This window comes from Panthera pardus, unplaced genomic scaffold (assembly GCF_024362965.1).
Source record: "Panthera pardus isolate Hobbes unplaced genomic scaffold, ASM2436296v1 HiC_scaffold_8, whole genome shotgun sequence".
In the NCBI taxonomy this organism is placed as follows: Eukaryota; Metazoa; Chordata; class Mammalia; order Carnivora; family Felidae; genus Panthera; species Panthera pardus.
Genome location: NW_026527013.1, coordinates 70,136,891 through 70,208,188, shown reverse-complemented (window position 1 = coordinate 70,208,188; position 71,298 = coordinate 70,136,891). Strand labels below are relative to the sequence as shown.

At 47.1% G+C, this 71,298-nt stretch overlaps 4 protein-coding genes across 6 annotated transcripts in view; 3 read left to right on the top strand and 1 right to left on the bottom strand.

Annotated features, from left to right (window-relative positions):
- Nucleotides 1-2,988, top strand: part of LOC109267989 (ral guanine nucleotide dissociation stimulator-like) — a 4,078-nt gene extending 1,090 nt beyond the window's left edge. Inside the window, exons 2-5 of the mRNA XM_019451046.2 lie at nt 1-46; nt 965-1,131; nt 1,401-1,819; nt 2,728-2,988. The exon at nt 1-46 is cut by the window's left edge and continues 14 nt beyond it. Coding sequence (XP_019306591.2) covers nt 1-46; nt 965-1,131; nt 1,401-1,819; nt 2,728-2,988 — 893 coding nt within the window. The remainder of the gene's footprint in view (nt 47-964; nt 1,132-1,400; nt 1,820-2,727) is intronic.
- A 30,134-nt stretch (nt 2,989-33,122) lies between these two features.
- Nucleotides 33,123-35,565, top strand: LOC128775465 (immediate early response gene 5-like protein). The gene is made up of 3 exons (XM_053896724.1): nt 33,123-33,180; nt 34,468-35,071; nt 35,216-35,565. Exons 1-2 carry the CDS (start codon nt 33,123-33,125, stop codon nt 35,034-35,036), a joined length of 627 nt encoding a protein of 208 aa, XP_053752699.1. The 3' UTR covers nt 35,037-35,071; nt 35,216-35,565.
- A 13,842-nt stretch (nt 35,566-49,407) lies between these two features.
- On the top strand, nt 49,408-55,830 carry LOC109267990 (nematocyst expressed protein 3-like). Of its 3 annotated transcripts, XM_019451050.2 has the most exons (4): nt 49,412-49,735; nt 52,312-53,171; nt 54,112-54,278; nt 54,548-55,830. In XM_019451050.2, exons 3-4 carry the CDS (start codon nt 54,221-54,223, stop codon nt 55,009-55,011), a joined length of 522 nt encoding a protein of 173 aa, XP_019306595.1. In that variant the 5' UTR covers nt 49,412-49,735; nt 52,312-53,171; nt 54,112-54,220; the 3' UTR covers nt 55,012-55,830. The 3 variants fall into 3 exon arrangements, 2 of the variants coding, with proteins under 2 accessions (XP_019306595.1, XP_053754539.1); XR_008420687.1 differs by lacking the exons at nt 52,312-53,171; nt 54,112-54,278; nt 54,548-55,830 and adding an exon at nt 50,153-50,239 and having other exon boundaries at nt 49,408-49,735; XM_053898564.1 differs by lacking the exon at nt 49,412-49,735 and having other exon boundaries at nt 51,770-53,171; nt 54,112-55,830.
- Nucleotides 55,831-70,120: 14,290 nt separating this feature from the next.
- Nucleotides 70,121-71,298, bottom strand: part of LOC109267987 (ral guanine nucleotide dissociation stimulator-like) — a 2,196-nt gene continuing 1,018 nt past the window's right edge. Inside the window, exon 3 of the mRNA XM_053898565.1 lies at nt 70,121-70,388. Coding sequence (XP_053754540.1) covers nt 70,121-70,388 — 268 coding nt within the window. The remainder of the gene's footprint in view (nt 70,389-71,298) is intronic.

Below are 71,298 nucleotides of genomic sequence, written 5' to 3'. Positions count from 1 at the left end.
ATTCTGAGGTTGAGGAGGATGGCGGACCCCGGGAGCAGGAGAAAATGTGAGTAGACTGAGCTCATGCTAGAGGGCCTTCCTTCTCCAAGAGGGCAGTGCTGAGACTGTGCGTGGGAGGGGCTGCAGGACCCAGCATCCCACACGTCTGAGAGTCCTGTGAGAGAAAAGTTCTGAGGACTTCTCCCTGGAAGCAAGGAAAGGGGTCCTGTCCTGTCTGGTAGAGGACGGGCCTTGGGCACAGGGAGGCAGCAGAGGGCGCCAGAGGACCGTGTCAGCCCCTTAGAGAGTCCAACCCCATCCCTTCCCACTCACAGCCTTGCTTCCACCCCCATCAGGGGACCCAGAATAACGGTTTTGGGGAGCATCACGCTCACCACCTTGGGGAACGTCCACAGTGCATGCTTAGCAAGGGTACAGGAGCACATATCACCCACACGATGGGAGAACAGTGTCAGCGGGAGGACACCCACATGTGCACTGAGGGCATGAGGCAGCACAGAGGCACAGGTCGTCACGTTGAAGGCATCAGGAGGGTCCCAGCAAGCCCAGGTAAGAGACAGAGTCCCCTTGACCCGTATTTGCGCAGATTTTCATGGAGCGCTAGGGTATGCAGTGAAGGCACTGACTCATCCTGATACCACCCCTCCACTCACGCACGGACTTGATTTCCGGTGGAAGGTTGGCTCGGGACACAGCGAGGAGTCTGGCTGGCTTCCCCAAGAAGGACAGAGACGACCACATCATTGGTTAAGGGGTTCCCGTCAAACAGAATCTTGACGGTCCCTCTTCTGTGACCAGGTCTCTCGTAGGCGGGACTGCCAAATCACAGGTGGACAACGTATAGAACCACCCTCTGGACATCCAGGAGCAGGAGGCATAGAGGCCAGGTCCCACAGGCCTGTCCTGAGACATCAGTGGGAGGAACACCCCATGGTGATTATTCTGGCTACTTTTGTATCCCCAGGGCCATCTCCTCCATCCTGGGCACCTGGCTGGATCACTACCCCGAGGACTTTTTCCAGCCTCCAGACTTCACCAGCTTGAAGCTGCTGCGGGCGTATGTAAGGGTCCACATGCCGGGCTCCGAGCTGCAGCGCTGTGCCCGCCTTCTCTACTCATGGCGGAAACACCGTGAGCCCAATGAGCCAGAGTCTCAGGGCGAGGAGGACTCTGGGTGGGAGATGTGGGCATGTGGAGGGGACGGGGTATGCCACAGAGAACGTGTTTCCTAGACTGCAGGTGGGCCAGGCGTAGGGACTAGTCTCAGATCACTGTTCCATTAGCCTGCCGTCTGGGAGATTTCCTCCTGGTGGGTCCTTTGACTCAGATGACAATGTCTGCGGGAGAGGTTTCCTGCCATGGAATGGCAATCACGGTGATGACACTTTCTATTCTTGAAGCTTTGGCAGCAGCTCTAGAGCCACATCCACACGTCCCTCGGGAGCGAGCCCCCGCTATCCCTGTGGTGCCCACTGAAGCCTCGCAGCCCAGGCTGCCTGAAGCCACCAGTTCTCCTGGAGCTCAGCGCGTACGAGAATCGGAGACCCTCACTACAGCGTCCCCACCAGGGCAGGAGGTACTCCCAGCTCTGGCTGACAGACAGGAGCTGGAAGAGCCACCTGCCCCTTTGGTGGCCCCAGAGCATGAGCAGCCCTCAGCCCCAGCCGGCAGGGTCACGGAAAGGCTGGAGCAACCACCTGCTGCAGCTGAGCAACCAGCCTCAGCTCCCCAACAGTGGCTCATGTCGGCCACAGCCCCAAAGGATGAATTCCCTGACCTTGTCATGGCATTCGTTGTCATTGTAGTAGTGGGTATAGAGGTATTTACTGTCCTTATGTATTATTGGTTTATACATAAAACATTAAGTTCCAAACAATTTACTCTGATCTTTTGAAATTACAACTTCAAGTATCAGTACGTACATTCGCAGGATTTTGCACCTGTGACCACTATGTACTCTAGAACATTTCCATCACAGAGACACGTGGACTACTAATCACCCACGGCTCATTCCCTCACCCCAGTCTCTGCAACCAGCGATCTCGGTTTCTGCTGCTTTAGCTCCTCTGGGACTTCCATGTACATGACAGGAGACTGATTAATAATTGCTTAAATATTCAATGACACTAATATTTTTTATGACAGAAGAATAGTCCTCAAAGAACAAAGATTAGGTGAAGTCCCCACTTGAAATATCTTCATTATCTGGCATGGGGACCCTCTGAGGTTTGACACCAGAGCAGAAGCCAGAAGAGAAATGTCTGGACCAGAGTGAATACCTTGAAAATCCTTCATTTTCCTGGACAGGCCATGGTGATATTGGTCTAATGTGCATATTATAAAAATACCCAAATGAAACCGTCAATATGCCATTTGTGCTAATCTATTAGGCAATAAAGTATAAAGTTCTGAAAGGTTTCCTACAGGTGACATGTATTCAGTAAAAGGAAGATTTAAATAATGAGGACAGGCACCAAGGTGGCTCAATGGGCGAGTTTCCGAGTCGAATTTGGCTCAGGTCATGATCTCATGGTTCTTGAGATCAAGTCCCAAGTCAGGCTCTGCAATGACAGCTTGAAGCCCTGGTCAGGATTCCCCTTCTTGCTCTTTCCAAAAAAATAAATAGGAAACAACAAATACATACGGGAAAAAAACGTATATTCTTTGAAGAAATAATGTCCCCCAACTCATGGTGTCATCTTCACAGTCCTTTGGTTTTGAGTGCAGCAGTTGTCTGTGTTTGTGTTCACGAGTGGTGTGACAGGTTGGGCATCCATCCAGGACTATGGTCTTGTACTATGGCATGTCCCCACAGTGGACAGGCACAGTCCTGTCCCCTTCTGCATTTTCAGGGGCCACACATCATCCTTTACTCTGCGTCTCCAGAAGCTGAATGACTGGGCCAATTCCACTATTTTGACTCTCGTCACTGTACACAAGGGTACATGTGTACTGAAACTCTCCCTTTCTGTAGGCGTGTACACCTAGCACAACTCTGGGGAAATAATTTATAGGCATTTTCGGGCACTGCCTCCAGTTTCCAATATCTACAGACTCTTTATTCCGTTGGGGTCTTCTGTGAAAAGCAGGGACCCCTGGGACTTGGTGGATCCCTGAAAAATCAGGAGGACAAGCCACCACTGAGGACATCAGGGTACCTAGGGGTGACCCATGGGCCAGGAAAGAAACCACACTCCCTCATTCTGGCCTCCTGCACAGCATCCATGCCCCAATCCTAGAACACACTCATCCAGGCCCCATCCCATGACAAACCCCAGCTGCCTGTGCACCTCCTGTTCCACAGCTCTGCTTCTCAGTAGAGCAGCCAGTCCCTGTATTCAGGCCGGTGGAGGATGCAGGCTTGGCCACTGCTGTCTGCTTGCTGGCCCTCCTCCCAGGCAGGGTCGCTTACTCTCAGGAAAGTACCTCTAAGGGCAGATCAGGTCAATGAGTTAAAGACCATGACCTGAATGTGTTCGTCCTGACGACTGAGTGGCAACAGCAAGAACCACTTGAACCTCGGCAAGCCAGAGAGTCCTTTACACAGCACATCAGGAGCTCAAGGAGACTGCAGGATGGAGACTCAGTCAAGGCTTTTGATAGCGAGTCAAGCCCCTCCACCCTTCAGGCTCCTCCAGCAGTGACGCCAGGCACCTGCCAGCCCCATCTTTGGGGAGCAGTGTCCCTGTCATGAGCAGCCGCACAGCACCCTCTGGTGACCGACCATAAGGCACACAGGAATACTGCAGGGCTCCCTGATCTCCCAGCAAAGAAAGTGCCATTCCAACCGACACATCCTCAGAGGACTCCAGGCAGATCACACACAACTCTGTAAAATCCAATGTTTTTGAGGTGCCTTTCAGGAAGTCTATGAAAAACATAGGTCTCTTCCCAACTGCAGTATTCTGAGATGAATTCACTGGGCGGTGGAGTCAGGCACTGGGTTCCAGGACAGAAAAGAGAGACAAGGTGGCCAGCTCCCAAGATGCACAGGGCGTGTTGGGGCAATGTGTTGGGAAGCATATATTTATGTCACAGCTCTCTGGGTCCGGTTTAAAGAAAACATATATCCAAACAAACCTTCTTTATGGTCTTGTTGTATTATATCAACCACAAAACATTTCAGAAAATCTGCACATTCTCACTCCATATATCTGCTTACTCTCATCTAAATTCGATCACATCATCCTATATTCCCAGGTACTTTTTCACTTATTGGGAGTGCATGATATGCTCTAGAGAGACCGCAGTGACTCGTCAACATTACTGGTAGACCTAATAAATGATTTCACTCATGCTAAGATATGTATATCGGGGTATATAATGTGCTTCATTTCTATACATGAATCACGAACTATCAGAGAGAGAAGTTAAGAGTAAATCAGCCTACAGGCACCTGGGTGGCATAGTCACCGAAGCATCCAACTTTGGCTCAGGTCATGATCTCATGATTTGTGTTCTGAGCCCTGTGTTGGGCTCTGTGCTGACAACTCAGAGTCTGGAGCCTTCTTTAGATTCTGTGTCTCCCTTTCTCTCAGCTCTTCCTCTCTCTCTCTCTCTCTCTCTCTCTCTCTCTCTCTCTCTGTGTGTGTGTGTGTGTGTGTGTGTGTGTGTACGTGTGTGTGTTTCCATGTATCTCTCTCAGACAAGAATAAATAAACATAGAAAACTTAAAAAAGAATGACTTTAACCAAGAAGGAGAAAGGCCTCTTTACTGAAAAGAAGAAATCAGTGGAGAAAGAGTTTGAACAGACAGAAATAAGCAGAAAGACATTCTATGCTAGTGGATCCCAAGAATTAAGATTGTCAAAATGTCCACACTACTTAAGCCATCTACACATTCCCTAGGTGCAATCCCTATCAAAGTTGAAGCACGTTACCAAAAATAGAATAATCCTTCAAGGTGGACAGAACCACAAAAGGCTCTGAATACCATATCATTTTGAGAAGGAGGACCACAGCTGGAAGCATCATGCTTTCTGATTTGAAACTAGATCTCAAAGCTACAACAACCCAAGCAGTACACTATTGGAGTAAAAGCAGACACACAGGTCATTGGAACAGAACCGAAGGCCTAGGAAGAAACCCACACATATGTAACCAATTCACAACAAAAGAACCAAGAATATAACCTGAGGCAAAGGCAGTCTCCTCAATAGGTGGTGCCCAGAATCACTGGGCACAGAAAAACAACAGGCGCAGAAAAACAACTTGACACCTATTTAGCATCACACACAGAAACGAAGTTAAAACGTATTACAGACTTGAGACCTAAAACCAGAAAAGTCCTGGATAAGAACTTGGACAGGAGGTGTGGGAAATCGCACACCGATGTCCTGAGTTGGGAGATTATAGGGAACGCTTTGCCGAGCAGATCACTGCTCTCTGGCCTTCCTGCAAACAGCCAGCAGCAGCTCACTTACCTAGTTGGTGTGTATCTGGGGGGCAAGCGAGACTTGGCTGATCTAGTGCGTGTGTATCTAGGGGTTGGGTTCTGCATGGGCTCACCAAGTCCTTGGACCGTGTTGTCGCGTGGAATATTTTATCCTGTCTCGATGTGGTTTGCACCATGTCTTCAATACGTTCTTTCTAGCATGTGGCCCGCGGACGTGTTGCACATCGTTTGTAGGCTTAATGACTACGGGAGCCTGAGAGCAGCTCGCGGAGACGTCCCTTAAAGTCCCTCTCACCTCTCTTGACTTGCGTGGAGTCTGAAGCAATCCTTTCTGCTGTCCTTGGCTTTGCTGGACAAAGCCAAATGCCACACCCACAAGAATGTTTGGATCTCAGTCTTGACTTGAGTTTTGGGATTTGACACCAGAAGCCAAAGCTACAAAGGAAACCTAAACAAGTGGGACTACATGAAACTAAAAAAACCAGTTCTGCACAGCAACAATATCTTCCACAGAATGGAAAGGCAACATAGTGAATGGGAGAAAATACTTGCAAACTACATACGTGGTCAAGGGTTAAAACACAAAAGATACCAAGAACTGCTACGGCGCCACAATGCAAAACCAAAGAGCAATGATGGACCTGGCAGAGTCCTGAAGAGGCATTCTTCCAATGAAGACATACAGATGGCCACCACATACATGAAGAGAAGTTCCATGTCACTCCACATTAGGGAAATGAAAGTCCAAAGCCAAAGAGATATCACCTGAAACCTGTCTGAACGGTCTTATCAAAACGACAAGAAAACACAAGCGTTGGGTACAATGTGGAAGAAAGCGAATCATTGGGCCCTGTTGGTGCAGAGGCAGTCGCAAACAATGTAAAGTTTCCTCACACAATTCAGAGGGGAACACCCATATCATCCAGCAACTTCCCTCAATTACGCCCCTAGGTACTACTCAGAACACATGAAATCACTAACTCCCAAAAATACCTTCACACCTGTTATTATAATAGCCTGGAGGGCATTATGCTAAGTGAAAGAACTCACACAGAGAAAAACACATACAGAATGCTCGCACATACATGGGGAATCTGAAACAAAAACTAAGAAAACAAAAAACAAAAATCCTCAAAACATAATGAAACAAGCCCATCAATACAGAAAGGTGATTGCAAAGGTGAGGGGCAGGAAGGAGGGAAATAGGGTAAAGGTCAAAAGACATCACCGAATAAAAAAAGACCATGTCAACAGGGAAAGAGAGAGTAAAGGTGACTCAATATCTCAAATTCTAGCTTCCTCTATTTCAGAGATCTTAGTTCAGTCCATTCCATTCACTAGACCTACGTGAATAATAACGAATTATCAGGACTTGGCAGTTTTTTCAAGATGAGTTCTTTAGGATTTCATATCCAAAAGGACAGAGTGCTAGATTACTAAGTCACTTATATTTTCCATTATTTTTATGGTTTCTTGAAGTACCATTATGTCACAAAAAACTCCTTAGATCTAAGTGGACACTTTCATTACTCTAAACATATGTACATACCACTAAAACAGTACAATAAAGGTAAGGTACACTGTCCATCACACAAAAGTGATCCTTTTTCTCCTTGTTGTAGTGAGCGTTTGGTGATGAAAAGGTTTCTGGTATCGAGCTCATGTATCAAATTCCATGTGATGGGTTATGCAGAATATAGTATTCATGGTAAGCAAGAAAATAATGATCTTCAAGATAATCATAATCTCCTGAATTGCTGACAGAGACAACTCACCCCCCGGGGACAAAACAGATGCTTAGGAGCCTCAGCTGCTCAAAGTGGCCTACACCACACCATCTTACTGAAAACATAAAGTACCAGTCAGCTTGATATGTAAGTTTGGGAAAGCCTCAGTTCTTAGACTTTTGCCTTCAGGGAGGTTATGGTGCTGCCTTCAGGAAGTTTTCATCCATTGTAAAAGGATTGGAACACACTATTGAAATGAGAAATTTCCTATGCAACAAAACTGTGTCTTTGGAAAGAACTGGGACCCTGCTGCGGTCCGGACTAAAATACAGGACACGTCACTGCAGACACTTACACAGACGCACAAATACAAACCCCAACAACCTGACAGAGGTGGAACCCATGCAATGAAAGAGCGTTTGCTCAAGACCTCATTTCCAAAGGAGGCTGAGAGACGAGCACTGCCTGCTCAAGTACACATGCACTGGTTTCTAGGAACCCGGTGGCTCGGAGTCACTTCTGCCTCATGCTGCCTCATGAGTCCCGGAGGAGATGTGATTCATAAGGTCTGAAACTCTTGAAATACGGAACGAATGCAAGAGAGGAGACGCTCCACGGAAACAGGAAGCACCACGCCCTCGGATATGAAGAACAAAACCCAAAGTCTGCCTTTGACAAGGAGCTTTTCCATCCACCTTCCTCGCCAGAGTGCAAAGAAGACGTTCCCACCCAACATGTCCCAAAAAGATGACTTTGGACTCCATCCACAACACCCAGTTCTCTTCAGCACACATCTCCAAGTAGGAAAGAGTCTGGACCACCCTCTCAAACACAGAAGCGCCACTTATTCCTGCCTCACTGGCTCCGAGTTCATTGATTGAATGCAAATGGCCTTCAGAAATGAAGAGCTCAACAGGGAGTTGCACTTCCCCTAATTCAGACTCCTACCCCGTAGTCCCATTGACTCCCATGATAGAGGACCCTCTTTAGCCCAAAGCAGAGTGGGATCTCCTCCCCCCCCCCCCCCCCCACTTAAGAGGGTGCAACTTTGCCAGCAGAGGCGGGGAGGGATGGGTTGGGGCAGAGCAGGGGGTGTGGAGGGCGGGAGGCAGGAGGCCTGTGTTCACCTGCTGCTTCCACTCTCAATTACTTCAAGTTCCCTGGCTGGCCTCCAGCAACTCAGGCCCACCACCCTGACTCTCCCTGGAATGTTTCTCTGGAATTTGAGGTCCCTGTGCATCATTTTCACAGGCAGGAATGTTTCCTCCTGCTCATGGCTGTGACTTCCCTGGCCCTGCCTTGACATTTTCCCACAAACGCAGGTCCACGCTTTCCTTCGTTCCTTCCTTGGTTCGCACCGCCACCCTCTAGCCACCAACCCAGTCAGACCTCCAAGGGCACTCAGGGCGCCCCCCCCCACCCCCGCCGTGCACCACTCCCCACCACCAGAGCCTAACCCCCTACTCGATCTGGGGCCCTCCTCCTCCAGGGGACGGGGGTCCAACCCAGAAATCTCATCTCACTCCTGAGTCCTCCAGACCACAGCCGCAAAGGAGCCCAAGAAGAAGCCTGGAGCACGAGGCGGCGGGGGGGGGCGGGGGGGGGGTGGTCATGGAAGGGGAAGACAGAGAGGGGCAGGAGGGAAGGCCACATGGGACCTTGTCACTAGGATCCCTACCTTGGCAGCACCGTGACTGAGGCAGGTCCTGGAGGGAGGCTGTGGGTCTCAGCTGCTCCACCTTTAGGCTTCTCCCAGATGGTCTTTCGGGGGCGCCCTGGGGCATCGCATCGCGCTCTGCCCCGGCCAGTGCTGGCACTCCACCAGCGCAGCCAAAGACCGAGGCGCCTGGGGAGCGCGTCCTGCGCCCTGGCCTGTGGCTCCAGGAGCAGCAGGAGCAGCAGGGCCGCCACCCTCAGGGGCTGGAGGCTCATGGCTCCCAGTCTTCTCCACGTGGGCCGCGCGAGCGCTACCCCCAGCGCGAGAGCTACCGCTACCCCTACCGCCACCGGCATGGCTACCGGGTCGCAGGCGCCAGGCAGCAGCATGTCCCTGGTCGGGGGGTGGGGTGGGCGTCAGCCCCTGGCTGGCCCAGACACTTGGGGGCTTGGGGCGGCAGGCAGGCTGGGAGCCAGGACTCACAGCACCGCTGCAGCCCCAGCTGTGTCCCTCACCGGGCTCCGCCCCTGGCCACGCGCATGCGCATACCCGAACCTGCCCTGGGCACACCTGCTTGGGCCTGAGATCCAAGGGAAAGCAGAGAAAAGCAAGCAAATAGAGGGTTGGTGGAGACCATGAATCAGAGGGAGATCCACCCTCTACGATGACTTTTTATTTCTTTATATTTCTTAAAAGGGAAGAAGAAAACATAGGAAAACATCTCTTTGCCTGTAATTTTTCTAGCTTTCTATTTCCCTACATACACAGGCATGACCATTTCATTCAAAAGTAAACTAAAGACAATCTGTTTTTAAAAATTCACACAGTATGGGGACACCTGGGTGGCTCAGTTGTTTAAGTGCCCAACTTCTGGTTTTGGCTCAGGTCATGATCACGGTTTTGCGGTTTCAAGCCCCACATCAGCACAGAGCCTACTTGAGAGTCTGTCTCTCCCTCTCTCTCTCTCTCTCTGCCCCCCCTTCACTGTCTGTCTCTCTCAAAATAAATAAATAAAGTTAACAAAATTTAAAATTCACATATTACGATACTCCAAAATCTAAAATATGCTAGAACTAAAATATTATAATTATTTCCATTTCTCCCCAACTTTTGTGTTTGAAAGGTATTTCCCACAGTTTTGACCTTTCCAGATCTTTGTATTTCAGAATATTCCAAAAGGTATATTCAAATCATGGCTCCTCCCATGGGGATCCACATCTGGCAGACTGTGTAAAGCAGGATTCACTTGCCAGCATCAGTACTGCCCCCTGCCCTCATTCCCAGGGATGAGAAACAGGGAGGGTGATGAGGAAAGACACTAAGAGCCTCCCGAGTGCTTTCCAAGGAAGTGTCACACTTGACGTTATGGGGGGCACAGCAGGTGCAAATGCTGCCCTGGTGGACAGACTGCCTCACATGCCTCCAACAAGTGAGAGCAAGCCGACGGCACCAAGTGCTCAGTGAGAGCTCCAAGCAGAAACACTGTCCTGGACCTAAACAAGATATTTCTAAAATTCTTCTGCTTGTTCTACCATTTTTTTTTAATTCACAACTTCCTCCATTCATGATCCAGTTCATTGGACCCTATGTATAAACAATACCTCCCAAATAGTAGTGCAAAGCTACCAGTGGGAACACAGGGAAAGGCGTCACGAAAACAAAGCTTTCTTTGGGCAAGGCAGGGGCTGTCTCACCCAACTCCCCAGCCTGACCCCCGCCATCTGCCCTCTGCCTTGCCCAGTGCTAGCAGGTGTATGGTGATGCCTTCCCGCCACAGTCTTCACGAATAGCTATCAAGACGTTTCAGAAACAGACCCTGACTCTAGAGTGGAGAGGCGAAAGCAAATATTATGTGTTACACTGGGTAAATCAGACGGGTTATGAAAACAGCATGAAACACTGGGGGTGGGGGCATGGTTTAAATGTGCTTTAGGACACCCAGAAGCACACTCGGGCAGCCCAAAGTGACCCAGCTGTATGAATGGAAAATGAGTTTAATTTAGACTCTGTTAGTTCCTGTCCAGTTCAGAAAAGGAAATTCAGACAGCTAAAGAAATTAATTTATTTTGGCAAGAAAGAAATTTCAAGTGTCTGCCCTAAATTACAATTTATTTCACTAGAGTCCTCTATTGTAAGCTGAGCAACCAGGGCGTTCTTCCAGGTGGCATGTTAAATGTTCCTTCTTTATTCTCCATCACTATTGGAGACAGGCACACTTTCTTAGAACTTGACACTCACCTCTCCCCATACTGCCCTATGACTACAAGGTGGCAGAGAGAGATCCAGACCAAGACATCAGGATCCTGCTCCCAGCTCTCTCTCTAAGCCTGACAGACTCTGTGAAAGGAGGCTCTCTCTGCCCTCGACACTCAGCTGCCCGTGTGGTGGGGCATGTGACATGCACAGATGTGTGTATGGGACCTATGGCGGTATGTGTGAAACTTCAGAACTACGACAGGGTATCGAAAAGCACCAAACTGTTACATACAGAACAGCTCCCAGGCACTCTCAGACATGATGATTGGGAAGGAAATCTAGCAGTGCCTGGAAAACGATGAATGTATTTCTCTTTAACCACTGACTATCTCTCCACAAATATGAAACATAATATGCAAAGGTTTATTGATCATGGCATTATTTCTAATAGCAAAATCTTGGCAATGACACAGATACTCACAGCAGCCTGCTTAAATACACGACGAGAAATCTACACAACGTGGCCAACGAGAGGTCTTGTTCCGAGGTCTCTCGGAAACAGTATGAAATGATTTCTAAGATGCAGTGTTACTCAAAAGACAATAGGCAAAAGTGTGCATCCACTATGCTCCTTGTTATGGAAAAGGAAAATTCTACATTTGGTTAATTTCTTACTAAACGAATTACAGGAAAGGTATAGTAAAAACTACTGAGAACGCTTACCCCATGGGGGCTGCGTTAGGAGATGGGAGAGAGAGTGATGGCACATTTCTCTGTGTATACTTTTTTATTCACAGTTTGACTTTGGAATCATGTAAAATTCTTTCATGTTGAGAAAAATAAAGTTAAGTTAAAAAGAATTTGTAAAGAATCTACTCTTCTCAGACCACAAAAATCGACTAAGGACTATCATGGCACTGCACGCACACATCACTTTTTGCCGGAAGGAAGCAGACACAACAAACAGCTGGGAAGTTAGAAGAGCTTCACAAGAAACTTGTGAGGAGAACACACTCCTCTTCACACCCTCCCAATGCCCTCAGATGTTAGGACACTATTTCCATCCCATTCTCCCTCTGATCTCAAAATGTTATTTCTGGTGTTTTTGCTGAGATCTTCAGTAACCTCACTGGGGCCTCCTTGGTCATTACTTTTGTTCACAGTTATTTGCTAATCACCTTTTTACCATTTTTCATTAAACTAGTCAAATAAAACTTATTTTGAAAAGTATCAACCTCCATTTGTTCCTTTAGAAAAGATTCTCTTCAGAAAATGTTATTGTGGGGGCACCTGGGTGGCTCAGTCGGTTAAGCAACCGACTCTTGATTTCAGCACACGTCATCATCTCACAGTTCCTGAAATTGAGTCCTGTGTTGGGCTCTGTGCTGACAGTGTGGGGCCTGCTTGGGATTCTCTCTCTCTTTCTGCCCTCCCTTGCTTGTGCACATTCATTCTCTCTCTCTCTCTCTCTTTCTCTCTCCACCCCTCTCAAAATAAATAAAAATAATCTTTACCAAACTGAACAATTTGTGGCCACATTTCCTGAAGCAGAAGAGATAAACACTTTTGAAGCCGAGCTATCTACCATTATCTACATAGTTTCATTTATCGCTACTTGAAGCTAGTTTAAGCTTTTGACATTTGCAAACATCCAGGTAACTTCTTCATTATTTTTGGTAGCTGGACTTTTACAACAGCTTTCTTGTATAAGAAATGTTATATAATAATACACACAGATAATACTTCCCTAAAGTTAGAATGGGGTATTATTCCTTTTTACAGCTGGATAACTGGAAGAACACAGAATGACATATTTCATGAGCCAGCTGAAAACACTGAATGAGGACTATGAAGTCCTGGGAATTTTCATCATCGAGTCTTTCCTTCACTAAATGCTTGTTAACTGAATCCCAGGTGTCAAAGTCAGCTTGCACACCAATCCAAGAGCTTCATGGTAGGACTGAAGATCAGGTACCGTAGGGCCAGAGGCGGAAAGGAAGATCCCTGCTAGAAACGACCCAGGGTTGAGAGCCAGTTCCGCCGAGTGAAAGTCTACCAACCAAGGCTCTCAGAAGTGACTTTGTGAGCAAATGGATGGGTGGTATGGGGAGAGGCAGAAGGAAGGCTTTGTGCTAGGGTCCACTAGGAAAACACACCCACATCAAGGGTTAAGGGTGTATTCATTCCACCGAAGAAAGATGAATCAGAACATAGCTGGGTTCTCAAGCTGACTGCCACTTATCAGCCATGGTGCCAGTCAGTCTGCACCTCAGCTGTCGTATTTCTAAAACAAGATCGTCTGTCTTCCCTACTGAATTTATAAGATGGCTTCATGAAGTCATTGAGATTGAATGCATCAAAATGCCTGACCAGATCAGTGTATAGTCCACTGAATCTCACACCCAGCCAGGAATTCCATCTCTAAATGTGTGCCCTGAAACAAGCTTTCCTACGTCTCTGCAACACATGACTCACTTTACTATGATCATCCAAGTAGAAGCAACGCTTTCAAACCTTCTGAGAACAAAGATTCTAAGTATGTAATATCTGACATTTGCACACTAGTTTTCCAAAATCTCTCTAAAGCAAACAAACCCCGCCCTAAAACAAGTTTTAACTATATAAACTAGGGGAAAAAAACCACTGTCCACCCAAAATGTAGGCCTACTCATTCTACAAAGGTACTATCATAGCTTCTTAGGGATTGACCATCTACTGAAAAAGAAACTATATTTGTTAGGAGAGGTCATGTCAGCTGCTCTCTGCTACCGACTGGGCATCTTCAACAGCCAGGGTTCTCTACCAGGTTCTGGGCAAATGGTAGGCCCTCAATGCACTCATAAATACTCCTCCCATGTGTATAATGAAAGTAATAAGCATAACCATCTCTTTTTCAAAGATATCATAAATAATAGCAACACACAATGTACAAACTATTCACAAAGCAGAATATGCAGGATTGTGAGAAGACATCTACCGTAAGGAGCAAGTGAAGGGTATTCATGGCTCCGAGTCCTCTGCGGGTGTGCCGCGCTACCGGGTTGCAGGCGCCAGTCAGCAGCATGTCCCCCGTGAGATGGTCGAGAATGCAGGGAGGGCCTTAGCTCCCAGCGGGCCCGGGGTGGTGGGAGTCGGGGTATCCGGGTGGCTTGAGGTCACAGAGCCAGTACCTAGAGCACTTACACCTCAGCCCTCTCTGTGTCCTGCCCCCCCGCCCCCCGCCTGGAAGCGCGCACGTGCCTGCCACGCCCTCTTTGGCACGCGCCCGTGGGCACCGGGATCCAAGCACAGGTGGGGGACACAGCTAAAGCCTGGAGCCTGCCTTGGGTTCTGTGTCTCCCTCTCTCTCTCTCTCTGCGCCTCCCCCACTCACGCTCTGTCTCTGTATCTCTCAAAAATAAACAAACATTAAGAAAAATTAAAAACAAAGAAGGTGAAACTTTGCAATGCTTTCCTCCTAGCCTGGTATCTCTCCTGTGTGTCCTCTACCTGGTTCTAGATGATGGCTGGTTGCTTCCAGGAATCGGTAATAGGGTAAAGGCTGGCTGGCCAGGCTGTTTCCCCGAGGACAGTCCATGAGAGCACACAAATTTCTGAAAAAGTAACAAGGTGAAGACGACTCTAGTACAACAACTCTCAAGGAGGATGTGACTGCCAGTTGCAAGAAATTCTCTGATCTGTTGTTTGGGACAGGACTAGACATGCCCCAGGCCTACTCAGCTGCCCCTGATGAGGGAAGATCCTAGAACCTGGGCTTTTGGGTTGTCACAGGAAGCAAATACACGAGCGACTGGGCTCGACCTGGAGTCCCCCGTGCAAAGCTCATCTCTCCTCGCATGGAGTCTGCCTGAATGATGGACATGGATTTCATTTATTCCACCAATATGTGTCTACACCTTCTTTCAGTTGAGTATTCTTGTGGTCCTTGGGGATAATAGCAGTGAACAAAACAGACATTGTAGCTTACCCTCTAGATTGAAGTGTAGACTTCAATCCAGTGAGGGAGGAGTGATGGATAATTAGAATAAAGAAACAAACGTATGTCAAGTTGTAACTGGCCAGGAAGAAAAATAAATTGCATGAAACATTTAGTAGGTATGGCAGGTGTCACTGGGAATAGGAGAGGCAGGCCAGGTCTCTATGGCAAATTGTCAGCAGCAGAGACCTAAAGGGAGGCAGGACAACGGAACAGCACTATTAAGTAAAGGCCCTAAGGTACGAGCAGCCAGGGCCCTGGGAACTTTCAAATAGGATCAGTGCAGTGAGGCCCTGTGCTCCTCTCTACATGTGGTAAAACTTGAATTCAAAGACAAAATAGGACCCGCAATCTGTGGCAATTATTTGCTCAGGAAACCAACCTGTTATCTACAATGGCCAGGCTACTATCTGGAAGTCAGACTGGCAGAAGCTTGTATACATTGTGTCCCCACTTTCAATTTAGAATCAACTGGAGAAAGCCACTTATACTCCCCTAATCCATCTCATAGTATGGCCCACCTCTAGTTACCTCACCTACAGTTTCTCCATGACAACAGCCTCCACTTAAGTCGGGGCATCCTAGAAGCCTTCCCTTTTTTTCTGCCTTGAAGCTTTCCTATTCCTCTGCCTGACTTGGAGTCTCTGCCAAATACGAGAGATCACGGCAGACTCCCTTGCTGTCCCAAGCACCGAGTCCATAGCCTTTGCCTGTTCTCATGTGCTCAGTCTTTGTTGATTTCCCTTGCAGACTGGAGGAGTCATGCCTTATAGAAATAAGAGTGGACTTACTCCTGGCCTTGCCACACGTTCCCTATTTCCAGCTGTCTAATTTCCACTTTTAAGCAAACAGACAGCAACACGAGAATCTAAGGTCTATGCTGGGGTGACCACCTAAAGGTCCTTACTTGTCGACTTTGTAAGGAGGCTAGTCTGTTACTGAGGTGAGGATATTGGAGTAAAGGAAAGGGGAGGGGCTGACTCAGAAAACCACTCAGAACCCCAGAGTGGGTGTGGAGATTATTATGATCTAAAGACATAGGAGATTCAACAGAAGAATCTTCTCAGAGCTTCTCTGATGTGACTCAAAGCAACAACTGCTGGGAAAGGCCATAAATTTTCTGAGTGCGTCCACTCATGGGAAGAAGATTGAGAATAAATCTATCATAAATCCCCTCTCTGGGAACGTTTCATGGCCATGAAAAAGTATGAAAAGACTACTCACACCCGCAGAAACAAAACTCTTCCTACCTCAACCAAAACACCAGAAACAACAAGTGTTTGTGAGGATACAGAGAAAAAGGAACCCTCGTGCACTGTCGATGGGAATGCAAACGGGTGGAGTCACGGTGGAATAGAGTATGGAGGTCCCTCAAGAAATTGAAATAGAATTACCCTACAATGCAGGAATCACACCACTGGGTATTTACCCCAAAAATACAAAAGCACTAACTCAAAGGGATACATGCACCCCTATGTTTATTGCAGCGTTATTTACAAGAGCTAAGATACGGAAGCAGTCCAAGTATCCACAGACAGCTGAATGGATAAAGAAGAAGTGGTATATGTAAAATGGAATATTACTTAGCCATAAAAAGAATGAAACACTGCCATTTGCAACAACATGGATAGAGATAGAGAGTACAATGCTGAGCAAAATAAGTCAGTCAGAGAAAGACAAATACCGTATGATCTCACTCCTGTGGAATTTAAGGAAAAAAACAAATAAACAAAGGGAAAAAAGAGAAAGAAACAAACCAACCAAGAACAGACCCTTAACAATAGAGAATGAACTGATGTTTACCAGAGGGGAAGTGTGTGTGGGAGGGGATATGGTTGGAATAAGGTGATGGAGATTACAGAATATACTTATCATGATGAAAAGAAAAAACTTCCTTATCTCCCATGTGTTCTCCTAAAATTCCACTGCCCTTTTATTTTTTTAATGTTTATTTATTTTTAAGAGTGAGAGAGACAGAGCGTAAAGTGGGGAGGGCAGAGAGAGACAGAGACAAAGAATCCAAAGCAGGCTCCAGGCTCAGGCTCACGAACTGTGAGATCATGACCTGAGCTGAAGTTGGATGGTTAACTGACTGAGCCACCCAAGTGCCTCATCCATTTTCTTTTATAAACAAACCTATTTGGTTCTACCCACAGAAATTCTTTCCCCCACTCCCTTTCTCCTACTAAGATATGTAAGCCTCTAATGGTAATCATGTAGTAAGCTAGCTCCTCTTACTCGTAAGTTCTCCTCTACATAGGCAATAAATCTTTTTTTCTCCTGTTAACCTACCATTTCAGTTTAATTTGCAAGTCCTCAATGAATTAGCCTAAGAGAGTAGAGAAAAAGCTTCCTTCCCCCACAACATGGCTGATGCAAGAGAATTAGTGAATGAAAAATTGACAAGATTGGGTGAGAAATGGGAAAGTTCGGAGTTAAGGATTTAGTCAATAATCATAGATTTTTATAATCAGATTTTAAAAAGCAAAACAATGGTGGTAGCTTTGACACTCCATAGATTGGTTTTTCAAGGATAACCCTGCTTGGTCTTTTTTTTTTTTTTTTTTTAATGTTTATTTATATTTGAGAGAGAGAGAGAGAGCAGGGGAGGGGCAGAGAGAGACACAGAACCCAAAGTAGGCTCCAGGCTCTGAGCTGTCAGCACAGAGCCACACACAGGGCTCAAACTCACAAGCTGTGAGATCATGACCTGAGCCAAACTTGGACGCTTAACCAACTGAGCCACCCAGGCGACCCAACCCTAGTAGGTCTTTAAAAAAAAAGCATTTCCTACTAGATGTGAAAGGGTCACTATTCCATATAGCATGCCTTTTCTCCTTATTTTTATATTTTCATTGTTTTAAGTTTTTTATTTTAGTTAACATACAGTTCTATATCAGTTTTCAGGTGTACAATATAGCGATTTAACAATTCTATACATTACTCAGTGCTCATCATGATGTGTACTCTTTATTGCCCATTACCTATTTCACCCATGCCCCACTCACCTGCCCTCTGGTAACCATTAGTTTATTCTCTGTAGTTAAGAATCTGTTTCTTGGCTTGTCTCTCTCTCTGTTTTTTATTTTTTTGCTTTCTTCATTTCTTTTGTTTCTTAAATTCAACATAGGAGTGAGATCGTATACTATTTGTCTATGGGAGGGAGGGATCCCACAGGCAGAAAAAAGGGAGAAGAGCAGATCCCACCCCAGGCACCTGAGCCACAGGGATCCATACTGGGGCGATGAATCCCTGTAACATTTGGCTGTGAAACCCAGAGAGGCTTAACTTCACAAGTTTTTTAAAATCAGTGAGGCTGAACACCTGAAACTTTAAAATCAGTGAACTTGGCTCTGGGAGAGCTGAAGGGTGATGGAAAATAGAGTCCTTGTCCTTAAAGAAGAGACAGTACAACAAACAAGACCGCTGAGATAAAGCATAGAAGTAGCAGTTTGAGGGCACTTGGGTGGCTCAGTCGGTTGAGTGTCAGACACTTGATTTAGGCTCAGTTCATGATCTGAGAATTTTAAGGTTGTCTCTCCCCCTCCAGTACCCCCCCATCTCAAATTAAAAAGTAGGAGAAGGAGGAGGAGGAGGAGGCAGAGGAGGAGGAGGAGGAGGAGGAGGAGGAGGAGGAGGAGGAGGAGGAGAAGTTTGAAAAATTCCTGGGGTATATGGGAAAGAGATTTATTTAGTAATCTCAGAACATGTGCTGGAGGAGCAGAGGATAGAACACTTACCCAGGAACAGAAGAGCTGGTGGATGCCATTTGCTTCTCGCTGCCCACCCCACGCCCACAGCTAAACACACGAACACCTGTGGAAACCAGTGACATTCAAAGCACTCTCCACCGAGCTTGCTAAAAGAGCACTCCACACCAGCATTCCCTTGCTGAGATACCCCTGGTCGTTCTACAAAGCAGCTGGCGATCTGCTCCCACAGCGTACTTGTGCAAGCCAGGCTAACCCTGCATGCCACACTATGTGTTTTCCTGCAGACCTGCCCCATCCAACACACCCTCAGGAGGAGTCCATCCAAAGTGGTGCCACAAGCGTAGCAGTGTGCATGCAGCTTGCACGAAGTACAACACAGCTCCAAAGTGACTCCTACCTGGGGAAGAGGGCAAGATAACCATCAACACATGTTCCACTGTGGCCCCAGCAGTGGAGTCAACTGGGGGCAGACATTTTGTCTGACTTCAGGCCCTGTCCACCAATGAAGCCTTCTCAGAGGACAACACAGGGAGAGAGTACTTTGGAATTCAGTGTGACTGTGGTTCTGACAAATGCCAGGTCAGACTCAACACAAGCCCACTGTCCCATCAACAACACAGGGCCCAAACCCTATCCACAACAGGCAAAGAGAGCCATTGCAGATGACTGGACTGAAGGCAAAAACAGCTCAGCCACAACAGCAGGATATATGCACCACACACATGAGACACCCTGAAGCACCACGGTCAGGTGATGAGGGGACATTGCACTATAGGGGACCACAGGACTTCTCCTTCATAAGGACACAGTTTCAGTTGTCAGAACAGGTAAGTGATCTGGAGCACAGAGAAATGGAAAAAAAAGAAGCAAAACAAGAGGAGCAACAAGAATACTAAAAAATGAAAATAAATAATGGCACTCAGTGACACCACAGAGTGTAATGAAATTTGCATGATACGGGTCCCAGAAGGAAAAGAGAGACAAAAGGGGTCAGAAAATTTATTGAAGAAAACAAAGCTGAAAACTGCCTAAATTTGGGGAAGGAAACAGAAATCCAGGTCTAGGACAAAAAGAGGCTCCAACACCAAGACACATGGTAATTAAAAGGGCAAACTGTAGTGATAAAGAGAGACTTTAAAAGCAGTAAAAGAAAGCAAGACAGTTACATATGAGGGAAACCCCACAGAGCTATCAGCTGATTTTCCAGCAGAAACATAGCAGGCCAGAGGAGAGTCATCATATAATCAAAGCTCTGAAAGGAAAAAAAAAAGCTGCAACCAAGAATACTGTATCCAGGAAGTCTATCATTCAGAATAGAAGGAGATATAAAGAGTTCCCCAGATAAACACAAGCTAAAGGAATTCATAACCATTAAGCCAACCTTACAATAAATGTTAAAGGGGATTCTCTGAGTGGAAAGGAAAGAACATGAGCAGGAGTAAGGAACGTGGAAAGCACAAAGGCAGTAAAATGAAGTATGTACACAAAAAGAAATTAAGGGATTCACAAAATAAAAGGATTAAAGTATGATATCATACACCTGGAGGGCTGGGGGAAGCAAAGAATGGGTTCAAGTTTAAGTGACCATAACTTACTATAGACTGCCATATGCAGACTGCTAGACACAAACCTAATGGTAACTTTAAATCAAAAACCAGTAACAGATATAGAAAAAATAAAGAGAAAGGAATCCAAATATATCACTAAAGAAAGCCAGCAAGCCATGAAAGGCAAAGGCAAGAGAATAAAGGAACAAAGAACTACAAAAAGAACCATAAAAGAAGTAACAAAATGGCAATAATTACATGCCTAGCAAGAATTATTTTGAATGTAAGTGGACTAAACGACTAAACACTCCAAGCAAAGGAAATAAGAGTGATGGAATGGATAAACAAATAAGACTTATCCATTTGCTGCCTGTAAGAGATTCATTTCAGATCTAGAGACACATGCAGATTGAAAGTGAAGGGACGAAAAAACATCTAACATGCAAATGAAAGTCACAAGTAAGTGAAGCAACAATATTTACATTGAACAAAAGAGACTTTAAAACAAAGACTGTAACAAGAGACAAAGAAGGGCACTATATAATCATAAAGGGTACAGTCCAACAAGATGTGATTGCAAATAATTTGGCACCCAACATGAGAGCACCCAAATACATAAAGCAGCTATTGAAAGCATAATGGAAGCATTGACAATAACACAATAACAGTAGGGGACTTTAACAGCACACTTACATCAATGGACAAAACATCCAAAAGGAAAATCATCAAGAAAAGGGTGCATTTGAATGACACATTGGACCAAATGTATCTAATGGGTATATGCAGAACATTCCATGTTGAAACAATGGAATACACATTGTACATTGTACACAAGCATCCATGGAACATTCTCTGGAATAGATCACATCTTAGGTCGCAAAACAAATTTTAACAAATTCAAGAAGATTGAAGTCATACAACGTACCTTTTCTGATCACAATGCTATGAAAGTAGAAATCAGCCACAAGAAAAAATCTGGAAAGACCAAAAATACATGGGGGTTAAATAACATGTGACCAAAGAGCTAAAAGGTGAGCCAAGAAATAAGAGAGGAAATTTTATAGATAGATATAGATTATATATACATACACACACACACACACACACACACACACATATATATATATATGGAGAGAGAGAGAGAGAGAGAGAGAGAGAGAGAGAATGAAAATACACAGGTCCTAAATCTTTGGGATGCAACAAAAGTGTTCTCAGATAGAATTTTATAGCAATACACTTCCTCACAAAGCAAGAAAAACTCCCTCATAAACAATGTAACCTTACATCTAAAGGAGCTAGAAAAAGAACAACAAAACCCAAAACCATTAGAAGGAAGGAAATAATGAAGAGTAAAGCAGAAATAAACAAAATTCAAAGTTAACACACAAAGGAACAGATCAATGCACCAGGAGCTAATATGTAGCATTGCTGGTGTGATGTGGGCTGGGAGCAAACAGTCAAGAAAGAATTTTGAGCCATTTTCGGTGCAAAAATGTGCTTCTATTACAGGATGGAGCTAGAACCCATGGGTAGGAAGAGCTGCACTTGTGTTTGTGAGAAGTGACTGATTCCATACTTTCTACTTAGTGGGGGCTAAGGATAATGCAAGTCTCTAAGGAATTTAGAAGTAGCACTTTCAGGACCATGAGGAGCTAGCTGCTGCTAAGATAAGGTTGTTTACTACTGGCTATTAAAACATCAGTCTTGAAACCCTTCTGATGTGTATCAGTAGGCCATATGCTTGAGAGGTAATTGCTAACATCTATCTGGGGAAGTGTTTATGGCTATCAGGGAAAGTGACACTAACCGGGGCCAAGCTATAGTGGTAAAACGTTAAAGTCCTTGAGAGACCTGTAGGAGGATGACAATCTGTAAGCCTCAGTAATTCTACCAGGAGAGTATGAGCTGCAGCCAAGTCCAGCTTTTGTTTCTTTTTCTTATTTCTTTTTTTTTTTTTTAATATGAAGTGTATTGTCAAATTGGTTTCCAGACAACACCCAGTGCTCATCCCATCAGGTGCCCTCCTCAATGCTCATCACCTACCCTCCCCTCCCTCCCACCCCCTTCCCTCTCTGTAACTTGTTTTCCCCCTTCTCCTACCCCCAGGTCTTCTGTGGAATTTCTCAGGATCCATATAGGAGTGAAAACATATGGTATCTGTCTTTCTCTGCCTGACTTATTTCACTTAGCATAACACTCTGCAGCTCCATCCACGTTGCTACAAAAGGCCAGATTTCCTTCTTTCTCATTGCCAAGTAGTATTCCATTGTATATATAAGCTACAACTTCTCTATCCATTCGTCAGTTGATGGACATTTGGGCTCTTTCCATAATTTGGCTATTGTTGAGAGTGCCGCTATAAACGTTGGGGTACAAGTGCCCCTATGCATCAGTACTCCTGTATCCCTTGGCTAAATTCCTAGCAGTGCTACTGCTGGGTCATAGGGTAGGTCTATTTTTAATTGTTTGGAACCTCCACACTGTTTTCCAGAGTGGCTGCAGCAGTTTGCATTCCCACCAACAGTGCAAGAGGGTTCCCGTTTCTCCACATCCTTGCCAGCATCTATAGTCTCCCGATTTGTTCATTTTAGCCACTCTGACTGGCATAAGGTGGTATCTGAGTGTGGTTTTGATTTGTATTTCCCTGATGAGGAGCGACGTTGAGCATCTTTCCATGTGCCTGTTGGCCATCTGGATGTCTTCTTTAGAAAGTGTCTATTCATGTCTTCTGCCCGTTTCTTCACTGGATTGTTTTTGGAGTGTGGAATTTGGTGAGTTCTTTATAGATCTTGGATACTAGCCCTTTATCTGATATGTCATTTACAAATATCTTTTCCCATTCCATCAGTTGCCTTTTAGTTTTGTTGATTGTTTCCTTGGCAGTGCAGAAGCTTTTTATCTTCATGAGGTCCCAATAGTTCATTTTTGCTTTGAATTCCCTTGCCTTTGGCGATGCATCAAGCAAGAAACTGCTGCAGTTGAGGTCAGAGAGGTTTTTTCCTGCTTTCTCCTCTAGGGTTTTGATGGTTTCCTGTCTCACATTCAGGTCCTTCATCCATTTTGAGTTTATTTTTGGGAATGGTGTAAGAAAGTGGTCTAGTTGGTCGAGTTTCATTCTTCTGCATGTTGCTGTCCAGTTCTCCTAGCCCCATTTGTTAAAGAGATCGTTTTCTTTCCATTGGATATTCTTTCCTGCCTTGTCAAAGATTAGTTGGCCATACTTTTGTAGGTCTCACCCTGGGGTTTCTATTCTATTTCATTGGTCTATGTGTCTGTTTTTGTGCCAATACCATGCTGTCTTGAGGATGCCGGCTTTGTAGTCGAGGCTAAAGTCTGGGACTGTGATGCTTCCTGCTTTGGTTTTCTTTTTCAACATTACTTTGGCTATTCGGGGTCTTTTGTGGTTCCATACACATTTTAGGATTGCTTGTTCTAGCTTCGAGAGGAATGCTGGTGCCATTTTGATTGGGATTGCATTGAATGTGTCGATTGCTTTGGGTAGTATTGACATTTTAACAATATTAATTCTTCCAATCCATGGGCACAGAATATTTTTCCATTTCTTTGTATCTTCTTCAATTTCCTTCATAAGCTTTCTATAGTTTTCAGCATACAGATCTTTTACATCTTTGGTTAGGTTTATTCCTAGGTATTTTAGGATTCTTGGTGCAGTTGTGAATGAGATCAGTTTCTTTATTTGTTTTTCTGTTGCTTCACTATTAGTGTATGAGAATGAAACTTATTTCTGTACATTAATTTTGTATCCTGCGACTTTGCTGAATTCATGTATCAGTTCTAGCAGACTTTTGGTGGAGTCTATTGGGTTTTCCATGTATAGTATCATGTCATCTGCAAAAAGTGAAAGCTTCACTTCATCTTTGCCAATTTGGATGCCTTTGATTTCCTTTTGTTGTCTGATTGCTGATGCTAGAACTTCCAACACTATGTTAAACAACACTGGTGACAGTGGACATCCCTGTCGTGTTCCTGATCTCAGGTGGAAAGCTATCAGTTTGAGGATGATATTAGCTGTAGGCTTTTCATAAATGGCTTTTGTGATGTTTAAGTATGTTCCTTCTATCCCAACTTTCTTGACGGTTTTGATTAAGAAAGGATGCTGAATTTCGTCAAATGCTTTTTCCGCATCGATTGACAGGATCATATGGTTCTTATCTTTTCTTTTATTAATGTGATGTATCACACTGATTGACTTGTGAACATCGAATGAGGCCTGCATCCCAGGAATGAATCCCACTTGATCATGGTGAATAATTCTTTTTCCATGCTGTTGAATTCGATTTGCTAGTATCTTGTTGAGAATTTCTGCATGCATATTCATCAGGGATATTGGCCTGTAGTTCTCTTTTTTTGCTAGGTCTCTGCCTGGTTTGGGAATCAAAGTAATGCTGGCTTCATAGAATGAGTCTGGAAGTTTTCCTTCCCTTTCTATTTTCTGGAACAGCTTGAGAAGGATAGATATTATCTCTGCTTTACATGCCTGGTGATGGGTATTGAGGAGGGCACCTGTTGGGATGAGCACTGGGTGTTGTATGGAAACCAATTTGACAATAAATTTCATATTAAAAAATAAATTAAAAAAATAAATTAAAAAATAAAACATCTTTGCATTTCTGGGATAAATACTAATTGATCTCAGTTTAGTTTTGTAATGCAGTCTTGGATTCAGTCAACTATTTTATTGAAAATGTGTATGCCTGAGAACTGAATAGAAGACCATGGGGGAGGGGAAAGAAAAAAACAGAAAGGTAGGGAGCCAAACCATAAGAGACTCTTAAAAACTGGGAAGAAATTGAGGATTGATGGGGGGTGGGAGGGTGGGGAGGGTGGGTGATGGGTACTGAGGACGGTACCTGTTGGGATGAGCACTGGGTGTGGTATGGAAACCAATTTGACAATAAATGTCACATGAAAAAAAAAAAAAAAACGCCTGGTTGAATTCCCCTGGGAAGCCATCTGGTCCTGGACTCTTATTTGTTGGGAGATATTTTTTAACTGATTAAATTTCTTCGCTGGTTATGGGTCTGTTCATGTTTTCTGTTTCTTCCTGTTTGAGTTTTGAAAGTGTGTGTGTGCTTAGGAATTTTTCCGTTTCTTCCAGGTTGTCCAGTTTGTTGCCATATAATATTTCATAGGTTTCCCTGATAAATTGCTTGTATTTATGAGGGATTGGTTGTAATAATTCCATTTTCATTCATTATTTTATTTATTTGGGTCACCTCCCTTTTCTTTTTGAGAAGCCTGGCTGGAGGTTTATCAATTTTGTTTATTTTTTTCAAAAAAAATAAAAAAAAAAAAAAACAAGTCTTGGTTTCATTGATCTGCTCTACAGTTGTTTTTTTTTTTTATTTTCTATTGTTCATATCTGCTCTGATCTTTATTATTTCTCTTCTTCTGCTGGGTTTGGAGTGCCTTTGCTGTTCTGCTTCTATTTCCTTTAGGTGTGCTGTTAGAGTTTGTATTTGGGATTTTCCTTGTTTCTTGAGATAGGCCTGGATTGCAATGTGTTTTCCTCTCAGGACTGCCTTCGCTGCATCCCAAAGCGTTTGGATTGTTGTATTTTCATCTTCATTTGTTTCCATATATTTTTTAATTTCTTCTCTAATTGCCTGGTTAACCCATTCATTCTTTAGTAGGGTGTTCTTTAACCTCCATGCTTTTGGCGGTTTTCCAGACTTTTTCCTGTGGTTGATTTCAAGTTTCATAGCATTGTGGTCTGAAAGTGTGCATGGTATGATCTCAGTTCTTTTATACTTATGAAGGGCTGTTTTGTGACCCAGTATGTGATCTATCTTGGAGAATGTTCCATGTGCACTCAAGAAGAAAGTATATTCTGTTGCTTTGGGATGCAGAGTTCTAAATAGATCTGTCAAGTCCATCTGATCCAATGTATCATTCAGGGCCCTTGTTTCTTAAATGATCCTGTGTCTAGACGATCTATCCAATGTTGTCAGTGGAGTATTAAAGCCCCTGCAATGACCACATTCTTATCAGTGAGGTTGCTTATGTTCGTGATTAATTGTTTTATATATTTGGGGACTTCCATATTCGCCGCATAGACATTTTTAATTGTTAGAACTTCCTGATGGATAGACCCTGTAATTATTATATAATGTCCTTCCTCATCTCTTGTTACAGCCTTTAATGTAAAGGCTAGTTTGTCTGATAAAAGTATGGCTACTCCAGCTTTCTTTTGACTTCCAGTAGCATGATAGATAGTTCTCCATCCCCTCACGTTCAATCTGAAGGTGTCCTTAGGTCTAAAATGAGTCTCTTGTAGACAGCAAATAGATGGGTCTTGTTTTCTTTTATCCATTCTGATACCCTATGTCTTTTGGTTGGAGCATTTAGTCCATTTACATTCAGTGTTATTATAGAAAGATATGGGTTTAGAGTCATTGTGACATCTGTAGTTTTCATGCTTGTAGTGGTCTCTGGTACTTTGTGGTCCTTGCAACATTTCCCTCACAGAATCCCTCTTAGGATCTCTTGTAGGGATGGTTTAGTGGTGATGAATTTTTCAGTTTTTGTATGTTTGCGAAGACCTTTATCTCTCCTTCTATTCTGAATGACAGGCTTGCTGGATAAAGGATTCTCGGCTGCATATTTTTTCTGTTCATCACATTGAAGACTTTCTGCCATTCCTTTCTGGACTGCCAAGTTTCAATAGATAGGTCTGCTACTACCCTTATGTGTCTACCTTTGTATGTTAGGGCCCATTTATCCCTAGCTGCTTTCAGGATTCTCTTTATTCTTCTTTTTCCACTTTCACTATGATATGTCGTGCAGAAGATCGATTCAAGTTATGTCTGAAGGGAGTTCTCTGTACCTCTTGGATTTCAATGCATGTTTCTTTCCCCAGATTGGAGAAGTTCTCAGCTATTATTTGTTCAAGTAAACCCTCAGCCCCTTTTTCTCTGACTCTTCTGGAATTTCTATGATATGGACATTTTATCAAAGAACAAAGAAGAAAGATTAGGTGAAGGCCCCTACTTGAAATATCTTTATTGTCTGGCATGGAGACCCTCTCAGGTTTGACACAAGAGCAGAAGCCAGAAGAGAAATGTCTGGACCAGAGCGAATACCTTGAAAATTTTTCATTTTCCTGGACAGGCCATGGTGATATTGGTCTAATGTGCATATTATAAAAATACCCAAATGTAACAGTCAATATTCCATTTATGCTAATCTATTAGGCAATAAAGTGTAAAGTTGTTAAAGGTTTTCTACAGGTGATGTTTATTTAGTAAAAGGAAGATTTAAATAATGAGGACAGGCACGAAGGTGGCTCAAACAGTCGAGTTTCTGAGTCGAATGTGTCTCAGGTCATGATCTATTGGTTCTTGAGATCAAGTCCCAAGTCAGGCTCTGCAATGACAGCTTGAAGCCCTGGTCAGGATTCTCCTTCTCGCTCTTTCCAAATAAATAAAGACGAAACAACAAATACAGACGGAGAAAAAATATACATTCTTTGAAGAAATAATAGCCCGTAAGACATGGTGTCATCTTCACAGTCCTTTGGCTTTGAGTGCAGCAGGTGTCTGTGTTTGTGTCTACGAGTGGTGTGCAGGTTGGGAATCCATCCAGCACTATGGTCTTGTATTACGGAATGTGCCCACAGTGGACAGGCACAGTCCTGTCCCCTTCTGCATTCTCAGGGGCCACACATCATCCTGTACTCTGCATCTCCAGAAGCTGAATGACTGGGCCAATTCCAATACTTTGACTCTCATCATTGTACACAAAGGCACATGTGTACCGGAACTCTCTCTTTCTTTAGGCGTGTACACCTAGCACAACTTTGGGGACATAATTTATAGGCATTTTTCGGGTGCTGCCTCCAGTTTCCAACATCTACAGACTCTTTACTCCGTTGCAGTCTTATGTGAAAAGCAGGGACCCCTGGGACTGAGTGGATATCTGAAGAATAGGAGAACAAGCCAGCACTGAGGCCATCAGGGTACCTAGGAGTGACCCATGGGGCAGGAAAGAAACCACACTCCCTCATTCTGACCTCCTGCACAGCATCCCTGCCCCATGTCCTAGAACACACTCATCCAGGCCCCATCCCATGAGAAACCCCAGTGGCCTGTGTGCCTCCTGGTCCATAGCTCTGCTGCTCAGAAGAGCAGCCAGTCCCTGCTTTCAGGCCAGTGGAGGATGCAGGCTGGACCACTGCTTTCTGCTTGCTGGCCCTCCTCCCAGGCTGGGTCACTTACTCTCAGGAAAGTACCGTAAGTGCAGGTCAGGTCAATGAGTTAAAGACCATGACCTGAATGGGTTCATCCTGAGGATTCAGTGGCAACAGCAAGAACCACTTGAACCTCGGCAAGCAAGAGAGTCCTTTACATAGCACATCAGGAGCTCAGGGAGACTGCAGGATGGAGACTCAGTCAGGCTTTGATACCGAGTCAAGCCCCTCCACCCTTCAGGCTCCTCCAGCAGTGGCGCCCGGCCCTGCCAGCCTCATCTTTGGGGAGCAGTGTCCCTGCCATGAGCAGCCACACAGCACCCACAGGTGACCACAAGACACACAGGAATACTGCAGGGCTCCCTGATCTCCCAGCAAAGAAAGTGCCATTCCAACCGACACATCCTCAGAGGATTCCAGGCAGATCAGACACAACTCTGTAAAATCCAATGCTTTTGAGGTACCTTTCAGGAAGTCTATGAAAAATGTAGGTATCTTCCCAACTGCAGTATTCTGAGATGAATTCACTGAGCGGTGGAGTCAGGCACTGGGTTCCAGGACAGAAAAGAGAGACAAGGTGGCCAGCTCCCAAGATGCACAGGGCGTGTTGTGGCAATGTGTTGGGAACCATATATTTATGTTACAGCTCTCTGGGTCTGGTTGAAAGAAAACATATATCCAAACAAACCTTATTTATGGACTTGTTGGATTATATCAACCAGAAAACATTTCAGAAAATTTGCATACTCTCACTCCATATACCTGCTTACTCTCATCTAAATTCGATCACATCATCCTATATTCCCAGATACTTTTTCACTTACTGGGAGTGCATGATATGCTCTAGAGAGACCGCAGTGACTCTACAACATTACTAGTAGACCTAATAAATGATTTCAGTCATGTTAAGATATGTATGCGTTGTACATAAGGTGCTTCATTTCTGTACATGAATCACAAACTATCAGAGTGAGAAATTAAGAAAATAATTTAAAATCACTCCAAAAAAAGAAAATACTTGACAGTAAATCACCCTACAGGCACCTGGTTGTCACAGTCAGTGAAGCATCTGACTTTGGCTCAGGTCGTGACCTCACGATTTGTGTTCTGAGACTTCTGTTGGGCTCTGTGCTGACAGCTCAGAGTCAGGAGCCTGCTTCAGATTCTGTGTCTCCCTTTGTCTCAGCTCTTCCCCACTCATACACGTGCTCTCTTCCTTTCTGTGTGTGTATGTGTGTGTGTTTCCATGTATCTCTCTGTGTCAAGAATAAATAAACATAAAAAAATTTGAAAAGAAAAGAATGGATTTAACCAAGAAGATGAAAGACCTCTTTACTGAAAACCAGAAATCAGTGGAGAAAGAATTTGAACAGACAGAAATAAGCAGAAAGACATTCTATGCTAGTGGATCCCAAGAATTAAGATTGTCAAAATGTCCACACTACTTAAAGCCATCTACACATTCCCTAGGTGCAATCCTTTTCAAAGTTGAAGCATGTTCCCAAAAATAGAATAATCCTTCAGGGTGGACAGATGCACAAAAGGCTCTGAATACCAAAGTCATTGTGAGAAGGAGGACCACAGCTGGAAGCATCAAGCTTTCTGATTTGAAACTAGATCTCAAAGCTACAACAACCCAAGCAGTACACTATTGGAGTAAAAGCAGACACACAGGTCATTGGAACAGAACTGAAGGCCCAGGAAGAAACCCACACATATGTAACCAATTAATTCACAACAAAAGAACCAAGAATATAATCTGAGGCAAAGGCAGTCTCCTCAATAGGTGGTGCCCAGAATCACTGGGCACAGAAAAACAACAGGCGCAGAAAAACAACTTGACACCGATTTAGCATCACACACAGAAACGAAGTTAAAATGTATTACAGACTTGAGACCTGAAACCACAAAGGCCTGGATAAGACCTTGGACAGAAGGTGTGGGAAATCGCACAACGATGTCCTGAGTTGGGAGATTATAGGGAACGCTTTGCCGAGCAGATCACTGCTCTCTGGCCTTCCTGCAAACAGCCAGCAGCAGCTCACTTACCTAGTTGGTGTGTATCTGGGGGGCAAGCGAGACTTGGCTGATCTAGTGCGTGTGTATCTAGGGGTTGGGTTCTGCATGGGCTCACCAAGTCCTTGGACCGTGTTGTCGCGTGGAATATTTTATCCTGTCTCGATGTGGTTTGCACCATGTCTTCAATACGTTCTTTCTAGCATGTGGCCCGCGGACGTGTTGCACATCGTTTGTAGGCTTAATGACTACGGGAGCCTGAGAGCAGCTCGCGGAGACGTCCCTTAAAGTCCCTCTCACCTCTCTTGACTTGCGTGGAGTCTGAAGCAATCCTTTCTGCTGTCCTTGGCTTTGCTGGACAAAGCCAAATGCCACACCCACAAGAATGTTTGGATCTCAGTCTTGACTTGAGTTTTGGGATTTGACACCAGAAGCCAAAGCTACAAAGGAAAACTAAACAAGTGGGACTACATGAAACTAAAAAAACCAGTTCTGCACAGCAACAATATCTTCCACAGAATGGAAAGGCAACATAGTGAATGGGAGAAAATACTTGCAAACTACATACGTGGTCAAGGGTTAAAACACAAAAGATACCAAGAACTCCTACGGCGCCACAATGCAAAACCAAAGAGCAATGATGGACCTGGCAGAGTCCTGAAGAGGCATTCTTCCAATGAAGACATACAGATGGCCACCACATACATGAAGAGAAGTTCCATGTCACTCCACATTAGGGAAATGAAAGTCCAAAGCCAAAGAGATATCACCTGAAACCTGTCTGAACGGTCTTATCAAAACGACAAGAAAACACAAGCATCGGGTACAATGTGGAAGAAGGCGAATCATTGTGCCCTGTTGGTGGCATTGGAACTTGGTGCAGAGGCAGTCGGAAAAATATAAAGTTTCCTCAAAAAATTAAACAGGAACATGCGTGTCATCCAGCAATTTCCCTCAATTACCCTCTAGGTACTACACAGAACACATGAAATCACTAACTCCCCAAAATACCTTCACACCTGTTATTATGCCACAGTGTTTATAATAGCCTGGAGGGCATTATGCTAAGTGAAAGAACTCACACAGAGAAAAACACAAACAGAATGTTCGCACATATATGGGGAATCTGAAAGAAAAACTAGGAAAACAAAAAACAAAAATTCTCAAAACATAATGAAACAAACCCATCAATACATAAAGATGATTGGAAAGGTGAGGGGCAGGAAGGAGGGAAATAGGTTAAAGGTCAAAAGATAAATGCGAGGGGATCCTGGGTGGCTCGGTTGGTTAAGCGTCCGACTTCGGCTCAGGTCATGATCTCACGGTCCGTGAGTTCGAGCCCCACGTCAGGCTCTGTGCTGAATGCTCAGAACCTGGAGCCTGTTTCAGATCTGTGTCTCCCTCTCTCTCTGCCCCTCCCCTGTTCATGCTCTGTCTCTCTCTGTCTCAAAAATAAATAAACGTTAAAAAAAATTTAAAAAAAAAGATAAATGTGAATAAAAAAAGACCATGTCAACAGGGAAATAGAGACTACATGTGACTCAATACCTCAAATTCTAGCTTCCTCTATTTCAAAGTCCTTAGTTCATTCCATTCCATTCAATAGACCTACCTAAATAATAAGGAATTATCATGAATTGGCAGTTTTTGAAAGATGAGTTCCTTACTTAGGATTTCATACCGAAAAGGACAGAGTGCTTAGATTACTAGGTAAGTTATATTTTCCATTATTTTTATGGTTTATTGAAGTACCATTATGTCACAAAAATCTCCTTAGATCTAAGTGGATAATTTCATTACTCTAAACATATGTACAGGGGCGCCTGGGTGGCTCAGTCTGTTAAGCGTCTGACTTTGGCTCAGGTCATGATCTCATAGTTCCTGAGTTCAAGCCCCACATCACGCTCTATGCTGACAGCTCGAAGCCTGGAGCCTGCTTCGGATTCTGTGTCTCCCTGTCTCTCTGCCCCTCCCTGCTCACGCTCTATTTCTCTCTCTCAAAAATACACAAACCATTTAAAAAAATAAACATATGTACATAGCACTAAAACAGTACACAAAAGGTAAGATACGTTGTCCATCACACAAAAGTGATTTCCTTTCTCCTTGTTGTAGCCAGCGTTTGGTGACGAAAAGGTTTCGGGAATCGAGCTCATGTATCAAACTCCATGTGATGGGTTACCCAGAATATACTAATCATGGTAATCAAGAAAATAGTGATATTCAAGATAATCATAATCTCCTTAATTGCTGACAGAGACAACTCAACCCCTGGGGACAAAACAGACACCTAGGAGCAGCAGCTGCTGAAACTGGCCTACACCACACCATCTTACTGAAAACATAAAGCACCAGTCAGCTCGATATGGAAGTTTGGGAAAGCCTCTGCTCTTAGGCCTTTGCTTTCAGTGAGGTCAAGGTGCTGCCTTCAGGATGTTTTCAGCCTTTGAGACAGGATTGGAACTCTCTAGTGAAATGAGATATTCCCATGCAACAAAACACATTCCTTGGAAAGACCTGGGTCCCTGACGCGGTCCGGACTCCACACGGGCCACAGCACCACACTCACGCACACACACTCCCCCCAACAACCGGGGAGAGGTACAACCCATGCAATGAAAGAGCGTTTGCTCAAGACCTCATTTCCAAGGGGGCTGAGAGAGGATCACTGCCTGCTCAAGTACACATGTACTGGTTTCTAGGGACCCGGTGGGCTCCGAGTCACTTCTCCCTCGTGCTGCCTGGTGAGTCCCGGAGATGTGATTGCTGAGGTCTGAAAGTCTTGAAACACGGAACGAATGCAAGAGGGGAGGCACTCCACAGAAACAGGAAGCACCACGCCCCACGGATAGGAAGAACAAAACCCAAAGTCTGCCTGGAACAAGGAGCTTTTCCATCCACCTTCCTCGCCAGAGTGCGAAGAAGACGTTCCCACCCAACATTTCCCAAAAAGATGACTTCAGACTCCATCCAAAACACCCAGTTCTCTTCAGCACACATCTCCAAATAGGAAAGAGTCTGGACCACCCTCTCAAACACAGAAGCGCCACTTATTCCTGCCTCACTGGCTCCGAGTTCATTGATTGAATGCAAATGGCCTTCAGAAATGAAGAGCTCAACAGGGAGTTGCACTTCCCCTAATTCAGACTCCTACCCCGTAGTCCCATTGACTCCCATGATAGAGGAACCTCTTTAGCCACAAGCGGGGTGGGATCTCTCCCGCATATCAGAGGGTGCACCTCTGCCACCACGGGCAGAGCTTGGTGGGGCAGGGCAGCGGGTGTGGAGGGGGGAGGCAGGAGGCCTGTGTTCACCTGCTGCTTCCACTCTCAATCCCTTCAACACCGTCCCCGGCTGGCCTCCAGCAACTCAGGCCCACCACCCTGACTCTCCCTGGAATGTTTCTCTGGAATCTCAGGTCCCTTGTGCTTCATTTTCACAGGCAGGAATGTTTCCTCCTGCTCATGGCTGCGACTTCCCTGGCCCTGCCTTGACATTTTCCCACAACCGCAGGTCCACGCTTTCCTTCGTTCGTTCCTTAGTTCCTTCATTAGCACCTCCACCCTCCAGCCACCAACCCAGTCAGACCTCCATGGGCACTCAGGGCGCCCCCCCTCTCGACCTGCACCACTCCCCACCACCGGAGCCTAACCCCCTACATGATCTGGGGCCCTCCTACTCCAGGGAACCGGGTTCCAACCCAGAAAGCTCACTCCTGAGTCCTCCAGACCGCAGTCGCAAAGGAGCCCAGGAAGAAGCCCGGAGCACGAGAGGGGGGGGGGGGGGCATGGAAGGGGAAGACAGAGAGGGGCAGGGGGCAAGGCCACATGGGACCTTGTCACTAGGATCCCTACCTTGGCAGCACCGGGACTGAGGCAGGTCCTGGAGGGAGGCCGTGGATCTCAGCTGCTCCACCTTTAGGTTTCTCCCAGATGGTCTTTCGGGGGCGCCGGGGGGGGGGGGGGGGCGGGGAGGGGGGGGTGTGTGCATCGCATGGCGCTCTGCCCCTGCCAGTGCTGGCACTCCACCAGCGCAGCCAAAGACCGAGGCGCCAGGGGAGCGCGTCCCGCACCCTGGCCTCTGGCTCCAGCAGCAGCAGCAGGAGCAGCAGGAGCAGCAGGGCCGCCACCCTCCGAGGCTGGAGGCTCATGGCTCCCAGTCTTCTCCACGCGGGCCCCGCCTGCACTCCCGCGAACGCTCCCGCGAGCACCACCGCTACCCCTACCGCCAATGCCATGGCTACCGGGTCGCAGGCGCCAGGCAGCAGCATGTCCCCGGTCGGGGGCTGAGGTGGGCGTCAGCCACTGGCTGGCCCAGACACTTGGGGGCCTGGGGCGGTGGGCGGGCTGGGAGCCAGGACTCACAGCAGGGCTGCAGCCTCAGCTGTGGACCTCACGGGCTCCGCCCCTGGCCCACGCGCATGCGCGCACTCGTGCGCGCGCGCTCCCGCACACCTGCTTGGGCCCAGGATCCAAGCCGCCCCATCCCCCCACCTCCACCCCCACCCCCCACAGGGGGCACAGCTCCTGGGCGCCAGGGTCTGCACCACCGCACCTCGCTGCGCCCACCAGATGCTCTGCCCGCCTGCCCGCCAGCCTGACAGCCAGGAGCCAGGCAGAGGGCTCCAGAGACCAGGCCAGTGGGAGAGGGACTGGCAGGTGTCTCCTCCCAAGGTGGACACCTCCCTGTCACCCCTCAAGAGACCCAGAAAGCTTTTGCAAAGCTGGTTTCCCAGGGAGGTGGCTGGACGGGAACCCAGTGCTCCCTCTTGCATCCTAGGCCTCTGTGTTTGTTCTTCACTCTGCCTCACGTTCCCGCCAACCTTGGACATCTGCAGCTGTGCACCCTCCTCGCTCGTGACCCGTGACCGCAAGGGCAGCCCTAAGGGACAGGGAGACACACTGGGCACACGAGACTCCTTCCACCTCCCTTCTCCTGGAAATGCCGGTGCTTTTCAGCTCTGCATGCCCTTCCCATGGCCCTACCTGGCTGCACCACCAGCGGTCCCACCCTCAAGTCCACCCTGCCACCGCTGACTGTGGCATGTCCTTCAACTCTGTGGAACCGCCTTTCCACCTCCACTACTTCCCAACCCCCATGTTTTCTTCACAGTGTGCCTCAGATCCCAACTCCTCCGTGCCATTTTCCTTTTCTTGCTTTTCAATTGCTTTTCTACGTTTCTTTCTTTTGGTGAGAGAGAGAGAGGCCATCACCCATGCCATTCTGCAGCAAGCATCGACTGAACGTGCAAGGTGTACCAGACCCCGCTCTGGAGGGCCAGTGTGCAGAGGTGGGCAAGAAAACATAGGCCTGAGGATTCAAGGGGAGCCACAGGACTACCATCCAGGGTGAGGAGGAGTAGACAGACCAAGCAGTCAAGGCTTTCTATGAAAGGAGCATCAAGGGCACGAACCTACGCAGCCCTGGAAGGAGAGCAGGGAGTCACGGACATATGGATCATCGAAGGTCAGTCCCAATGTGCAGCCTTCATCACATGTCCTCACCTGAGGACTTGCAAAGAGGCACCCCCAGACTGGACCTGGTAGAAGCAGGACTTACAGCAAAAGCACAAGACTGGTCTGTGGACTTCATGGTCATGGGAAGGACACCATCCCACAATACCCACCAAGGGACTCTGGACTCTGGTGACTTGGACTTACTGTGTACCATCAGGACCTGTCAGGACTCTTTCAAGTGCACAAGGGAAGAGAAAACTAAGCCACAAGCCTAGGAGAATAGAGATGCAAAACCTTTCTCCCCCCAGGGGCAATGTCAATGATCTCATGCTATACAAATGCAAATGACCTCTGCTAGCATTAGAAAGGTCACCAGTTTTCGGCCTCATTTATCAGTCCCATGCCACAAGTCCACTTGGGTTCCATTGGCTCCATAGGGACCATTTGCCTGCATTCTCCGGGGGAGCAGCTTCCTATCCTACCAGAACCCTCACGTGTGTCTCCGTGTCATGGCACGTATTGATAGATAGGAGAATGACGTTTCCCTTTCATTTTGAACATTGTGCTGATGCCTTCCTCCTGGCTCTGCGTCTCCACTGAGAAGACTGTTTTGCTCAGCTTACTTGGTGTGTGTGTGTGTGTATTCATATGCATATATATTCATGAATATATGTACATATAGGTATACATGTATGTGTATGTATAGAGTTATCCGTATGGACACACAGATAGATAGATCTATATATAAATACAGCTGTTTTTTGTTTTGAAAATACACACTGAAAACTCTGGGCTGCCTGGATGACTCAGCTGGGTAATGGTCCAACTTTGGGTCACGTCAGGTTCCCAGGGTTCCTTAGTTGAGTCGCACCTAGTGCTCTGTGCTGACAGCTCAGAGCCTGGAACCTGATTCCATTCTGGGTTTCCTCTCTCTCTCTGCCCCTCCCTCGCTTGTGCTCTCTCTGTCTCTCTCTCTCTTTCTCTTAGACGTGAACATTAAAAATGAAACAAAAGCATGTGGCTCTGGATCTCGGCTCAAGTCATGATCTTCCAATTTCTGAGGCTGAGCCCACAAGGAGCCCCACTTCAAGATGGGTGCTAACGTTGTGGAGCCCGCTGGCCATCCTCTCTCTCTCCCTCCCTGTCTGCTCTATCCCTGCTCACAGGCACACATGCATGCGTGCACTCTCTCTCTGTGTCTCAGAATGAATGAAAAAAACAAAGAACCTCGAATAATAATACGAAAGGAACCCAGTCGAGTTCATTACTCAGCGAATGAATGGCTGTGACCAGGGCCAGCACCTGCCCTGGGGAACGTTCTATTAATATTTGTTCATGTTTCCTTACTATGGAGAGAGGGGGGGAGTGAGATGGCCAGAGGGCCACCAGAAATATATCTGCACCTTCCCTCCTACCCACCTCCTCATTTCCTAACTCAAACCACATTCTTTCCCCTGAGGCTAACATCTATATCCAACTCCTGTTTCTATTTTCCCCTCCATCTGCTAGGCTTTTCTGCACCAAGGTCCTCTAGGTTAAGATCTAAGAGGCTCACACACCACAAAGAGGCCATTAAAATACCTGAGCTAGGAGGTCCTCAATGTGGTTTGCCCAGGTCTGGCACGTAACTCTTACCTGAGGGAACAGTCAGCATCCTCTTCCCAGACATCAATCACCTGAGCCTCTTCACGTATGGTGGGAGTTCAAATGGCAAAGGAAGAGAGGAGGGAAACAAGCAGAGATTATGTGGTACTTTCAGGGACCTGCAGCATCCAGGTTAGTCGCTGACTAAAGACTGCCAAGTCTTCATCCCCTCAGAGCCACTGTGCATCTGTTAAGAAATCAACACGCCAGAGGGCCTGCTTAGAGCCAAGTTCACTATCTGTTGATCCAGCCTACACAAAGAGTTAAGGTTCAAGTGGGGGACTTTCCCATGGCCTCCCACAACACTAAGGCACTTCTCCTTTTACAAGTGAATCAACTGAGTCAATGAGAGCTTCAGTAATTTCCTCAAAGACTCCCAGCCAAGGCACACAAAGTGGAGATTCTTTAACACATGGTCATGTCATCATCTGCTAACACCCATGTGTTCATGTCCCCTCAAAATCCATAGATTGGAATCCTAATGCCTGATGTGATGGTATTAGCGGCTAGGGCCTCTGGAAGGTGATGAGATCACGAGGCCCTCATGAATGGGATTAGTGCTCTTATAAAAGAGATGCCACAGAGACCCCTTGCTCCTTCTACCAAGGGAGGACACAGCCAGAAGGTGTTTGGCTATGAATCAGGAAGATGGCCCTCATAGGACTCAGCCATGCTGGGGCCTTGGTCTTAGACTTCCCGGCCTCCAGAGCCAGAAGAAAGAAATTTCTGTGGTCGATTTTGTTAGAGCAGGCCGAACGGACTGAGACACCACCCAAACAGATGTTGACAAGTTTAACTAGATGAGATAAAGAATGCTAATGTGAAATAGAATTACAATAAATACATTGATCTCAATTTCAGGTTTTTGTTTTAACGTTTTATTTTTGAGAGAGACAGACATATGGACAGAGCATGAACAGGGGAGGGGCAGAGATAGAGGGAGACCCAGAATCTGAAGCATACTCCAGGCCCAGCACAGAACCCAACTCGGTTGCTCCAACACACAAACCGCAAGATCACCACCTGAGCCAAGGTCAAACACTCAACGGACTGAACCACTCAGGTGCCCGATTGACAGTTTCCAAAAAATATAAATTACAGTATACATCTCCACAACTGTTGTGAGGGTTTGTGGGTTACCAGGAGCCCCTGTCAAAAGATTTTGATGCCACTGAAAACTCAATGTGAATCTCTTGGCTTATCTTATCTGCATATGACAAGGTCCACAGGACGGTTCTGATACAGCCAGAGTGTCCTGAATGTTCAAGTAAGACATAATGGGAAGACATAGGAGGCAAGCCAAAGGCTTCATGACAAAATATACTTACCGCTGAACTCATTCTTTCTTAGTAGTGCACCAACAACCCAGACCACTTAACGAAAGCAGCTCTAGAGTCAATCTTTGGCAACAGGATCATAGGAGAGTACACCACAAATACCACACAAAGGGACAGCAAAATGATCTCGCAGATCTCACGAAGATGCACTACCCCATGAAGCCTATGAAAGGGACAAAGAATCTGGAAGTTCAGCCATAATAATGACCCAATCCATGCTGAAAGGAGAATGGTAGCAAGAAAAAAGACCGAGAGAAGCTAAAAAGGGCAATGAAGGTAGAGGGTTCGTTACTAGAGCAATTAATTATGTAAATATATATATATACACACACACACACACACACACACACATATACGTATATATATGTATATGTATAGATGTGGAAAAGACAGACAGTACCTAGAGGCGCAATCAAGACATAGGCAAATCAGAACCCTGGAAGTGCTCTGCTGATGACCATAAAATTGCCCAGATGCTTCTAGTGTCTTCGGAATAGTTGTTTGGCTTTGTTTTCAAGACATGGCTTGTTCCCTCCAAGGGCTGATTTGGATTGCACAAATCTCATCCAAGGTGCAGTCATGGAGGAACTCAAGGGAAGAACGAGGTGTGCCTGGAACCCCGCTCACCTCCTGCTGTCAACTCTCAGCTGGGCCTAAAGGGGAAGGTGGGATGGTATCCTTTGGACCTGCCCTTGCCTCAATCCTGGGATCCTTGTGCGCCTCCCCCAAGAGGCCACGAGGGGCACCGTGGTCCTGCTCTCGGAACCCACAGTGTAGAAGCAGGCACTCAGATGTTCAGTGCATGAAGATTTTGCAGGCAGGTGTCATCCTGAATGCCCAGGGCTTCCTGACTTTTGGTCACCCTTCCCCCAACATTGGCCTAAGGCCTGTCGTGCCCAGGCCTGCGGGGGAAGGGTTCGGGGGGCAGGTGGCCATGAATGCTGAGCTCCCCAGGATCTGATCAAACAGGGTGAAAGATGAGTGCTTCTCTTGCTGGTGCAAAGTTTTCCCTCATCTTCCCCTCAGGCTGACACAGCCTTTCCTGTGTTGGCCTGTGTGAAAGACAATTTCAAGGTGGAGCCAGGCAAACCTAGATGAACAGAGTACCTGTGCCTGCCCAAATGGAGCTGGTGGCCGTGTGCAGATACACCTGTGCTGGCACAGACTGTCTTCTCCCTCAGGCCGCGCTGCCGTTGGCCTGTGCATGTTCTTCCCACCTGAGTTTTCGTTTGCCAGATTACCTCCACTAAGCACACTCCACCTATCTGCAAAGGGCTCCTTATCCGCTTGGTGAACTCACACTTCTCGGACTTTGAGGTCCTCTTCTGCTGTGCTGGCTTGCCATCTATGTAAGAGCCTCCAGGCCTTCAAATCTAGAGGCTGCACGGAATCCTTGCTGCTATAAATTATTATGATGGTTTTTGACTATTGCTGGAAGTGTCTCATCTGCTGCTCCCACAAAAGGAAGGTTTGGGCCCGCCAAAAAGCGGAGTGGGAGAGGGGCTCTCATCCTCAGCTTCTGTTCCTCCCACAGGAACATCCTCTATAATTCCATACACCACAACATACCCTGATTCTGGGGATTCTTTCCTTTTCAACTGTGTCTCCCCAAGACTAAGCCCAGCTCTCTCCACAGCAGTCAAATACGTGTCTTGTGGTTCTGGAGAGTCAGAAGCAGAGAAATTTCCCAAGAGAAAAGGAAGAGCATGCCATGTGGGGTCAAGGAGTCACCCTGCAGAATCTGGATCTAGATTTCCCAGGTCATTCTAGGTTGATATTTGAGGTCAAACTGGATGACAAGAAAATCCAAGATCTTCGGTCTAGGTCATTCCTACATGTAAGAAATTGTGCTATGAAATCATCAACCACGTGACAAGTCACAGGTCAGTCACACCTGGCTGGCTCCATTGGTAGAGCATGTGAATCTTGATCTTGGGGTCAGTGAGTTCAAGCCCCACACTGGGCATGGAGCTAACTGAAAAAAAGTAAATTCACAGATCATTCTTCACAGGGGGGATATGGATTGTGAGTGCCAGTTCCAGAACATAGACAAAACTGAGTTAGATTCTGGAAATGCCCAGGTAGGATACGCTGCTGAGGCTGATGACCGAGTGTCACCCACCTTAATCAGCTTAGGCTACCTTCACAGAATACCACAGAACACCATGTCTGGGTTTACCAGACATCTGTTTGTCACAATTCTGGAGGCTGGAAATCTAAGATCAAAATGGGAAGTTCTCACCAATTCAGGTGTCAGTGAGAGCTCTGTTCCCGTCCTCACACAGGGCCCTCTTTGCCCTGTGGTCTCACGTGTCCTTTTCTGGGTGCTTGTGCACGGGTGGGAGGTGGGGAGCTCAAGCTCACTGTTTTGGGGACATTAACCCTATTGGATCAAGGGCCCCATGCCCTTAACTGCATTTAACCTTATATCTTCTGTAAAGGCCTTTCTGCAAAGACAGTCACACTGGGCATTAGAGTTCAATGTGTGACTTTTTAACAGGACACAGTCAATCCACACACACTCCTCCAGCCCCGTCCCCCCATGAAATCTGCTTGCAGCACACAGCTCTTATCCCTGAGAACCTTCAAGGCACTGGATCCTCAGATTCCTCCCACCACAGAGTTCCTCCTTCTCTCTCCCCAATTCAAATGCCTCAACACTGGCACGTGCATGGTCTTTCTTTCCCTTTTCCCTTTCATTCAGTTATGTTCTGGGAAATGTATACATGTCATACTGAAATAGTTTGAAAAATGACAAGCTCTGCTCATAATTTCTGCAGCAGCAAGCACAGAGCTGAATGTATTGCTTCCTTCAGGAAGGGCAAGCCCTGTCAGTCACTCACAGTCTCTCTGAACCGGCCACACTGCTGATCTTATGTAGAATTTTTGGCAAGTGTGGAGTTCTGGAAATGGTGGATGTCGGGGACATACATGAGTTGGTGTCAGCTGCTGACAGGTTGGCTCTCAAAAGCAGGAGACTGACAGGTGGTAATGTGCTGATTTAAGGAATGAGGAGATTGCATTGATTGACATATTTTAGAAATGTGTTCACTGCTGGGAGTAGCTATGGTAGACTAGAGCTTCCCACAAATGTCCACATGCTCACCCCATGAGTTTGGGAATATGCTACTTTACACGGCGATAGAGACTTTGTAGCTGTGATAAGATGAAGGAACTTGAGCTGGGGAGATTAGCCTGGAGGGGCCAATGTAATCACAAGGGTCCACGTCAGTGAAAGAGGGAGAGTCAGTGTCAAGATCATGTGATGTGAGAGTAACTGATCAGACATGGCCAGCTTTGGAGATGGCACGGGCTCCAAGACAAAAAGGTGGGCATCCTCTAAAGGCTAGAAGGGACAACAAACAGATTCTTCCATGGAGTCCAGAGAAAGAAATTCAGTCCTGCTGCCATGTTGACTTTAGTCATGAAAACATGAAACTTTAGACATGAAAACATGCTTTAATGCGTATTTGTTACCATGGCTTTAGAATAATTGCTCTATTCTGAGAAATGTGAAATTTAAAAGTTTTCAAGTTTCATTGTAAATGATTTAAATAATACTGAAGGTTGAATCAACCATCCACACTAAGAATTCTATCCCCTGACCCTATGCTCTGGGCAGTATCAATGTCTGAGTTGTGTTGTGCACGAGTGTGTGTTTGGGAGAGGGTCGGGGAGCGATTGGCACTGGGTTTAGAATGTTCTCCGCAAGGCTGTCTACATGGTGTTGGGCATTGGAGGATATTTTGTCACATCCTGTCCATTCAGTGTCTGAAATCCCTTTGCATGTATGAGGAATATCCCACATTTTGAAACTGAAGGTTCACATACCAGGTTTCTTAGTTTCCCTAAGAGCTAAGATGCCAGCCAGTCCCAATCGGAGACAATTACTCCAGCTTTTAACATGAGTTGCGAGACACAGGGAGCAAGCACTGGAGATATTCTTTCTGGACTCTGCCACAAAATCATCTCAAGCCCAGAAAAGGCTATCAGTTTTTCCCCATTGAGGATGATATTTGCTGTGGGTCTTTCATACATGGTCTTCAGGATGTTGAGGTTTGTTCCTTCTGTTCCTAGTTTATTGAGGGTTTTCATTCCAGAAAGAATGCTGTCCTTTGTGAATTCCTTCTTCTCCATCGATTGAGAGGATCATATGTCCTGCCCTCCTCAAAAGGAGTCACGATTCCCTATTAACAAATCTCCCATGATCTAGGGGCAAATCGCGAGGGAACTAAGGCCACCTCTTGCAAGAAATTTGGCCAAATCTCCCAGGAAGTCCGCAGAAGCAGGAACTCCTAGCCTCGTCTGATTCACACAGGGTATGCTGGCAGGGCTGGGACATTCCTGGATTGAGGACCGCCGGGAACAACTGTAGTTGCACCAAAGCTCAAAGATGCCACCAGCACTTCCACATCAGGTGCCTGGCTCATACCTCCAGCTTTTCAGTGTTCTAGGTGCAGGAGAGTGAGGCGCAGACCAAGACAGGAAGGGATGAGCCAGACAGCCCATTTTCCATACACAAATACAGGGGACACAAACCAGAAAGTAGGAGAGTACGGAGAGACAACACGCACAGGAAGTGGCCATGAACACACGAACCGAGTCCCTGAGAACTTTCCCAGGCTTTGGACATTTCAGTGCAGTCTGTGTCGTCCTGCCCCTGAATTCACGGCCACTCTTCCCTGGTGACCAATAGCGCTTCATGAAGGGAAAATCTCCTGAGATCTAAGGTCATATATCAGGACACGTGTGTTCAAAGCTCACCAGATCTTGAGTCACATCTCACAGGAAATTGGCAGCAGGAGGAACTCCCTGGTCTTGCCTGGTACCTGCAAGGCACACCGCCAGGGCTGGGACATTTCTGCATGGGGACTGCTGCGACATCCAGGGGTGTACAAAAACCAACAGACACCGGAAGCAATTCACACGAAGGGCCTCGCTCGTACTTTCTGCCGCTCCCAGCCTTAAGGTACACAATAGCTAAACACGGACCAATGAAGTAAGAATAAATGGACCGGAGGCCCATTTGTCACAACAAACTACAGGACAGAGAAACCTGCGTGCAGGAGGGGAAGGGAGAAACAACGTGCACAGAAAGTGGCTTCTGTGATCACACAAAAAGGCTACTTGAGAGCTGTCCCAGACATTGGACATTGGAGCATAGGCCGTGTCTATCCTGAGTCTGTAAAAGGAAGCCACAGTCCCCTGGTCACAAGTATCCCGTGATCTAGGGACAATTCTTGTGAGATATAAGGCCAGATCATGCGAGATCTAATTGCACCTCTCAGGAGATCTCGGGACAAATCTCACAGGAGTAGGAACTCACTCACCTAGTTTGTGCAGGACAGGGACATTCATGGATTGTGGACACCTAGGAACTCCTGTACTTCCACAAATGTCTCCAGGCACCACCACCAAAGTGTCCCGAGGTGTCTCACCAGTACTCCCCGAGCCTCTCAGCATTCTAGGAACAGTGGCCGTAACACGGACTACTGAAATAGGAAAGAATGGCTGTGAGAAGAAAACTGAGGGGGAAAAAAAGATAAAAGGGGCCAGCCCAATGCCTGGGGCTGGATACTCCCCATGCTTTCTAATGGCTTCTGTGATCTTCTTTGCCTCCTGTTCCACCAACTACCCGTGGAGCACCACTTATAAGTACCCCCTTCCATTTTTCTTTTGTCTCTCAAGCCCCTGACATCACCGCCAGAAAAGGAGGCGAAGGCCGAGGTGCGGGGCTCAGCCTTTGGAGGGGACTCCACTGGGCCGGCAACGTTGCCCCATAAACAGTGTTTTCTCATTGCCTGAATGAGTGTGGCTTGGCTCTTCCTGGGTGCCGAGTATGTGCTGTAACAGCTGGACTGCATATTGTTCATGCTAAACGAGAGGTGGTGCAAACAGGAGGTCAGGAGGTGCAGAGAGAAACAAAGTGCACAGGAGCCGCCTCTTCTGAACACAGAGGCAGCCTGCCATTGCACCTCCCAGGGTGCAGGAACTTGTGGGCATTCTGTGTCTCTCCTGCTGCCAGAGAACACAGCCACCTCGTCCCTGTTGACAAGTCTCCCGTGATCTCGGGGCAGATCTCATGAGATCCATGGCCAAACTTGGCAAGATCTTTTCCAACCTCCTGGGAACTTGGCAGGAGCGGGAACTAGGTAGCCTAACCTCTTTTGTGCAGGATAAAGAAGTCGACTTGTGCTCTGCCTGGGTTGGGGACACCTTGGAAAACCTGTGGTCCCACAGTAGACCCTGCCATGTCACCAGCATCAAGACACGAGGGATCGTGTTCGTATTTCCTGTCTCAGCATCCTAGATGTGGTGGGTGAAACACCTGGCCACAGAAACAGGGGCTGCTGGACCAGATTGGCCCATTATTCCCAGTAAACTAGAGGTGCAAGAGACAGCGGAGGAGGAGGAGTGGGGTGAAGAACAGTGCCCAGAAATGGACTCCTGGGAACACTTAAAAAGTATCCCTGAGTGTTGTCCTAGGCCATGGACACTTAGCGCAGTCTGTGTCTGTCCTGACTCAAAAAGATGTAGCCATTCTGCTTGGTTTACAAATCTTGTGAGATCCCCAGGCCAAATCTCATGAGATGTCAGGCCAAATGTAGCCAGAAGGGGGGAGGCACGACAACTCCTTACTGTAGTCACCTTTGTGCAGTGTAAATAGGCAGCGTTGGGACATTCCTGCTTTGTGGACTGCTACCAACACCCAGGGTCCCACAAACAACCCAAGGCCACCACCCAAAGGATATGAGCTCCCTGGCTCATCCTTTCCAACTCATCCAGCGTTCCAAGAGCAGCCGGGGTAACAACCACCACTAAAATAGGGAAGACTTGGCCTGGTGGCCCTTACTTTCTGTGAAGCTAGAGGGAATTGAAACAGGAGGTGAGGAGGTGCGGGGGAAAGGAAAGTGCACAGCACCTGGCTCCCCCGGACACACAATAAGCCCTCGTTGATTCTCCTGGGCTGTGGACACTTCAGGGTTCCAGAATCTCTGTGTTTCTTCTAATCTCAGAGCAAACAGCCAACTCTGTCCTGTTGACAGATGTCATGAGTTCGAGGGGCAAATCTCATGATATCTCAGGTCAAATCTGTTGAGATCTGGGGCCACATCTCACAGGAAGTTGCTGCAGCCAGAACTTCCTCACCTAGACCGGTTTGTGCAGGGGAATTAGGGAGGGCTGTAATATTCCTGGACCGGGGACACCTAGAAAAACATGGAGGCCCACAATAGCTCCCTCCATGTCACCAGCACCCAGACACAAGGGGGCTCCTTCCAACTTCCTCTCTCAGCATTCTCACTACCAAGAGATCATGACCATAGCAGAAAGAAAGAGTGGGGTGCTGAAGTGTAAGTGAACACAGATATATGGAATTCTACCCATTTCACTGGCTGGAGTTTCCATATTTACACTATACTTGCAGTCATGTAATTTATGAGAGTTTTCGTACTTGAATACAATCAATCTTAAGAGGCACTTCATTGATTTCTCAAACACCAGTCGTTTACTTCCTACTGGCATATATCTTAATGTAATTTCTTTAAATGTTTTTTAATGGCTATTTATTTTTGAGAGAGAGGGAGACAAAGCATGAGTGGGGGAGGGGCGGAGAGAGAGGGAGACACAGAATCGGAAACAGGCTGTCAGCACAGAGCCCGATGCGGGGCTCGAACCCACGAACCGTGAGATCATGTTCTGAGACGAAGGCGGACGCTCAACCCACTGAGCCACCCTGGCACCCCGATACTCTCATATATCTTAATACAATATGTCTGTAAGCTCACTAATTATGATTTTTAACCTATTGTTTTTCTAAGTCTTCTGTTTAAAAGCGGATGATCCTTCACTTCTTAAGATATACAGAGATATTCCTAAAACGTCATATTCATACATATGTAGACATTACACATAAACACACACATAGATGTTTACTCTTCTAATTTCCTTCATACAGTGTGTCCCGGAGGGAGAAAATTTTCCTTCAGCTCAGGAATTACCTTCGTATGTTTTGTGGTGCATATCTAGGGTTGCATTTTCTGTGTTTTGTGGGACATAGTTTCTCACAGATCATTACTTAAAACTTCCTTGCCTTTAAAACCAAGAATAAGTGAAAAGGTGGATATTTTAGGCACTCTAGACCAGGCTGATAACATGCTCCCATGTGCATTTCCTTGTCCTCTTTCCCCTTTATCGCCCCTTGTGCTGCTGGTTGTGCAACTACCTGATATCCTCGGGAGGGAGAAGGGACAAAATGGAGGAACTCTAGGTTCCTCAATGACCACATGAAGGACTTTAATCTCCAATCTAAACACACACCCAGCAACGTCAGGTAAGGAAATCTATGGGGACATGTTTGTGAAATGTGGCTGGTTCTCTGGTAATTCAGCATAACCTAATATACGTACAAAATGTTAACCTGCAAGATAACTTAGAAATCAGTGTAGTTCCATTAAAATTGGCTGTTTCAGTCAGTAGGGCATGAGACTCTTGATCTTGGAGTGTGATTTCACGCCCCAAATTACGACTAGTGGACTGAACAGATATACGATAAAATAAGTATTGAAAAATGATCCAGGTAAATTAGGCTATAATGACTGAGCTGCTACATGGTGGGATGGATCCCCTTACCACTTCAGTCAGCCACTGGAAATGAGCATCTGAGCATTCACATAGTGCCAGTGTCGGTAAGACAGCCACGTCTTCCCTCTAGGAGTTCAAGGTCTAGCCAGGAAGATGGAAAGAACATGAAACAAAAATGGGAATGACATGAGCAAGGACTCCATAGAAAAATTCAAGGTGCGACAACTGGGTCCTGAGCTCCACCAGGGGAGGGTCTGACTAGGCTGTGCTGAGGCAACGTTAAGATTTCCTGCCGCAGTGCAAGAACGAGCCAGCCCTGCACAAGTCTGAGGGTATGTAGCCTGGCAGAAGGCACAGTGGGGCGGACACTCGGAGGCAGGGGTCGTTGTTTCAGAGGGGACGTGTGAAAGGAGACCAGGGAGACCGGAAAGAGCTGCGGAGGACAGCAGAGAGGGAGGGTGAGGAGGGCCAGGGCCTGGGGCAGGAGGACATTGTCACTACTCTGCTCTAGTGCTGTGGGACAATATTCCCCCACCCTTAGTGGCTTCCTCATAAAATTGCCACCTCACAGGCCCAGGGGACCAGGAATTCAGCAGGACTCAGCTGGGGGCTCCTACCAGAGCCTCTCAGGAGGTTGGGGCTGCTGTCATCACTGAGACAGAAACTGCTTCACTCAACCCCTGAGCCCACTTCAGGGTGGTGGCAGGATTCAGTCCACATCGAGTGCCTTAGTCCTTCCCTGTCTGTTGTTGTCTCTCAGGGCTAGGCTAGTGTAACTGTCTGTGTCACGACTCAACACGGGGGTTGGTCCCCACTGTGAGGAGCTGACAGACAACACAGAGAGTGACAGTGAGCATGTGGCCGTGCCATGCACATTTTATCACCTAAACTTGTTTGGTCTGGGGTCACGGTGCCATCTTCTTTGCAACAGAAATCAAACACTACGTCCATACCACACTCCAGGAAGGAAATCCCACAAGGATGTGTTGACAGGATGTGGGCATCCCAGGGAGCCACTGAGGGGAGGGGAAAGTGAAGACCCTGCCAGGGTCAGTGCCTTGCCCAGAATCACAGACTGGTAGAAAGGCAGAACCAGGCATGACCCCAACTCCATGTCCTCAAAATGGGGTCCTGGATTTGACCCAGGATTTCAGAGGGGGTCTGGAAAAGGGTGTGTTACTGTCACTGGGTGCGGACATGGAGGTGGCGTGGGGGTGAGGCTGAAGAGGAGCGTCACAGAAGACATCCCAGCACGTTCTTCCCTGAGGAGGACCCCCAGGTCAGGGCAACCCACTGAGTGCCACCCTGTCCCTATTGTATGTACCCAGTGGAAAGGCAGGGAATGGCTCGTGGCACACTACTGACCAAGTCTACGTAAAAGAGAGTTCTGTCCTACTAGGCCCCAACTCCAATCCCTTCTGTAGGGATTGCTTTAGAAAGTAGAGAACCTAAGCTCCTGGGAAATGTTTGGCCATCCTTCCCTAGGTGGGGATGTGACCTTCTGGGACCCCAGAAAACAAGCACTGGTAAACACACATACACACACACACTCACGCACGTACGCACACCTGCAAGGACTGTGGGCTGGGATCGGAGGAGCAGCAGAATCAGAGGAGGTGAGAAGTTGAAGTGAATGTGGTTGGATAAACTTCCAACAGGTGATACCACTGCTCCAGTTTCACAGGTATCATCCTACATATGCCTGAGGACCTCCTGAGGAAGTACAGGCTAGAATGATCTCCATTGGGCAGGAAAGACACGGACCATCCCTGAGAAGCACAGTCGCGAATCTGGGACCAGAAAGAGGTAAGACAGAAGAGTTCTGTCTCAACCCAGATAGGGCTCACAGCTCGGACCCTGGCTGCCCCCAGACCTTCCCAGGGGACTGTGGAGAGGGGTGCATTGGTGGAACTGTGTACCCATGTGACATTTCATGGAGAATGCAGGTGAGTAGTCAGCAAAGAGAGGGCTATTTGCAAAGGTGTTATCCCAGGAGGGGACTCAGGAGGTGGATCCTAGGCAGTGACATCACTTTGCTCACAACAGGCCCCAGGAAAGCTTGGAACTCCTGTAACCTGGCACCCATGTTCTAGTAAGGTCCCATACCTGGCTCACTTGTCTACAGACACAGAGACTTTGGGATGTTCTCTTGTTGTTTTCCCGGGTACCAGGGCTCTGGATACCAGAAACCCCAGTGCTCAGGATTACTCAGATGTTGGAGAGGTTTCCTTAACCCACGCTGGCGATGCCTCAGGATGTTTTCCAGGAGGTCACATAAGGTAACACAGAGCTGCCTAGAGCAGGTCAGGACAGGCCAGGTCACAGCTCTGAGCCTTCCCTGGGCACTCCCATCCCCTCATGTTCAGTTTCAGGGAATGGGGGACATGGGGGCCGGTCCTCCCTGGGACCGGAGCAGGGTGGATGGCAGTGGACCACCTGGTGGACCCATCATGGCCACACACATGTCATGCTGGGAAGGAGGAAGAAGGGATCTCTGAGGTGCCTCTAACCGGTAACAGGTTGAATCCAAGCCCTCAAGCCACCTTGCTTCTCCTCCGTGGGGGAGGTGAGTGCACACTGTGGTGTCATATCTGGAATGCATTCATATGGGTCTGAGGACAAGCGAAAGCAAGCAGACACGGCTTTGAGGATTCCTGCCTGCCTGCCTGACGGCCTGCTGGGCACTGTCTTTACAGAGCCACATGCCACAGATGGAGGAGAAGCTGAATGAGAGCCCTTGCTCTACTTCCCTAAAGGAAAGGGGAAGCCCCATGCCATCAGCAGGGGGCCGCACTGACTCAGGGTGAGTGCAGGTACCAGGGAAACCCAAAACCCAGGGCCCAGAGGCAATGCAAAGAATCCCAGGGCCCAGAAAACACACTGCTGCTCCCCTGGTAGCTCTCGGAGACTCCTGGTCCCAGATGAACCTGGAACCCCATCTGCTCCCCAAACATGCCCTCAGGCCCAGCCCCTGCCACGGCCAGACGGAACATCACTCTCCACTTTTTTGTAGGAATATCAGAAAAGAGGTGTGAGACCATTTCACGTCCCATTCAGTCTAGAATATATTGACATTGTTGTACACGTTTCCCAGACGAACGTTCCCAGGAGTCTCGGTTCGCCCGACCATCCTTCCACACCTTCTCCACATCTGACACACGTTCGTGAGGAGCAGGGAGAGTTTTACCCAAAAGACATGGGGCTCATTGTATTATGTCTAATGCTCTGCACTTTGGGTGCCAAGCAACACGCCCCTGGGGCCCCTCCAGATCAGAAGCAAGGGCCTTATCACCTAGACAACATTCTGGAAATGTGACCACTCATCTCACCCATTCATCCCTTCACAAATGTGGAATTGTGACAGGATTCCCTTCTCTTGCCATGTCACAGTGCTGCACTGAACGTCCTACATGTCCTATTATCCTGATCCAAACTCTGCCAGGTACTGTCCCTCTCTTCGGATCCCCATAGAATGGACTGTGCTGTTAGAAATCACAGGGACACTGTTATTAATGCAGGGAGGTGCTGTGCATACTCATCTAACAATCTGACCTGAGATTCTTTCTCCTTCATGGTTTTTTTTAAAAAAATATGAAATTTATTGCCAAACTGGTTTCCATACAACACTCAGTGCTCATCCCAACGTGTGCCCTCCTCAGTACCCATCACCCACGCTCCCCTCCCTCCCACAACCCATCAGCTCTCAGTTTGTTCTCAGTTTTTATGAGTCTCTTATGCTTTGGCTCTCTCCCACTCTAAGCTCTTTTTTTTTTCTTCCCCTCCCCCATGGGTTCCTGTTAAGTTTCTCAGGATCCACAAAAGAGTGGACACATATGGTATCTGTCTTTCCTTGTATGGCTTATTTCACGTAGCATAACCCTCTCCAGTTCCATCCACGTTGCTACAAAGGGCCATATTTCATTCTTTCTCATTTCCATGCAGTACTCCATCATGTATATAAGCCACACTTTCTTTATCCATTTATCAGTTGATGGACATTTAGGCTCTTTCCATAATTTGGCTATTGTTGAGAGTGCTGCTATAAACATTGGGGTACAAGTGCCCCTCTGCATCAGCACTCCTGTATCCCTTGGGTAAATTCCTAGCAGTGCTACTGCTGGGTCATAGGGTAGGTCTATTTTTAATTTTCTGAGGAACCTCCACACTGCTTTCCAGAGCGGCTACACCAATTTGCATTCCCACCAACAGTGCAAGAGGGTTCCCGTTTCTCCACATCCTCTCCATCATCTATAGTCTCCTGATTTCTTCATTTTGGCCACTCTGACTGGCGTGACGTGATAGCTGAGTGTGGTTTTGATTTGTATTTCCCTGATGGGGAGTGACATTGAGCACCTTTTCATGTGCCTGTTGGCCATCCGGATGTCTTCTTTAGAGAAGTGTCCATTCATGTTTTCTGCCCACTTCTTCAGTGGATTGTTTGTTTTTCAGGTGTGGAGTTTCGGGAGCTCTTTATAGATTTTGGGTACTAGCCCTTTGTCCGATATGTCATTTGCAAATATCTTTTCCCAATCCATTGGTTGCCTTTGAGTTTTGTTGGTTGTTTCCTTTGCTGTGCAGAAGCTTTTTATCTTCATGAGGTCCCAATAGTTCATTTTTGCTTTTAATTCCCTTTCCTTTGGGGATATCTGATCAGAGATCCTAATGTGTTCAGCCATTTCCCACCTCAAAATCTCATGTGAATGCCAAGATCCTTCTTCGGACTATGGGCACCCAGGTCTCACTCTTGCCACAAGTCACTGACGGCTTGGGGATTTGGTCTGCATTCTGGACCCCAAGCCTCCTGATGTCCATGGTGCTGTGTCTGACTCTGTGTCCCTCCTGTGTTCTACCTCAGGGTACGAACATCTCACCCATGCCCGACAATGAGAACTGTGTGGAGTGGACCATCAAAGGAGGCTGGATGCTACTGGAGCAGCGAGTGGAGCACCTGGTACCTGCTTTCCTGGGTAGAGACCCCTCCTACCTCTTCACATTCTTGAGTACATAAAGAGCTTTCCCTACCACCCAGCACGTCCTGGACGTACGGTTTATGAGGTGAGCACCCTGCCCTTCACAGCCCAGTGTGATTCAGCCCCTGAAAGCTCTGAGTCTCAGGAAAGTCACCAAACGTCCTGGAGTCTCACTTTGTTCCTCTGATCCCGGTGGAAAAACTCCAGGTCCTCAGTGGGGGCACTGAAGGGAAAGTCACCCTGGCTTGTGGAAAGCTCTGCTGGCACGGCTGCGTCTCTGCTGGGTCATCTTTGTCCTCTTCCCCATGATCAACTTTCTGCCTCATCCCTCACTGTCGCCAGGTGTTGAGTTGGGCTGTTTTCCCATTGGAAAAGGAGACTGGAGGCTTTATCCGTGTGTCTGAGTCCTGGCTCAAACCAGTCAAGGATGCCCAGGATGAGCAGGACGCCCAGACCCACACCAATATGTGTGATGGAGCTGACTGGGGCCCTATCATACTTCAAACACGCAGCAAGCCCCACTAGGTGCAGGCACTTCTGTAGGAGCTGACTGGGATCCAATGCACAGAGCCAACAGTACCCTCCCCTCCAGAGCTGCATTCTAGTCAGCAGTCAGTGACTCTGGATGGGACAAGACGTAGCATCCACAGGACAGCTCATATGATGTCCTTCTGGCCTCCTCCAGATACGGATGCTTGCATTCAGAGGCTGAGGAGGATGGCGGACCCCGAGAGCAGGAGAAACTGTGAGTAGGCTGAGCTCATGCTGGAGGGCCTTCCTTCTCCAAGAGGGCAGTGCTGAGACTGTGTGTGGGAGGGCTGCAGGACCCAGCATCCCACACGTCTGAGAGTCCTGTGAGAGGGCAAAGTTCTGAGGGCTTCTCCCTGGAAGCAAGGAAAGGGGTTCTGTCCTGTCTGGTAGAGGATGGGCTTTGAGCACAGGGAGGCAGCAGAGGGCGCCAGAAGACCGCGTCAGCCCCTTAGAGAGTCCAACCCCATCCCTTCCCACTCACAGCCTTGCCTCCACCCCCATCAGGGGACCCAGAATAACGGTTTTGGGGAGCATCACGCTCACCACCTTGGGGAACATCCACAGTGCATGCTTAGCAAGGGTACAGGAGACACAGTGAGGGCTCAAGGAGCACATATCACCCACACGATGGGAGAACAGTGTCAGCGGGAGGACACCCACATGTGCACTGAGGGCATGAGGCAGCACAGAGGCACAGGTCGTCACGTTGAAGGCATCAGGAGGGTCCCAGCAAGCCCAGGTAAGAGACAGAGTCCCCTTGTCCCGTATTTGTGCAGATTTTCATGGAGCGCTAGGGTATGCAGTGAAGGCACCGACTCACCCCGACACCACCCCTCCACTCACGCACGGACTTGAATTCTGGTGGGAGGTAGGCAGCGGGACACAGCGAGGAGTCTGGCTGGCTTCCCCAAGAAGGACAGAGACGACCACATCATTGGTTAAGGGGTTCCCGTCAAACAGAATCTTGATAGTCCCTCTTCAGTGACCAGGTCTCTCGTAGGCGGGACTGCCAAATCACAGGTGGACAACGTATAGGACCACCCTCTGGACATCCAGGAGCAGGAGGCATAGAGGCCAGGTCCCACAGGCCTGTCCTGAGACATCAGTGGGAAGAACACCCCATGGTGATTATTCTGGCTACTTTTGTATCCCAGGGCCATCTCCTCCATCCTGGGCACCTGGCTGGATCACTACCCCGAGGACTTTTTCCAGCCTCCAGACTTCACCAGCTTGAAGCTGCTGCGGGCGTATGTAGGGGTCCACATGCTGGGCTCTGACCTGCAGCGCCGCGCCCGCCTTCTCTACTCATGGCGGAAACACCGTGAGCCCAATGAGCCAGAGTCTCTGGGCGAGGAGGACTCTGGGTGGGAGATGTGGGCATGTGGAGGGGACGGGGTATGCCACAGAGAACATGTTTCCTAGACTGCAGGTGGGCCAGGCGTAGGGACTAGTCTCAGATCACTGTTCCATTAGCCTGCCGTCTGGGAGATTTCCTCCTGGTGGGTCCTTTGACTCAGATGACAATGTCTGCGGGAGAGGTTTCCTGCCATGGAATGGCAATCACGGTGATGACACTTTCTATTCTTGAAGCTTTGGCAGCAGCTCTAGAGCCACATCCACACGTCCCTCGGGAGCGAGCCCCCGCTATCCCTGTGGTGCCCACTGAAGCCTCGCAGCCCAGGCTGCCTGAAGCCACCAGTTCTCCTGGAGCTCAGCGCGTACGAGAATCGGAGACCCTCACTACAGCGTCCCCACCAGGGCAGGAGGTACTCCCAGATCTGGCTGACAGACAGGAGCTGGAAGAGCCACCTGCCCCTTTGGTGGCCCCAGAGCATGAGCAGCCCTCAGCCCCAGCCGGCGGGGTCACGGAAGGGCTGGAGCAACCACCTGCTGCAGCTGAGCAACCAGCCTCAGCTCCCCAACAGCGGCTCATGTCGGCCGCAGCCCCAAAGGATGAATTCCCTGACCTTGTCATGGCGTTTGTTGTCATTTTAGTAGTGGGTATAGAGGTATTTAGTGTCCTTATGTACTACTGGTTTATACTTAAAACATAAATTAAGTTCCAAAAAATTTACTCTTATCCTTTGAAATTACAACTTCAAGTGTCAGTACGTACATTCGCAGGATTTTGCACCCATTACCACTATGTACTCTAGAACATTTCCATCACAGAGACACGTGGACTACTAATCAATCACCCACGGCTCATTCCCTCACCCCAGTCTCTGCAACCAGCGATCTCAGTTTCTGCTGCTTTAGCTCCTCTGGGACTTCCATGTGTGTGCAAACACACAACATGGCCTGTTGTGTCTGGCTACATGACAGGAGACTGATTAATAATTGTTTAAATATTCAATGGCACTAATATTTTTATGACAGAGGAATAGTCCTCAAAGAACAAAGATTAGGTGAAGTCCCCACTTGAAATATCTTCATTATCTGGCATGGGGACCCTCTGAGGTTTGACACAAGAGCAGAAGCCAGAAGAGAAATGTCTGGACCAGAGCGAATACCTTGAAAATCTTTCATTTTCCTGGACTGGCCATGGTGATATTGGTCTAACGTGCATATTATAAAAATACCCAAATGAAACCGTCAATATGCCATTTATGCTAATCTATTAGGCAATAAAGTATAAAGTTCTCAAGGTTTCCTACAGGTGACATGTATTCAGTAAAATGAAGATTTAAAGAATGAGGACAGGCACCAAGGTGGCTCAGTGGGCGAGTTTCCAAGTCGAATTTGGCTCAGGTCATGATCTCATGGTTCTTGAGATCAAGTCCCAAGTCAGGCTCTGCAATGACAGCTTGAAGCCCTGGTCAGGATTCCCCTTCTTGCTCTTTCCAAAAAAATAAATAGGAAACAACAAATATATACGGAAAAAAAAGTATATTCTTTGAAGACATAATGGCCCCCAACTCATGGTGTCACCTTCACAGTCCTTCGGCTTTGAGTGCAGCAGGTGTCTGTGTTTGTGTTCACGAGTGGTGTGACAGGTTGGGCATCCATCTAGGACTATGGTCTTGTACTATGGCATGTCCCCACAGTGGACAGGCACAGTCCTGACCCCTTCTGCATTCTCAGGGGCCACACATCATCCTTTACTCTACGTCTCCAGAAGCTGAATGACTTGGCCAATTCCAATATTTTGTCTGTCATCACTGTACACAAGGGTACATGTGTACCGAAACTCTCCCTTTCTGTAGGCGTGTACACCTAGCACAACTCTGGGGACATAATTTATAGGCATTTTTCGGGCGCTGCCTCCAGTTTCCAATATCTATAGACTCTTTATTCCGTTGGGGTCTTATGTGAAAAGCAGGGACCCCTGGGACTGATGGATCCCTGAAGAATCAGGGGGACAAGCCAGCACTGTGGCAATCAGGGTACCTAGGGGTGACCCATGGGGCAGGAAAGAAACCACACTCCCTCATTCTGACCTCCTGCACAGCATCCATGCCCCATGCCCTGGAACACACTCATCCAGGTCCCATCCCATGACAAACCCCAGCTGCCTGTGCACCTCCTGTTCCATAGCTCTGCTTCTCAGTAGAGCAGCCAGTCCCTGCTTTCAGGCCAGGGGAGGATGCAGGCTGGGCCACTGCTGTCTGCTTGCTGGCCCTCCTCCCAGGTTGGGTCGCTTACTCTCAGGAAAGTACCTCTACGTGCAGCTCAGGTCAATGAGTTAAAGACCATAACTTGAATGTGTTCATCCTGATGACTGAGTGGCAACAGCAAGAACCACTTGAACTTCGGCAAGGAAGAGAGTCCTTTACACAGCACATCAGGAGCTCAAGGAGACTGCAGGATGGAGACTCAGTCAGGCTTTGAAACCGAGTCAAGTTCCTCCACCCTTCAGGCTCCTCTAGCAGTGACGCCAGGCACCTGCCAGCCCCATCTTTGGGGAGCAGTGTCCTTGTCATGAGCAGCCACACAGCACCCACTGGTGACCACAAGACACACGGGAATACTGCAGGGCTCCCTGATCTCCCAGCAAAGAAAGTGCCATTCCAACCGACACATCCTTAGAGGATTCCAGGCAGATCAGACACAACTCTGTAAAATCCAATGTTTTTTAGGTGCCTTTCAGGAAGTCTATGAAAAATACAGGTCTCTTCCCAACTGCAGTATTCTGAGATGAATTCACTGAGCGGTGGAGTCAGGCACTGGGTTCTAGGACAGAAAAAAGAGACAAGGTGGCTACCTCCTAAGATGCACAGGGCATATTGTGGGATTGTGTTGGGAAGCATATATTTATGTCACAGCTCTCTGGTTCTGGTTTAAAGAAAAAATATATCCAAACAAACCTTATTTGTGGACTTGTTGGATTATATCACCCACAAAACATTTCAGAAAATTTGCACACTCTCACTCCATATGTCTGCTTACTCTCATCTAAATTCGATCGCATCATCCTATGTTCCCAGGTACTTTTTCACTTATTGGGGGTGCATGATACGCTCTAGAGAGACCAAAGTGACTCGACAACATTACTGGTAGACCTAATAAATGATTGCAGTCATGTTAAGATATGTATGTCGATGTACATAATGTGCTTCATTTCTATACATGATCACGAAGTATTAGAGAGAGAAATTAAGAAAATAATTTAAAATCACTCCAAAAGAAGAAAATACTTAAGAGTAAATTAAGCCTACAGGCACCTGGGTGGCATACTCATTGAAGCATCTGACTTTGGCTCAGGTCATGATCTCATGATTTGTGTTCTGAGCCTTGTGTTGGGCTCTGTGCTGACAACTCAGAGTCTGCAGCCTGCTTCAGATTCTGTGTCTCCCTTTCTCTCAGCTCATCCCCACTCATACGCTCCCCCCACCCCCCGTCTCTCTATCTCTCTGAATGTGTGTGTATGTGTGTGTGTTTCCATGTATCTCTCTCTGTCAAGAATAAACATAGAAATGTTAAAAAAGAAAAAAATGAATTTAACCAAGAGGGAGAGAGACGTCTTTACTGAAAACCAGAAATCAGTGGAGAAAGAATTTGGACAGAAATAAGCGGAAAGACTTTCTATGCTAGTGGATCCCAAGAATTAAGATTGTCAAAATGTCCACGCTACTTAAAGCCATCTACACATTCCCTAGGTGCAATCCTTATCAAAGTTGAAGCACGTTACCACAAATAGAATTATCCTTCAATGTGGACAGAACCACACAAGGCTCTGAATACCAAAGTCATTTTGAGAAGGAAGAACGCAGCTGGAAGCATCATGCTTTCTGATTTGAAACAAGATCTCAAAGCTACAATAACCCAAAGCAGTACACTATTGGGGTAAAAGCAGACACACAAGTCATTGGAACAGAACTGAAGGCCCAGGGAGAAACTCACACATATGTAACCAATTAATTCACAACAAAAGAACCAAGAACATAACCTGAGGCAAAGGCAGTCTCCTCAATAGGTGGTGCCCAGAATCACTGGGCACAGGAAAACAACAGGCACAGAAACACAACCTGACACCTATTTAGCATCACACACAGAAACCAAGTTAAAATGTATTACAGACTTGAGACCTGAAACCACAAAGGCCTGGATAAGACCTTGGACAGAAGGTGTGGGAAATCGCACAACGATGTCCTGAGTTGGGAGATTATAGGGAACGTTTTGCCGAGCAGATCACTGCTCTCTGGCCTTCCTGCAAACAGCCAGCAGCAGCTCACTTACCTAGTTGGTGTGTATCTGGGGGGCAGGCGAGACTTGGCTGATCTAGTGCGTGTGTATCTAGGGGTTGGGTTCTGCATGGGCTCACCAAGTCCTTGGACCGTGTTGTCGCGTGGAATATTTTATCCTGTCTCGATGTGGTTTGCACCATGTCTTCAATACGTTCTTTCTAGCATGTGGCCTGCTGGCATGTTGCACATCGTTTGTAGGCTTAATGACTACGGGAGCCTGCGAGCAGCTCGCGGAGACGTCCCTTAAACTCCCTGTCACCTCTCTTGACTTGCATGGAGTCTGAAGCAATCCTTTCTGCTCTCCTTGGCTTTGCTGGGCAAAGCCAAATGCCAAACCCAAGAGAATGTTTGGTCTCAGTCTTGACTTGAGTTTTGGGATTTGACACCAGAAGCCAAAGCTACAAAGGAAAACTAAACAAGTGGGACTACATGAAACTAAAAAAACCAGTTCTGCACAGCAACAATATCTTCCACAGAATGGAAAGGCAACATAGTGAATGGGAGAAAATACTTGCAAACTACATACGTGGTCAAGGGTTAAAACACAAAAGATACCAAGAACTGCTACGGCGCCACAATGCAGAACCAAAGAGCAATGATGGGCCTGGCAGAGTCCTGAAGAGGCATTCTTCCAATGAAGACATACAGATGGCCACCACATACATGAAGAGAAGTTCCATGTCACTCCACATTAGGGAAATGAAAGTCCAAAGCCAAAGAGATATCACCTGAAACCTGTCTGAACGGTCTTATCAAAACGACAAGAAAACACAAGCGTTGGGTACAATGTGGAAGAAAGCGAATCATTGGGCCCTGTTGGTGGCATTGGAACTTGGTGCAGAGGCAGTCGCAAACAATGTAAAGTTTCCTCACACAATTCAGAGGAGAACATCCATATCATCCAGCAACTTCCCTCAAGTACCCCCCAGGTACTACTCAGAACACATGAAATCACTAACTCCCCAAAATACCTTCACACCTGTTATTATGCCACAGTGTTTATAATAGCCTGGAGGGCGTTATGCTAAGTGAAAGAACTCACACAGAGAAAAACACATACAGAATGCTCGCACATATATGGGGAATCTGAAACAAAAACTAAGAAAACAAACAACAAAAATCCTCAAAACAGAATGAAACAAGCCCATCAATACAGAAAGATGATTGCAAAGGTGGGGGGCAGGAAGGAGGGAAATAGGGTAAAGGTCAAGAGACATCACCGAATAAAAAAAGACCATGTCACCAGGGAAAGGGAGAGTGAAGGTGACTCAATATCTCAAATTCTAGCTTCCTCTATTTCAGAGACCTTAGTTCAGTCCATTCCATTCACTAGACCTACGTGAATAGTAACGAAGTATCAGGTCTTGGCAGTTTTTGCAAGATGAGTTCTTTACTTAGGATTTCGTATCCAAAAAGAGTGCTTAGATTACTAGGTAACTTAGATTTTTCCATTATTTTTATGGTTTCTTGAAGTACCATCATGTCACAAAAAACTCCTTAGATCTAAGTGGACACTTTCATTACTCTAAACATATGTACATACCACTAAAACAGTACTATAAAGGTAAGGTACATTGTCCATCACACAAAAGTGATTTTTTTCCCCGTGTTGTAGCACGTGTTTGGTGACGAAAAGGTTTCAGGTATGTAGCTCATGTACCAAATTCCATGGAAGGGTTAGGCAGAATATAGTAATCATGGTAATCAAGAAAATAATGATTTTCAAGATAATCATAATATCCTTAATTGCTGACAGAGACAACTCACCCCCAGGGACAAAACAGATGATTAGTAGCTGCAGCTGCTGAAAGTGACCTACACCACACCGTCTTACTGAAAACATAAAGTACCAGTCAGATTGATACGTAAGTTTGGGAAAGCCTCAGTTCTCAGACTTTTGCTTTCGGTGAGGTCACGGTGCTGCCTTCAGGAAGTTTTCATCCGTTGTAACAGGATTGGAACACTCTACTGAAATGTGAATTTCCTATGCAACAAAACAGTGTCTTTGGAAAGAACTGGGAGCCTGCCGCGGTCCAGACTAAATACAGGACATGGCACCGCAGACACTTACACACATGCACAAACACAAACCCCAACAACCTGACAGAGGTGGAACCCATGCAATGAAAGAGCGTTTGCTCAAGACCTCATTTCCAAAGGAGGCTGAGAGAGGAGCACTGCCTGCTCAAGTACACATGCACTGGTTTCTAGGGAACCGGTGGGCTCAGAGACTCTTCTGCCTCGAGCTACCTGGGGAGTCCCGGAGGAGATGTAATTCTTAAGGTCAGAAACTCTTGAAACACGGAACGAATTCAAGACAGGAGGTGCTCTACGGAAACATGAAGCACCACGCCCCACGGATATGAAGAACAAAACCCACAAGTCATCCTGGAACAAGGAGCTTTCCCATCCACCTTCCTTGAGAGAGTGCGAAGAAGACGTTCCCACTCAACATTTCCCAAAAAGATGACTTTGAACTATCCAAAACACCCAGTTCTCTTCAGCATACATCTCCAAGTAGGAAGGTGTCTGGACCACCCTCTAAAAGAAGCGCCACTTATTCCTGGCCCATTTGCTCAGAGTGCATTGATTGAACGCAAATTGCCTTCAGAAATGAAGAACTCAACAGGTAGTTACACTACCCCTACTTCAGATTCCACACCCCAGAGTCAAATTGACTTCCAAGATACATGGAGTATCATTTGGCCTTTAGCCAAAAGCAGGGTGGGGTTTCCCTCCCCCCCCCCCCATCAGAGGGTGCAACTTTGCCACCAGGGGCGGGGCAGGGCGGGGAAGGGCAGTGGGTGTGGAAGAGGAGGGAGGAGGCCTGTGTTCACCTGCTGCTTCCATATCAATTGCTTCAACAAGTGCCCTGGCTGGCCTCCAGCAACTCAGGCCCACCACCCTGACTCTCCCTGGAATGTTTCTCTGGAATCTCAGGTCCCTTGTGCTTCATTTTCACAGGCAGGAATGTTTCGTCCTGCTCATGACTGCGACGTCCCTGGCCCTGCCTTGACATTTTCCCACAACCGCAGGTCCACGCTTTCCTTCATTCGTTCGTTAGTTCGTTCTTTCGTTCGTTCCTTCCCACCTCCACCCTCCAGCCACCAACCCAGTCAGACCTCCAAGGGCACTCAGGGCGCTCCCCCCCACTCCGACCTGCGCCATCCCCACCACTGGAGCCTAACCCCCTACTCGATCTGGGGCCCTCCTCCTCCAGGGAACCAGGGTCCAACCCAGAAAGCTTACTCCTGAGTCCTCCAGACTGCAGCTGCAAAGGAGCCCAGGAAGAAGCCTGGAGCAAGAGGGGGGGGGGGGTGGTCATGGAAGGGGAAGACAGAGAGGGGCAGGGGGGAAGGCCACATGGGACCTTGTCACTAGGATTTCTACCTTGGCAGCACCGCGACTGAGGCAGGTCCTGGAGGGAGGCTGAGGGTCTCAGCTCCTCCACCTTTAGGCTTCTCCCAGATGGTCTTTCGGGGGCCCCGGGGGGGGGGGGCATCGAATTGCGCTCTGCCCCTGCCAGTGCTGGCACTCCACCAGCGCAGCCAAAGACCGAGTTGCCCGGGGAGCGCGTCCCGCTGGCTCCAGGAACAGCAGGAGCAGCAGGGCTGGAGGCTCATGGCTCCCAATCTTCTCCACGCGGGCCCTCCAGCGCTCCCGCGAGCGCTCCTGCGAGCACTACCGCTACCCCTACCGCCAATGCCATGGCTACTGGGTCGCAGGCGCCAGGCAGCAGCATGTCCCCGGTCGGGGGCTGAGGTGGGCGTCAGCCCCTGGCTGGCCCAGACACTTGGGGGCTTGGGGCGGCAGGCGCTCCCGCAGACCTACTTGGGCCCAGGATCCAAGCCCCCCATCCCCCCACCCCCACCCCGCAGGGGGCACAGCGCTGGGCGCCAGGGTCTGCAACACGACATTTAGCAGGAAGCTGAAACAACGTGGGGGAGTGGGAACATGTTTTTCTGAGATATGTTTCAAGAAACACCACCTGAGGGAACCAGAGACCCTAGAGGTTCCAGGTCAATTTCAATATTAAGTCATTTTAAGAGCAAAAGTAATCAACAGAAAATACAATTCATTTGTTTGACTACTTTAAAATGCACTCTAGAGGTTACCACACATCCCTGCATCCAGGAAGGAAAAGGGCACAATGTTGATGGTAAGGGATGAGAGAGGCTGGGTTCAGGGTGAGGAGGTGGGCTTGGGCCCCACTTCAAGGTACTCCACCCTAGGACTTCTTTGCCAAGAGGGAGGTGACAGGTGTTGTTTTGTTCAGAACTGAGGGAAAGAGCCTCTCAGGAAGTGGGGCTGTGAATAAGGGATTCAAATGTGGGACAGGTTTGTGGGGACAGAGGAATTCAAAGTGTGGGCTTATAGGCAGGCTCCATTCACACATGGGAATGGGTATAATACAAGCAATTCTCCAGTTTTCATGTTTGTGGGCCTCGTTGTGTGATTCCCAGGGAAGGTATCCTTTAACAGCGATCAAGGTCAAAATAACCCTGCAAAACCTCAAAGCATGGGCTCTATTACTCCCGTGAGGACATACTGTACATCTGATAGGTTTTTAAAAATGACAAAAAAGGTTCATTCCAATCATAAAAATAAGAAAAACAAAAAAACTCCCTGTTCCCATATGTCTAAATTCATATAGCCTTCCATATACTAAAATCTTAAGATTAAGTCTGTAACTTTCTGCGATGTCTTTCTTCATGAGTATTCCTTACCCTTTACACATATGTATGCATATTTATATACCCTTACACCAGGTGATCCTTCAGTGGAGCAGAGGTTTTTTGTGAAAATTGTGTATCCCGAGCAGCTCTTCTAACTGGAGCTCAGATAAAACCCATTTTCTTTTCATTGTTTTCCCCAATTTGTTCATTTAGTGTCGACATTTCTTGGCATAGTGGGCAGGATATCACAGAAACTTGCCTGAGAACAAACACCTGGAGGTCCTTGGGAACTCAGCGCTTGGTACCAGCACAGGCTCTTTGTGCCCCCTCTGACTTCTCAGCATCTGAAAGTGTATCCATGAGTTCTGCTGACATCTGGAACTCCCCAGTTTCGGTTGGTGGGCCTGACTTTTATTCCAGGTGTTAAGTGTTACTGTTAATGTTCTCTAGGTGGGAATACCATAGAGGTGTTGACCTGGATGGGTTGGTTGTTTGAATTTGACTTCATAGTGATTGTAATTTTCTGGCTAGAATTATGAGAGACTAAGGCATTCCTCTCCAATAAAAGAGAAGGACTTGTTTCTTCCAGCTGAATGTCACCTTTTGGTGGCTGAAAGCCTAGTGCAAATGTCTGAGGATATTCCTTGAGATGTGTATCAGTCCTAGAGGAACTTCCTATTCCATAATGTAATTAGTGATTGGCTCATCCAGAGACGCACACGTCCGGATTGATCTTCCAGTGCTCTGAGCCCCCTCAACGGTTTGAGCCCTCTCTGGGAAAACCTGACACCCATGAGAGTCTATTGTGGCTATTTGTAAGAGACACTCACAGGCAGCACCCTCCCAACCCACTATACTTACCATTTTTTATTTTGTTCAAGCTTTATTCTAAAACTGAAACTAAATGAATGGGGAATTGTGCTTTCAAAGCCAAACGGCTTCTGGAAAAGCAACCACCACCCACAGGAATTCCACAGGATATAGATACAATGTATATGGAACCTCTCTTTGGAAGTGCTTACTTAACTGGGAAAACTAACCAAGAATAACTTGGGTCACAGATGACTCAGACGTGCTCCTGTTGACATGTGGAAATGAGTTTTCTTCTACACAGAGTTAGAGAAACCCAGCTCTAAAACTAAGCAACCAGAGACTAGGAAGCCATGTAGTTCTGTCAGTGAAACCCCTGACTTCCTGAGAGGAGCCGATGCTCACAGAAGCAGACTGGGCTTCACTTGCTGTGCTGATGGCTGCAGCATTTGGCATCTTTGGACAAAACTGGTCGTATTCTAGTCGGAAACTGGAAAATAGCTAATTCATACGTCCCTAAATTGACATGCTATCTTGCCATTTGATTTGCTTTAATAACGGGGAGATCATTGGAAGTTGGATCTTTAATGTTCACTCCACAAATATCAGTGAAACAAAGGCTAGATTTTGTTTGCATCTGGATTGTGTATATGTGCCCATATGTGTTACAAGTGTGACCGAAATTTTTTCTACCTCTGGATAGTATTCCAAAAAATAGTTTATAGATGAGCTCTACTTAATTGGCTTAAAATCAAGCAGTTGTGGAGGAAGACTGTGCTTTCTAAAACTCAGAAAAATAAAAACTAAACAAAGTGTTTTTCAAGTTCACCCGATCTGGGATGAAATCACCTACATTCAGGCTTTGTTGTGACTCCATCATAAAGATGCCTGGTGGGGAGGATTTCAATTTATGGTCCAGAAAGATAAGGATGGGTGAAAATCTACGACACGGGACACCCTTGCCAATCGTCAGAATAATGAGAAAAAGAAGAAGGAAGGCAGGCCAACACTGGAAATACTCCATCCACCTCCTCAAACACGAGCACCAGCTGTCCAACCCATTTCCTGCTCCTCTGCCTCCACCAGAGGGCTCAAAACCAAGTAGAGAAAAAGACATGTTTTGCAGGAGGAAGAGACAGGAGTCAGTGACAGCGGAATGTTAGTCCAAACTTTGAACCTGCTTCTGGCCTTGCTGGTGGCATCCCTACCAGCACCCCTCTGCCCCCGCCTTCCCCTCCTCTAGTTCCTGCACGACCGGCAAGGCTTCCACTGTCACAGTGGACTCCATCCTCCGCATTTCTGCCACTATCAGATCTTGCTTCTCCTCCCCTCACTGTTGAGGAGCAAAAGTACCCCACCCAGGCTGTTGGGTCGCAGCCTTATGAGCTTCAGAGTGGAGCATCTACCAAAGCAACATGAAAAGGCTCCAGGCCTGCTTTGGGGTTAAATTGCCCACTTGAGATTTCCCCATGGGAGCCCCAGGTAAAATTGCCAGTGTGGAACAAAGTGATTAACTTTCAGGGGGTGCAGGTGTCACATATTCCATACTAAACATTGTTCTTTCAAGGAACAGAGATACGTCTTCCTGAGTTATCAGTGTCAAATGTGATATAGATAATCCACTTTTATTCTACCTGAATTTATTAGTTAAATTCATGTTGTAATAATTGCTCTCTGTCAGCAAGGATTCCTGAAAGTGCTGACTGATTTTGCCCATTTTATGAAGTATTCACTGGTTTCATAAAGTTTTGTAAATTGAGTTAAAGTCACTAGATGTCTAAGTCTTTTCCAAAGAAGCTAAAATGCTAAGCCATTCATTGCTAAACAGAGGTTTATCATTTGTTGGCTTCTTATTATAGAAATGTAAAGGTAAACATGGGTGTATTGGAAACATGTTTCATTCATTATGAAAGAGTTGTACTATGAAAGAACATGTTCTAAAAATTACAAAATATTCATGAATTTGCTAACCTAAAGAATTCTCCTGTGGTAATTCACAACTGGTTACTACTTAGTTTTAATCAGATAAATGGAATCGAAACTACTGAATATTGTAAGGAACAATCTTTTCTTTTTTATTTTTGTTTATTTATTTTTGAGAGAGAGAGAGAGAGAGAGAGAGAGAGAGAGAGAGAGAGAGAAAGAATCCCAAGCAGGCTCTGTACTGTCAGTGCAGAGCCTGACCTGGGGCCTAAACTCACAAATCATGAGGTCATGACCTGAGCCAAAACCAAGCGTTGGATGCTTATTGAACTGAGGCACCAGGGCACCCTGAAGGAAAGAATCTTGTATGTAAGAAATTAGGAGACATGTATAAAAGGAATGAGAAGTGAGAATACATTTTTCTGGAAAGAAAAGAATATAATTTTGCCAGGAAACAAGACAGATTATTTGGAAAGGGAAAAACTTAGGACCAAATCTCAATGAAAGAGAAAGTTGTAGAAGCATGTGAAGGCAAATTTTCGAAAAAAATTATGTATGGACAGGACTGGCCAACCTGACTTTAAGCTATATTACACAGCTGTAGGTCATCAAGACAGTATGGTCCTGGCATAAAAACAGGCACATAGATCAGTGGAACAGAATACAAAACCCAGAAATGGATCCACAACTCTATGGTCTTCTAATCTTCAACAAAGCAGGGAAGAATGGCCAATGGGAAAAGGACCATCCCTTCAACAAATGGTGTTGGGAAAACTGGACAGCAACATGCAGAAGAAGGAAACTGGACTACTTCCTCACAGCGTACACAAAAAGAAATCCAGACTGGATGCAAGACCTAAATGTGAGACAGGAAACCATCAAAATCCTAGAGGAGAACACAGGCAGCAAAATCTTTGACTTTGGCCATAGCAACTTCTTACCACAGACATCACCATAAGCAAGGGAAACAAAGGCAAAAATGAACTATTGGGGATTCCTCGAGATAAAACATAAAACAACACCAACACCACCACCAAAACAACAACAACAACAGACAAAAACAAAACAAAAATTTCTGTGCAGTGAAGGAAACCATCAACAAAAGTAAAAGACAGCCTATGGAATGGGAGAAGATATTTGCAAATGACATATCCAATAAAGGTTATTATCCAGAATACATAAAGAAGTTACACAACTCGATGCCCCCAAAACAAAGAATCCCGTTAACAAATGGGTAGACGAGGCATGCTGGGTAGCACAGTTCTGTGTCCAACTCTTGATTTCAGCTCAGGGCATGATCTCATGGCTTATGGGATCGAGCCCCTCATCCGGTTCTGTGCCAACATCATGGAGCTTGCTTAGGATTCTCTCTCTCCCTTGTTCTCTGTCTCTCCTCTATGTGTGTGCGCGTGCACACACACACACACACACACACACACACACACACACACACTCTGTCTCTCTGTCTCACAATAAATTAATACATCTTTTACAAATGAAATAGGAAGAAGATATGAATAGACATTTTTGCAAAGAAGACAGCCAGATGGCTAAAAGACACATGAAATGATGCTCAACATCCCTCATCATCAGGGAAATACCAATCAAAACCATGATGAGATCCCACCTCACCCCTGTCAGAATGGTTAACATTAACAACCCAAGACACAATAGGTATTGGTGAGGATTCAGGGAAAGGGGAAGCGTCTTGTATTGATGGTAGGAATGCAAACTGGTGCAACCACTCTGGAAAACTGTATGGAGGTGGCTGAAAAATTTGAAAATAGAATGACCCTATGATCCAGCAATTACACTCCTAGTTAGTTACCCAAGCAAGCAGCAGAGGTCCAGCCTGCATCCTCCCCTGACCTGAAAGCAGGGAATGGCTGCTCTACTTAGAAGCTGAGCTATGGAACAGGAGGTGCACAAGGGTCTGGAGTGTGTCGCGGGATGGGGCCTGGATGAGTGTGTTCCAGGACATGGGGCAGGGGTGCTGTGCAGGAGGTCAGAATGAGTGGGAATGTGGGCTCTTCCCTGCCCCCTGGGTCACTGCCAGGTACCCTGATGACCTCAGTTCTGGCTTGTCCTCTGAATTCCTCAGGTATCCACTCAGTCTCAGGGGTTGCTCCCTTCCCACAGAAGGCCCTAACGTCATAAACAGTCTGTAGATATTGGAAACTGCAGGCTATACCTGAAAAATATGTACAAATTATGTCCCCAAAATTGTGCTAGGTGTGCCATTCTAAAGAAATAGAGATTAATGGTACACATGTACCCTTCAGTGCAAGTATGAGAGTCAAAATATTGAAATTGGCCCAATTATTCAACTTGTAGAGACACAGAGTAAATGATGATGTGTGGCCCCTGAGGATGCAGAAGGGGACAGGACTTGAGCCTGTCCATTATGGGGACATCAGGTACTAAAGAGCATACTCATGAAACCCTTCCCGCCCAACCTGTCACACAACTGATACACACACACACACACGCACGCACACACACACACACACACACACACACAAACACAATTGCTGCACTCAAAGCGAAAGGACTGGAAGGAGGGACCCCATGTCTAATGGCAAATATTTCTTGACAGGGGTATATCACTTTCTTCATATGTATTTGTATTTATTTTTTTTTTCTAATTCTTAATTTTCAGAGAGAGAGAGAGAGAGAGAGAGAGAAAATCCTGAGGAGGGCTTTGTGCTGTCATTGTAGAGCCTGACTTGGGGCTTGATCCCATGAACCATGAGATCATGACCTGAGACAAAATCAAGTCAAGAACTCAACCAATTGTGCCACCTTGGCACCTGTCCTTATTATTCAGATTTTTATTTTATTTAAGAAATAACATCCGTATAAAACCTATATCAGTAGTAAATGAGAAGATTTCATATTTGAATTTGATATTTGTTTAATATGCACCTTAGACTAATTTAAAGATGGCCTCACCAGGAAAATGAAAGGTCTTCAAGGTATCACTCTGCTCCAGACATTTCTCTTGTGGCTTTTAGCTCTCAAGTCAAACTTCTAAATGGGATCCCTATCCCAGATAATGAAGATATTTCAAGTAGGAGGCTTCCATAATCTTTGTTCTTTGGGGAATATTCCTCTGTCCTAAAAATATTAGTTTGATTGAATATTTAACCAATTATTAATCACTCTCATGTTATGTAGCCAGACACAATAAGCCATGGTGTGTGATTGCACACACCTGAAAACCCCAGAGGAGCTAAAGCAGCAGAAACTGAGGTCAGCGGTTGCAGAGACCGGGGTGAGGGTTGAGCCATGGCTGATGGGTAGTATACATGTGTCTGTGATGGAAATATTCTAGGAGAACATAGTGGTCATGGTTGTATAATTCTATGAATATACGTAATGGCATTTCAATGTGTACTTTCAAAGGATCAGAGTAAAATTATTTTGAAGTTAATTTATGTTTTATGTATAAACCAATAATACATAAGGACAGTAAATACCTCTATACCCACTACTAAAACGACAAAGAACGCCATGACAAGGTCAGGGAATTCATCCTTTGGGGCTGCGGCCGACATGAGCCGCTGTTGGGGAGCTGAGGCTGGTTGCTCAGCTGCAGCAGGTGGTTGCTCCAGCCCTTCCGTGACCCCGCCGGCTGGGGCTGAGGGCTGCTCATGCTCTGGGGCCACCAAAGGGGCAGGTGGCTCTTCCAGCTCCTGTCTGTCAGCCAGATCTGGGAGTACCTCCTGCCCTGGTGGGGACGCTGTAGTGAGGGTCTCCGATTCTCGTACGCGCTGAGCTCCAGGAGAACTGGTGGCTTCAGGCAGCCTGGGCTGCGAGGCTTCAGTGGGCACCACAGGGATAGCGGGGGCTCGCTCCCGAGGGACGTGTGGATGTGGCTCTAGAGCTGCTGCCAAAGCTTCAAGAATAGAAAGTGTCATCACCGTGATTGCCATTCCATGGCAGGAAACCTCTCCCGCAGACATTGTCATCTGAGTCAAAGAACCCACCAGGAGGAAATCTCCCAGACAGCAGGCTAATGGAACAGTGATCTGAGACTAGTCCCTACTCCTGGCCCACCTGCAGTCTCAGTAAACATGTTCTCTGTGGCATATCCCGTCCCCTCCACATGCCCACATCTCCCACCCAGAGTCCTCCTCACCCAGAGACTCTGGCTCATTGGGCTCACACTTTCTCCACCATGAGTAGAGAAGGCGGGCACGGCGCTGCAGCTCAGAGCCCGGCATGTGGACCCCTACATATTCCTGCAGTGCCTTCAGGCTGATGCAATCTGGGGGCTGGAAAAAGTACTCAGGGTAGTAGTCCAGCCAGGTGCCCAGGATGGAGGAGATGGCCCTGGGGATACAAAAGTAGCCAGAACAATCAGGACGGGGTGTTCCTCCCACACTGATGTCTCAGGACAGGCCTGTGGGACCTGGCCTCTATGCCTCCTGCTCCTGAATGTCCAGAAACTGTTCCTACACCTTGCCCACCTGTGATTTAGGAGTCCTGCTTGAGATAGTTTAGTCACTGAAGAGGGACTGGCCAAAGTCTTTTTGACTGGGACCCCTTAAACAATGATGTGGCAAAGTCTGTCCATCTTGGGGAAGCCAGCCAGACTCCTCCGTGTGTCCCCCTGCCTACCTCCCACCAGAATTCAAGTCCGTGCGTGAGTGGAGGGGTGGTGTCGGGGTGAGTCAGTGCCTTCACTGCACACCCTAGCGCTCCATGAAAATCTGCGCAAATACGGGACAAGGGGACTCTGTCTCTTACCTGGGCTTGCTGGGACCCTCCTGATGCCTTCAACGTGACGACCTGTGCCTCTGTGCTGCCTCATGCCCTCAGTGCACATGTGGGTGTCCTCCCACTGACATTGGTCTCCCATCGTGTGGGTGATATGTGCTCCTTGAGCCCTCACTGTGTCACCTGTACCCTTGCTAACCACACACGTTGGATGTTCCCCAAGGTGGTGAGCGTGATGCTCCCCAAAACCGTTATTCTGGGTCCCCTGATGGGGGTGGAGGCAAGGCTGTGAGTGGGAAGGGATGGGGTTGGACTCTCTAAGGGGCTGACGCGGTCCTCTGGCGCCCTCTGCTGCCTCCCTGTGCCCACAGCCCATCCTCTACCAGAGAGGACAGAACCCCTTTCCTTGCTTCCAAGAGAAAGCCCTCAGAACTTTGCCCTCTCACAGGACTCTCAGACGTGTGGGATGCTGGGTCCTGCAGCCCTCCCACACACAGTCTCAGCACTGCCCTCTTGGAGAAGG

Bases quoted from the DNA above. Each gene is read 5' to 3' on its own strand.
- LOC109267990 (XM_053898564.1), top strand. From the start codon at position 54,475: ATGACAATGTCTGCGGGAGAGGTTTCCTGCCATGGAATGGCAATCACG.
- LOC128775465 (XM_053896724.1), top strand. From the start codon at position 33,123: ATGTACTGGTTTCTAGGGACCCGGTGGGCTCCGAGTCACTTCTCCCTC. The intron at 33,181-34,467 runs GTGAGTCCCGGA...GCACTCCACCAG, and splicing joins CTTCTCCCTCGTGCTGCCTG to CGCAGCCAAAGACCGAGGCG.